This window comes from Hirundo rustica, chromosome 18 (assembly GCF_015227805.2).
Source record: "Hirundo rustica isolate bHirRus1 chromosome 18, bHirRus1.pri.v3, whole genome shotgun sequence".
Taxonomy (NCBI): Eukaryota; Metazoa; Chordata; class Aves; order Passeriformes; family Hirundinidae; genus Hirundo; species Hirundo rustica.
Window position 1 is genome coordinate 10614391 of NC_053467.1, and position 69719 is coordinate 10684109.

The 69719-nt window shown below is 55.2% G+C and overlaps 1 protein-coding gene across 1 annotated transcript; it reads left to right on the forward strand.

Annotated features, from left to right (window-relative positions):
- The first annotated feature begins 15031 nt into the window (after positions 1-15031).
- On the forward strand, positions 15032-20080 carry SOX9 (SRY-box transcription factor 9). Its single transcript, XM_040081997.2, has 3 exons — positions 15032-15853; positions 16616-16869; positions 17197-20080. The coding sequence occupies exons 1-3, from the start codon at positions 15423-15425 to the stop codon at positions 17943-17945; spliced, it is 1434 nt and encodes a 477-aa protein (XP_039937931.1). The 5' UTR covers positions 15032-15422; the 3' UTR covers positions 17946-20080.
- Positions 20081-69719: the final 49639 nt, after the last annotated feature.

Here is a 69719-nt window from a genome sequence, read left to right on the forward strand (position 1 = left end):
GGGAAGAGCAGAGCCCCCTCCCAGCCCCGTGCTCCCAGCAGCCAGAACCGGCCCCGTTCGGGGCAGTTTTTGTGTCCCCCCATTCCTGCCCGTGCTCCAGCAGGTCTGGGATCACCGGAGAGACAAGAAGGCTGAAATGGAGGGTGACTTTCAGCCTTTCACATCCCCTCTGCAGCTGGGAAGGATCTGAGCTGCACTTTCTCCGTTTACCTCCAACGTTTGCCCTGCGTTTTTTTACCGGAGCGCGGCAGAGAAGCTCCTCGGGGCCCCCTCCGGCCCCGCCAGCAGCGCCAACCCCGTCCCTGTGCCACCCCAGGGATTCTAGGAACTGCACCCCGCCAGGCAGGGACGGCTGTGCAACCTCCCCACCTCGCCCTGTGCTTCTTGGGCTCCGTCCAGCCCCCGGCCTGGCCCGGCAGACGAATTCCAGGGAATATTTGCGTGTCCCGACCCAAATGAATGGAGCTGCTGAGCTGAGCGCCGCAGCAAAAGCCCGCAGGACAATCCCCAGCATTGATGGGGCTGCTGGAGAGGCTCCCGCAGCGGAGCCCTCCCGTGGGACAAGCACAGCCTCTGCTCGGGATCTTCTCGGGGAAAAGGCGCTTTTCCCTGGAAAAATCACGGGCAGGCTCTGCTGCCAGCTCAGGGAGGGCTGGAGTGAACTGTGGGGCACCTACCACGGAGCTGGGAGCCCTGGAGGCTGTGTTCCTTTGGGAACAGGGGATGTGCACAATTCCCTGCCGGACACTCAGACTCAGACCCCGAGCTGTGTCCAGCCTGGGGGACCCAAAGCCACGCTGGCTCCCTGTGCCTCGGCTTCCCAAAGCTCTCCTTGGGCCAGGCCAGGCAAATCAGCTCCCAGTGCCACGCTGGATTTGGGAAGGAGCTGATGCCTGGAGTTTGATCTCTGCTGTGTTCCAGGCTCTGAGCTCACACCCGGGGTCACTCAGCTCTCTGCACACAGCAGCCACACAAAACAAATCCTGCTCCTGCTGCACACCAAGGACAACTCCCAGCCCCAAAAGCACCAACAAGGGTGGCTGGAGGGAGGAACAAGAAGGATGGGACCTCACAGCCTGGAGCTGCCATTGGACAATTCAACCCCAAAATGTGTAAATGGACCAGAACTGACCCAAGTGTGAGACCTCGTCACCCTTTGTCCATTTGGGGACCGTTTTGGGGCCCCCTTGGGTGCAGCCCTGGCCAGGCTCTTGTCCTGCCCAAGGTGGATCCTAAAGGCCTTTGAATAAATCTCTGCTTTATTCTCCAGCTCTGCCCAGTCTCTGTTCCAGCTCTGCCTGCCCAAGGCATCAGAGGAGCCTCCTCAAGGGAGCAGACATTTACAAGGGAGAAACACTAAAAAAATCCTAAAAAACACCGTAGAGATGTCAATTTTCCAGCTGCTCTCTGGCCCTTCGCTGCCCATAACCACACTTTAAACAGGATTTTATGATGCAAACAGGCAGAAAGCTCCTGCTGGGAGCTTGTGGGACCAACTGCCCACTTAGGGAAGGAGAACCAGCCCAGGTGGACACCAGGGCTCGCAGCTCCTCGGAGGCTGAGCCAGGCTTGGCTCTGGCTGCAAACCACAGCTCGGAGCCACTGCTGGTGCCCGTCTGCATGAGAAAAAGCAAACACAGCCACGGGAAGGGCTGTAGATGGCAGAAGACGATGCTGGAGAGCTTTTCCCGCTGGTTTGGCCCCTCCTGAGGCCTGGGAGCTGAGCTGGGCCACGGCCAAGGCTTGGCCAGAGCCACCAGCAGGCACTCGCCCACCTCCAGCTGCTCCCACCCACGTCTGGGGGAACAAGGGAGAGGCTGTGCTCCTGCAGCTTTGGAAAATCAGTCATAAAATGCCAATTGCTTGGTCAGAGCTTCTAGGGTTTAAAAAAAAATTTAAAAAGTAGGTTTGAGTGATACAAGCCCTCCTGTACAAACTCGTTCTCCACGGGACAGTTTTGTTTTCTGTTGAGGACCGCCCCTCCCCAAAAAAAAACCCAAGGTGAGCCAAGAGTTGTGCTGGGGGTGCCCAACCTGAAAGGTGCCGCACACAAAAAAACGCAGCTTCAGCCGTGTTTTTATTTCTTTTCTTAAAGTTGTGCCCTGCTCTCCTGGATCTGTTGTTGTGGGAGTTTCCAAAATTATTTGGAATATAATTTGGAATATATTTCAACACTTTGGCCAGCTTTAAGCCTGTTTGGGGAAAGGTGGAGCTCCTAAAGGATGGAGTTCTGTGACAGAGGGTGGACAGGGAGATGGAGGGAATGTGGTGGGATGCGGTGACTGGGACAGCACGTGGTTGGATTGGATGGAAAAGATTTACCCAGAGAAAGCTCGGGTGTTTCTGAAAACACCTCAGAAATGTGAAAAGCTCCTCTCCATCTGCCCTGATAATGGAGGGAGAGCTTCTCCTCCTTCAGCCACCTCTGGAAGAACATGGATGGGATGGGAGGAGGTTTTTTCCAGCACTCCTGAGCCAGCAGCTGCTCCACAGCCCTGGCACAGCCTCATGTCACACCCAGCTCCACCAAAACACTGGGCCAGGAGCTCTGACACTCCTGTGGCCACATCCCCGCAGCCTGTGCCCACCTCCAAAGGCTGGGAGCCTCCAGCATGGAAAAACATGGAAAAATTACCCTAAAGAGCAGCGAGGTCACACCGGTCACTCACAGGGATCCAAACCCCAGCGCTGTGCAATTATCGGCACATTCGTTAGTGCCCTTCACCTGGAGAGGGCAATTAAAGCAAAATCAAAGACAAATCCAGAGGTTTTCCCAGTGGGTAAAGCCTGGGGTAGGAGAAGGGATTTAGGAAATCTCCTAGGAAAACTCCGTGTTTCCCCAACAGGAGCCTGAAGTCAGATCTCCATCTGAAGCTGGTGGCTTGGGCTCAGTTCAGGAATCACAAATTACCTTGGCTAATTCTTATTCTTATTCTTATTCTTATTCTTATTCTTATTCTTATTCTTATTCAATAATAGTAGTAGTAGTAATAATAATAATAATAATAATAATAATTTATATTTTTTTAAGGGTTCTTCCACGCAGGAGCCCCGAGGTTCACTGTGATGGCACAGGAGGGGTGGGAGCAGGGCTGGAGGGAGCAGCTGGGGTTTCCATTGTCTCCAGCAGCTCCCGGGGCTGAGCTCTGAGCTCCAGGATGGGAAGCTGCCCCACGCACGTTGTGGGGTCGTGTCTGGGGAGCTGCAGACCACCAGGAACCCTCGGGTGGGTTTGGCCTCAGGGAATTGTCGGCGCTTTATTGGCACTCAAAGCCCCAAGGTCAACGGAGAAGGAGTAGGGAGTGCTCAAAAATGAGACACGGAAGAGCTGAAACCTCCATCCACCGGCCATTCCTTATCCCTCCTTCCTTATCCCTCATCCCACCCCTTCCTTATCGCCCTTCCTTATCCCATTTTCCCACTCAAGAGCCGCCCCAGGGCTCGGCCCCTCAGCCAAGCTCTGCCTGCACACCCAAAAGCTGCCCAGGGATTCTGACCCTGGGCTGAGATTCCCCCTGGTGTCCCGCAGAGCCCAGCCCACCGCCGGTGTGATCCCTCCTCGTGCCAAGGGGATTAAAAACCAGGATCCTGCAGGACAAACACGCACACCTCTCCTGCTCCTTCCCGGCCGGCGCCGCTCTCCCTCCTCTGTTTCGCTCAAAATGGCTCGCGGTTTGACAACCCACGAGGGTTTTCCATGCCTTTCCCCCTCCCCGGGTGGCAGCAGGGTGAGGAGGGGCCCGGAGCTGCCCTGTGCTCCCGTGGGAATCCTCTCCAGCCCCGCTGCATCCCACGGGGAGCTGTTTGCTTTGGATGCCACGCCGGCCTGGGGCTGACTCAACCTGACCTTTCCTGTTTTCCGAGTCAAGGCCTCGGATCAGGCGCAAGATGTTGGAGATTAATCCCCTTCAGGGGCCGGCGGGGAGAAAGAAAGGATGGGAGAAAGGAAGGAGCTGCTGGAACGGGGAAATGGATCCGGTGGGAACCCCGTTGTCCCAGCTGGGTGAGGACCCCTCGTGCTCTGCTCAAAACCCTTCCCAAGGCTCTTCCTGCTGCCAGGGAGGATCCTGGGGACACCCAGCAGTGCCAGCCCCACCCCGGGGGCAGCTGAAGGCGCTCAGCATCCCCAGGTTAACCCCGAGGTTAATCCCGAGGTTAATCCCGAGGTTAATCCCGAGGATTGCCAGGCTCAGCCTGCCTGAGGAAAGCACAGATTCCCCCAGGAGAGCCCCGACAGAGCCTCCTCAGCCCAACCCTCCAGCACCCCCTAAAACAGCCCCAAAAGAGCCAAAATCCGCCTGCAGAGCCTTCCCAGGCAGAGAGGTCTCTCCTCTCCCCACACAAGGACGCTCCGTGGTCACCCCGTTGTCCTCCTGGTTTTTCCTCTCCCAAAAGCTGCCAGGCCGGTAGGACCGGACTGGATTCCCTCCGGGAGATTTCTATTTCTGGTTTTGTTGTTTGTTTTTTTCGGTGCTGGTTTTTTTGTTTTTTCCTCCTGTCCCCAAATATCTCCCTCCTGCCCCAGTCAGACAGAAAAAATGTGGGTGTTGCTGCGCAGTTTCGGGTCACCGGAGAGAGCTCGGGTTTGTCACCTTTATGGGGGTTGTTGTTCAGGCTGGAACCTCCTGGAAACGACTTTGGACACCAAACCTGGACTACTGGATGCCAAAAGATAAAAGATCTGATTCTGGTCAGTCCTGGAGCCAACTGAGGACAGATGATAAGGGGACAGATAAGGAAAGAGTCGAATAAAAGCCCACGAGGAGCTGCATGTGCAGTAGGAAACAGGATCCCGCTTTCCCATGGAAAATCCTGGGGCCTGTGGATCCTCTGGGGTCTGGGATAGAGGGAGTGCACCTGGCTGTTCTTTTTCTCAGCAGGGTTTAACCAAATCTCCACGAACTACCAGAAAAATGGATCCCTCCATCTTCCTGTGTGTCGAATTTGGCTGTGACCGGAGCAGGAGGACGCTGGGCAGGGAGGAGGGGACGCAGCTCAGCTCCATCCCACCCAAACCCAAACCCCAAACCCTGCCTGGATTCAGCTCAGGAACACAAAAAGGACTCGAAGAAACCTCAGAGATTTTTAAATCCAACCCAAAGTGTTGTCTGAAGAGCAAACATCCCCCTCTGCCAGGCCCCGGGGCTGGGGGCAGGAGGATGCTCCCATCCCAGGGCTGCCAGAGCCGGGAGCTGATCCCAAAATCCTCCTTTGTTTCTCAGCTCCTGCCAGGGCTTTTTGGGTTTTTTTTTCCTTTTTCTCCTCTTTTTTCCCCCGTCAGGTAACAATGCCTCCTTTCAGGCCCTGCCAAAGCCCCGCTCCGATAAGAGCTGGCAGCAGAGGGAACTGCCATCAATATTTGGGTGAATTTTAACCACCTGAGCGCGGCCTGGGGGGGCTGAGAGCACCTGGCCCCTGGTTAAAAGCGCCACTTCCAAACCCATCTCCCTGAATTCCCGGTAAACCTCTCTCCAGCGGTGGCTAAAACCGCGCTTAGAGCCGGGACTAAGCCTCCAGCCGCGCCCCGAACCCAGGTACGTTCCCCCCACGCTTCTTTCCTTCGCTCCACTGAAACATTCCCCTTAAACTCGGCTTTACTTCGGAGGAGAGAGACCAGCAAAGCTCTCAACCCAAATTTCCCGAGCGCAGCTTTGGGAATTCGACGTGAAAAACTAAAACTGAGCGGCGCCAGACCCCAGGGATGCATTTTATTCCCCCTGGGATGCATTTTGTTCCCCTGGGGATGTGTTTTATTCCCCCGGGGATGCATTTTGTTCCCCCAGGGATGCGTTTTATTCCCCCAGGGATCCGTTTTATTCCCCCGGGGGTGTGTTTTATTCCCCCGGGGATGTGTTTTATTCCCCCAGGGATCCGTTTTATTCCCCCAGAGATGCGTTTTATTCCCCCGGGGATGCGTTTTATTCCCCCGGGGATGTGTTTTATTCCCCCGGGAATGTGTTTTATTCCCCCGGGAATGCATTTTATTCCCCCAGGGATGCATTTTATTCCCCCAGGGATGTGTTTTATTCCCCCTGGGATGCGTTTTATTCCCCCTGGGATGCGTTTTATTCCCCCGGTGATCCGTTTTATTCCCCCTGGGATGCGTTTTATTCCCCCAGGGATGTGTTTTATTCCCCCGGTGATCCGTTTTATTCCCCCTGGGATGCATTTTGTTCCCCCAGGGATGCGTTTTATTCCCCCAGGGATCCGTTTTATTCCCCCGGGGGTGTGTTTTATTCCCCCGGGGATGTGTTTTATTCCCCCAGGGATCCGTTTTATTCCCCCAGAGATGCGTTTTATTCCCCGGGGATGCGTTTTATTCCCCCGGGGATGTGTTTTATTCCCCCGGGAATGTGTTTTATTCCCCCGGGAATGCATTTTATTCCCCCAGGGATGCATTTTATTCCCCCAGGGATGTGTTTTATTCCCCCTGGGATGCGTTTTATTCCCCCTGGGATGCGTTTTATTCCCCCGGTGATCCGTTTTATTCCCCCTGGGATGCGTTTTGTTCCCCCGGGGATGAGTTTTATTCCCCCGGGGATGTGTTTTATTCCCCCTGGGATGTGTTTTATTCCCCCGGGGATGCATTTTGTTCCCCCAGGGATGAGTTTTATTCCCCCAGGGACGTTGCCGGGATTTCGGGAATTTTGCTGCTGTTCCTCCCAGTCCAAAATGGGTTTGGATTTTGTGTAGGAGCCCGGGATTACGATAAAGAGCATTAGGAGCCTGACAGCGATTGAAACTCCACGCCAAGGTAGATCCAAACCCTTCAGAGCAGTATTTCTGACAGGATTTTCCCTCCAGAAAATGCAATGATATTTCATCAAGCAGTCAGAGACTTTCTGTGTTTTTGTTAAGGCCTAGCAAACATTTCTTGAGGGGGGAAAAAAAAAAAAAATTTAAAAAAGAAAAAAACTGAGAGCTGGAGGGTGTTATGCTCAGAATAAACTTTTCCCACTTAGCAGCAGGATGAGGGTTCTTTTCACCAAAAAAAAAAAAGAAAAAAATCATCTGATTTTTGCCAAGCTAAATGGCCAGAGCATATTTCTAATCTGTCACGGGAGAGAGAGAGAGAGACAGAAAATCTTTGCCCTCCACGTTCCTGGGTTTTTAGCTTCCCCTCCCTTAATTTTAATTTTTAATGAGTGTTATTTTTCTGCTCACCATAAGCTGTCCCTGCTTTTTCGCCACTCCGGCGGAGGAAAATGGAATAAGTGATGCTCCTCTGCGAGGTCTCGTCGTAAAATGAAAAGTAAATAAGTAAATTCATTAAAGGGCAGTTCTGTTGATGAATTTTGCAGCAATTCAGAGAGGAATTAGACCAACAGCTCTTGGGCTTGTCCTGCCCGTTGGAGGCTCCGGGTTGGGATGGAGACCTGGAAAATCAGCTAAAATTTCATTTCAGCCCCTCCTGAGCGAGGTCCAGCCCTTTGGAAACTCCTTGAATTATCAGGACAGTGTGAAAAATGGGAAGCTCCATGAGGATCTCGGTGCCAGCGATGCCACCATCAAAACGGGCACCTCGAAATTCCCTGGAAAGGCTTTTCCCTGTGGAAAAGGGACTGGGGAGAATCTCGGTGCTGGGGCAGGGGAGCAGGAGCAAGGAAACTACATCCCACATCCCATGGCACAGCTGGGAAAGGCTAAAAAACACCCCCAAAAAATAAATTTAAAAAAAAAAAAAAAAATCACAAAAAAAAATTTAAAAATAATAGTCACCAAAAATCCCCCCAAATAAATAATTTAAAAAAAAAATTAAAAAAAATATTTAAAAAATTCCTCCCAAATCCCCAGGGTGGCATCGGTGACAGGAGGGGACTCAGCCCCTCCCCACCGCCGCAGCCCCGCGGAAGAAATCAAACACGAGCCACCGAAAGCGACCTGAACTCTTAGACGTGGCTTAAAATCGACGGTCTGTGTCAAACACAGGATTTATGGAGAGCGTGGGCACACAGTCCTGCGCCTGGCACGGGGCAGGGGCAGCCAGGCCCGGCTCTAGGCCTGCCTACGTGAGCCTGGCTTTAAATCTGTGTACATACACCTCCAACAAATCCCTGTTTATTGCTCAGCAGAGCAAACTGCGGGGTTTTTTTTTTACATAAATAATCCCCGTGTAAATAAACTCCCCACCCTGAGCAAACTCCGAGGGATCCCGGCGCAGATTTCTCTATTTTTCAAATAAATCATCCTCTCCCCCCGCCGCCACCACCAACCCCTCCGCGGAGCTGGCAGCTCCAATTTCCAAATCACTGCGGGGCCGGGCAGCTGGAAACAACCCAAACAAACAATTTTACAAGTTCCAGAAGTCGGGGGGGAAAAAAAATAAAATAAAATAAAACAAAACAAAAATCACCTTTCCCTTGCCCAAACCCAACACCCCCCCTTTTTTTTCTTTTTTTTTTTTTTACTTGTATTTTTTTTTTTTTTTTTTTTTTTAAATTCATTCGGAATTTCTCTGTCGAATTTGAGGAGCGGGCAGAGGAAACGGGTGACCCGGGGACATCTGCAAGCCATTAGGGCTCAGACTTCAGGTAGCTCCCAGCAACACGTGCTGGCCACATTACACCCTCCGAGGATATTTCCACAACTTTCCTTCTCCAAATAAACAGCCGGGCTCTGCCTGCGTTAGGCAGGAGCTGCACAAACAGGTAGAGAGAATGGCAGTTTTATTCCCCTTGCCCGAGATTCGGATGGATTTTTTTTTTTTTTCTTTTTTTTTTTTTTTTTCTCTTTTTTAAATTTTATTTAATTTTCTCCTTGTAAAGCCGGCGCTGGGCGCTGTAATTTGAACTATTGCTCGGAAAACAGAGCGGGGGCCGGTTTGGAATTCCAGCCGGTTTATTCCTCGGGATGGGACCCGGTGGGGGGAGAATCGGGGCAAAATTGCTCGGCTGGGCAAAATGGAGGGAGCAAAAAATAAAGAGAACAACACGAGAATCCACCAGGAGTTATAGATGGGGTGGGATCTTTTTCTTTTTTAACTTTTTTAAGCAGGTTTTGTAGCTCGTCGAGAAATTTTAATCCGCTCGAACCTCGCTGAGAGAGATTTCACGAGGCGGCGGCGTTGATGGGGTATCCCTGACATCGATGGGGATACCCCTGATTTCTAAGGGAAAAAAATGGCTAAAAACAGGTAGGAAATGATGGTGCCACCGGCATTCCCTGCAGGACTTTTCCCCTCCTCTCCGTATCCCTCGTTTATTTAAAACAAAAACCCATGACAAACAGGTAAGTTGCGACGGCGCTCCTGTGCCACCAGCGTTCCCTGCAGGGAGTTATTCCTTTTCTCCAGATCACTCATTTCTGAGGAAAAAAAAAAAATTCCCACCAGGATAATTTTTCCTTCTATCCCTCGTTTAAAAGGAAAAAAATAACGCTAAAAACAGGTAGATTCTGATGGTGATCCTGTGTCTCCCTTTTGTCTGTTTCCCTGCTTTATAATTAAAAATGGATTCAGATAGGCAGAAAATTCCGGTGATCCCTCGCCACCAGCATTCCCTGCAGGGAATGATTCCTTTTCTCCCTGTCACTCATTTCTAAGGACAAGATTATTAACGTCACTCATTTAGAGGGATTAAGATCGGTAAGAAATTGTGAGGATCCTGTGCCACCAACATTCCCTGCAGGGAATTCTTCCCCTTTTCTGGAGAGCTCCGATTGCTGGGGGTGAAAATTCCCTCTTTTGTTCTCATTCCCGGGGTTTCCTTGCGGCTGGGATCGGTTTTCCCGGGTGATTGGAAGCAGATTGATTTATCTCAGCCTCGCACGGAGAAGCGCTTCCAGCCCTGGCTCCGAGGGGATGCTGCACCTGGAAAACCGGGAAAATCCAAAAGCGTTCCCAGAATTTAAAGCTGCACTTTTTGGAGAGGGGGGGGAAAAAAAAGAATAAATTCTTAATAATTCTATTTTTTTTTTTTCCCCCTTCTAGGAGAAAACCCTTTGGGAAGGGAGGGGAGCACTTTGGGGAGGGGATTTCCATCCCGCTGGAAATGAGAGGGGTAAATTTTCCACGCGGGCAAAGTTTGCAGAGCTCGGAGCCAAAAAAACCCTGGAGCAAAGGAATAAATAATGAAATGGACCAATCGATAATGAAAGAATCACGAGATCATGAAATCTGTCGCCAAATAAATACCAACATTTATTCCTAAAGCAATTTATAAATAAATAAATATTTTTCTCCTTCCCTAAATCTCCAGATTAATCCCTTAAATCTCCAGGAAGAGGGGGGGAAAAAAGAAAGAAAATCCCAGGAGCATTTGTGACGTCCAAGGCTGTGCCCGGTGGTTTCCAGCTGTGGGAGAAGGAGCAGAAAACAGGGAATTGTTTCTGTTTTCCAAGGTGGAAGCAGTGCCAGGGCCGGGGGAATGCTCCCAGCTCCCGACTCCCAGGTGGGAATGGGAACAAACCCACCCCAGATTCCAGATTTTCCTCCCCAAACCGAGGAGCTGCCCATCAGCACCGGGATTTCTGTCAGCAAAGCTAAAAAAATCCCAAATTTTCCTCACTTTTTCCTCGGATTCTCCTCTTTTTAGCACTTCCCAACCTTTTTTTTTTTTTTTCCCCCAGGGACAAAGAGCTTTTCCCTGCTCCCAGTTCCTTTCCTGCTGCCTCCAGTCTCACCCTAATCCCGATTCCTCCCCAGCTGTGCTCTTCTGGGATGATTTTGGGAGTGGGAAATGAATCCCAATATTCCAGGGACTGCTGCACCCCAGCTCGGAAATAACCGGGATCATTTCACCCCAGGGCTGGGATTTTTCTCCCAAAACTCCAGAATTTCCTTCACTTTCTTCCCCAGAGCGAGCGAGTCCCTCCCGACAGTGTTTTTAGGCATAAATTTAAAATGAATTTATTTCAGGCATTGCCTTGGAGTCCTCAGGCTGCTGTTACTTTATATATTCAGGAGAAGGGGGGAAATTCCTCTTTTTTTTTTCAGGCGTTCCCAGGATTTGCCAAGCTCAAATCACACCCTGCTGTCTCCAGCTCAAGGTGCAGCAGGGCCGGTTGTGATCCTGAGAGGCCAGAGAAGCAGAGCTTTAAAAATTCACAGAATCCCAAGGAATTCTCAGCTGGATTTACCAAATTAATCCAGCCCCAAGGAATTCTGAGCTGAATTTACAAAATGAATAAAAATCCCAAGGAATTTTCAGCTGAATTTACCAAATTAATCCAGTCCCAAGGAATTCTCAGCTGAATTTACCAAATTAATCCAGTCTCAAGGAATTCTCAGCTGAATTTACCAAATGGATCCGATCTCAAGGAATTCTGAGCTGAAATTACAAATTTAAAGGCAATTTTTTTAAGGAATTAATTTCCAATTAAAGGCCCCAAGGCCGTCCCTCATCAGCTCCTGCTCCGGATCTCCTTTTTCATTCCTCTGGAATGGAAATGGGATCAAGGAGCTCCACACCTGGGATCGATCCATGGATGCTCCCACCAAAACCCGAAGCCCAAATTCCATCTCTGCACTGGGAATATTTGGGATAGGAGGGAAATCTTTTTACACCTGGAAGAGCACGATGTGGGATCCCTGGAGACCTGAGCAGGGCTGGGAAAAGGGGACGGAGGAAAATCAGGGGAAAAGGGAACTTTCTGCACCGAAAGGGAAAACCAAGGGCAGGCTGAGCTTCCCGGCCCGCAGCGGAGAGGGAAAAGCCGAAGTGTGGGAATATTTCTGTGGGACGCAGCCCCGCTCTCGGATTTAACAGAACGTCACTGCTGAGGAGGGGGATTTTTTACTTTAATTAAGCTGCAATTAACGGGGCTGCACCAGCCCCTGCCGAAAAACGCCGGAGCAAACATTCCTGGAGAAATCCAAAGGCGCTGGAATGGCAGCTGGAATTTCGCATTTTGGGCCGTGGATCAATGACCGATCCAGCGCCGGTATCGAAATTCAGAGTTGTGCTGCAGGAACGCAGAACAGTTTTTCGGGCATTGCTCCACACCCCAAACGTTCCCGGTTTTCCCTCCTTGTGCGGCAGGAGCAGGGAGAGCGTTTCCCGGGATCAGCAGCTTCTCCTTGGGTTTCTCCCTCTCTGGGCGGGTTGGTGGCAGGGTGAGCTCAGAGGGGACACGGTGACATCACAGCATCCCTGGGGACACCTTCCCAACGCCAATCCCAAATCCCGGGGGTCGGAGCAGAGCCTGAACCACCCCAGGATCAAACCTCCCCCTCCCAGCTCCCCAAAAATCCATAAAACTAATTCTTCAGCGCGGCTGTATTTTAAATTTTGACAGCAAAACCTCCCCAAATCCACCCCCCTGCGTCTGTTCCCTCCGCTCCCAAAATTCCCGTCTCCACCGCTCCCCGCCTGGAAAGATTATTCCCTGAAAAACAGGGATTGCATTTAGCACAAGGAGCAGGGAAAACCCATCAGAGAGAGGGCTTTAATCCTCACTAAAAACCTTCCCCGCTCCCTGAGCCGGCCACTTTGGATAAAACAATGTTAATTCCAGAAAAAAAGAAAAGGAAAACTTCCATCCTGACGGGAAAGCAGCAGCTTTAAAAGGCAGCTTCCAGCCGGCTGTGATTAATCAGCTTGTCCACCTTGTCCAAATAGTCCATCGAGCAATAATTAAAAATAATAAGCCAGAAATTATCGAATCACACACAATAACTGCAGAGCTCCTTCCCCCTTTCGCTTTTGTTTATTGTTCAAACTTGTCAAGCCCCTCGCCTCGCTCCGGGAAGGCAGAGCCCCCTTCCAGCTGACGGATCCGCGGGATGAAAAATGTCCTAATTCTGACCCTTCCCGTTCAATCCGTGACCCTGCCGGCTTGTCCCGGCGTTGCTCCTGCCAGCCGGGCCAGGGGGCACGATCCCTCTCCTCACCAGGTTTTGCTCCTCTCCAGGTACATTTTGTCCAGCTGAGACCAGGACAATCTCCTCGCCCGCATTCGCCCGGGCGTTCTGCGGCAAATATCAGTCACTAAATGAGATTTCGGGGGAGCTGAGCTCCAGCGTGCACCACGCTAAGAGCCGAGATCGCCCAGGGAAAAGAACCCAAGTTGTCTCCTGCAGTGTTTGCTGGAAGCTCACCCTTTCCGCCAAATAACAAGGCAAAATCCAGCGGCCCTCTCCGGGAATATTGGATATTTAGCAAAGGACAGGAGCGCAACTCTGGGAAAAGCGTCCTCAGTGTTTCAGGAATTAAAATCCAAATTCCCCTGGAGCAAAGCCCCGCTCTGCTCGCAGTGCCCCTGCTCCTGCAGACAAAGGCTCTGGGACACAGCACAGCCACTTACCTTTAGACTCACCCAAAGCAAAACTACTTCCCAAAAAAAAAAAATTAAAAAAAAAGTCTGCAAGCAAAAAAAAAAAAGGAAAAAAACCACAACAAAACAACCCAAAATAATCACCAGAACCTCAGGGAAAACTAAAAACAACCAAGGAGAGCGTTTATTCACAGCTCTTTCCCCGCTGCCTTGTCCTTTTCTCTTTCCTTTTTTTTTTTTCACGTGCCCTTCCCAATACCTCGCACCCCTCCTCGTCAGGGTAACCGCGACAATCGCGACAGGGCGCGGAGGCGGCCGCTGCCCCGAGGATTGTCCGGCCGCACAAAGGCTGCAAATTAAAGCAGCGATTTAAAGCGGCTTCGAGAAAGCCCCGACTTTAACGCTCGAGTTGCGGTGAAAAATTCTGGGCTCCGGGGTTTGGGAAGGGAGCAGCGCTCCGAGGATTCTGCCCCCGGAAGGCTCCGAGGAGCGCGGGGAGAAGGGAGGGAGGTGGGAAGGGGCGCAGCTTTTTGGGCAGCTCCCACCAAATCCCCTTCTCCTGGAGCCTAAAAAAAAAAACCCAAGAAAACAAAACCGGGCTCTGCTTTATTGCCCACCTGGATCGGGATCGGAGTGACAGCCCTGATTTCATCCTGACCCGCTTGCGGCTGAAAACGTGCGAGCCCTAAAAACCCCGAAGAGATCCCTGTGAAGCGAAATACCGGCAGCTACCCACAGATAACCCCGGGGAGCTCCCGTTCCCAGGACGAGACTCCATCGACTCGGCAAAACTTTTATTTTTGTGGAGAGGCGGAGGGAAGAGGCCGCTCCTTCCCCGGGAGCAGCTCCAGGCCGGGATGCGGGATCGGGATGCGGAACCGGGATGAGGAATCGGGATGGAGAACCGGGATGCGGGACCGGGATGGGGAACCGGGATGCGGGATGCGGAACCGGGATGCGGGACTGGGATGAGGAACCGGGATGGGGAATCCGGGTGCGGGACCGGGATGAAGAACAGGGATGAAGAACCGGGGTAAGGAACCGGAATGAGGAACAAGGGATGAGGAACAAGGGATGAGGGTCCCGCAGCCCGGCCCGGCCGCTCAGGGAAAGCCGCGCCGGGGCCACGGGGATGGAGAATAATGACATAAAGAGGAATAAACGGGGAACGCGCGGATGTCGCAGCGCGGGGTGGGCGGAGGGACGCGCCGGACCCCCACCCCCTTCCTTTCCTCCTAAAAAAAAAAAAAAAAAAAAAAAAAAAAAAAAAAAAAAAGAGAGAGAGAACCCCTCAGATTTTGGGGTCTCCGGGGTCGGCCGCCCCCATGCCCCGAGGTCCCCCGCCGTGTCCCCGCGGTGCCGGGGGTGCCTCGGGGGGCTCGCCCGGCCCGGCCCTGCCCCGCCCCCCCCGCGCTCCGTTCCTGAGCCTCTAGCGCCCCCTCGGGACGGAGCCGCGCAACGCCCGCGGCTCCCGGCGCGCCGCGCTCCGCGCGTCCCGCCCGCCTCCAGCGCGGCTGCAGCGGCCCCTCGGGGCCCATCCGCGGGGCCCCCACGGCCCATCGGCGGGGCAGCGGCGGGGGCAGAGCCGGGGCCGCGTGTGGCGCAGCGGGCGCTGGCGCTGTCGCCGCCGTCGCCGCCGCCCGTCCCGCCCCGGGCCGGGCCGTGCCCCCTCAGCGCGGCGCGGCTCCGCCCCCTCGGCGCGGCCGGGCCAATGGCAGCGGGGCGGCCCCCGCGGGCCGCGCCGTGATTGGCCGAGCCCGGGCGGGCGCTGGGTATTTGTGCGCGCGGCGCGCGGCGGCCGCAGAGCCGCGCTGGAGACCGGCGGGGCCGCCGCGCCCGACACTGCCCCGGCCGCTCGCCCCGCTCCTTCCTCCTCCTCCTCGCCTAAGTTTTTCCTTTTCCTCGTTTCGGATATCTTTTTTTTTTGTTGGTTTTTTTGTGATTTTTTTTTATTTTTTTTTTTTTTTTTTTGTGCTGAGGAGAAGTAACAAAAAGTTTTTCGCAGACTTCTCGCGGTTCTTTCCCTCTCCGCAGCCCGGCGGAGACTTCGTTTCTCCGAGTTTTTTTACTTTTTTTTTTTTTTTTTAACCCGTCCTTTGCCCCTTAGCGCGTAACTTTTTGAAGTTGCTTTTTTTTTTTTTTTTTTTTTTAATATTATTATTAAAAAATTTTTTTTCGCCCCCTTGCTCCCCCTCGGCCACTTTTCTCGCATGAATCTCCTCGACCCTTTCATGAAAATGACAGAAGAACAGGACAAATGTATCTCCGACGCCCCCAGCCCCACCATGTCGGATGACTCCGCCGGCTCCCCCTGCCCCTCTGGATCCGGCTCGGACACGGAGAACACCAGACCCCAAGAGAACACCTTCCCCAAAGGCGACCCCGACCTGAAGAAGGAGAACGACGAGGACAAGTTCCCGGTGTGCATCCGGGAGGCGGTGAGCCAGGTGCTGAAGGGCTACGACTGGACCCTGGTGCCGATGCCGGTGCGGGTGAACGGCTCCAGCAAGAACAAACCGCACGTCAAGAGACCCATGAACGCCTTCATGGTGTGGGCGCAGGCGGCCCGCAGGAAGCTGGCGGATCAATACCCGCACCTGCACAACGCCGAGCTCAGCAAGACCCTGGGCAAGCTCTGGAGGTGAGTTCGGGGCCGGGATGCCCGGGGGCACCGGGGGATGCGGAGCGCGCCGCTCCCGCCCAGAGGATGTTGCGAGCTCCCGGAGAAGGCTCTGGAAAAAGTTTTCAAAACTCGCTCGGCCGCGGAGAAGCCGGAGCAGGAGGGGGAAAGCAGGGGGAAGTCGTTCGCCTTGTGGTGTTGGAAGTGGTTTCTGCTCCCCGCGCGATGCCCGCGGCTGCCGCGGCCGCTGTTTGTTTGCGGAGGAAATGATGGATTTTGGGGATTGCATCAGCTCGGGCCGGGCCGGAGGGAGCGCGGGGCGATGCGGGGAGGGTGGGAGGGTGGCGCAGGGCCGGGTGGCCTCCGAGTGCCAGGACGAGGCGGGGAGGGGAGGAAAACGCCAGGCAAGTGAGTCACCTGGGCCACCCGCGTCCTGGGGGACCGCGCCAGGGGCGGGGAGCGATCCCAAAGCGGTGGGAAATGGCTTTTCCATCCCGCTCGGGTGCGGAAAGCTGGCCCTGGCAGGCGGGGATGTCCCCAAAGCGCCCGGGGACAGCGAGACGTGCACACAGGCTGGGGAGGGAGAGCGCCGGACCCCGCTGCCACCGCTGCAGCTCCGCTCCGGGCACCGGAGGGATCTGCGGGATAAGAGGGTGACAACCAGCGAGCGTCCCGGACCGGGCGGTCGGGTCGCGGGGGGCTTCGCGTCGCTTTTTGGAGGGGAACCAGAGCGCCTCCGCAGAGCCACGAGTGACCCCTGGCCCCCCGTGTCCCCCCCCCCAGGCTGCTGAACGAGAGCGAGAAGCGTCCCTTCGTGGAGGAGGCCGAGCGGCTGCGGGTGCAGCACAAGAAGGACCACCCCGACTACAAGTACCAGCCCCGGCGGAGGAAGTCGGTGAAGAACGGGCAGGCGGAGCAGGAGGAGGGCGCGGAGCAGACCCACATCTCCCCCAACGCCATCTTCAAGGCGCTGCAGGCAGACTCGCCGCAGTCCTCCTCCAGCATCAGCGAGGTGCACTCGCCCGGGGAGCACTCGGGTAGGTACCCACGGAGCCCCCGGGGCCGCGGCGCTGCTGCCCAAACCGGGCCGAGGGCGGGGGAAAGGAAACATCCAGGAGTGGGGTGAGAAGGGGGAGAGCTGCCCGCGAGCTGTGCCCGCAGCCCGGGCGCGCAAATCCCCACCCCGGCGTGCCCCTGCGGGCACCTCCCCTGTTTGCTCTGGGGGGGAAACGTGACCCCGTGCTTCTTAAAAACCAAAAAAAAATAAAACCCCACGCCAAAACTGCGTGAGGGCGGTGCTGGGGTCCCTCACGGGCGGCGTCGTCACCCCCGTCACGCCTTCACCCCTCTCCTTCCTCCCCCAGGCCAGTCGCAGGGGCCCCCCACGCCCCCCACCACCCCCAAGACGGACCCGCAGCCGGGCAAGCAGGACCTGAAGCGGGAGGGCCGCGCGCTGGGCGAGGGCGGCCGGCAGCCGCCGCACATCGACTTCCGCGACGTGGACATCGGCGAGCTCAGCAGCGACGTCATCTCCAACATCGAGACCTTCGACGTCAACGAGTTCGACCAGTACCTGCCGCCCAACGGGCACCCCGGCCAGGTCGCCTACACGGGCAGCTACGGCATCAGCGGTGCCGCGGGCGCTCCGGCGGGCGCCGGCCACGTGTGGATGTCCAAGCAGCCGGCGCTGAGCGTGGAGCAGGGCCCGCAGCAGCAGCAGCAGCAAAGGACGCACATCAAGACGGAGCAGCTGAGCCCCAGCCACTACAGCGAGCAGCAGCAGCACTCCCCGCAGCAGCAGCAGCCGCCGCAGCAGCAGCAGCAGCAGCAGCAGCTGAGCTACGGCTCCTTCAACCTGCAGCACTACAGCTCGTCCTACCCCAGCATCAGCCGCGCGCAGTACGAGTACGGCGAGCACCAGGGCTCCTCGGGCTCCTACTACAGCCACGCCGGCCAGGGCGGCGGGCTCTACTCCACCTTCAGCTACATGAGCCCCACGCAGCGCCCCATGTACACGCCCATCGCCGACACGGCCGGCGTGCCCTCCATCCCCCAGACCCACAGCCCGCAGCACTGGGAGCAGCCCGTGTACACGCAGCTCACCCGGCCCTGAGGAGGGAAACCAGCGAGCGAAACAAACAGAGCGACCCGCAAAAGAGAGAGAGAGAAAGAAAAAAAAATGAAAAAAAAATTAAAAAAAAAAAAACACCCCAAAAAAAAAAAAAATTATAAAAAACGAAACGGGAAAAGCGCCAGGAGCAGCGGGGGAAGGAGTTGCCTCGGGCCGGTTCGGTGTGCGTGAAGTTGAAGTGGTGATTAAAAAAGACGCTCACGTGGAAGCTGGCGGGGTGGAGAGAGCGCCTCGAGCCTTCTGCACTTACAGCATCCTCCGGGACCCGCCCCCCCAGCCCCAAAATTTGGGACAGGCTTGCCAAGGACTGGACTTGAACTCTGCTTCAGAGATTTTTCCGCCCAGCTGGCTCCTTCTCTGGACTTTTGTAATGATTTTTTTTTTTTTTTTTTTTTAGCAGTAATTACAAGAAAGATAAGAAAATCTAAAAAAAAAAAAAAAAGAGGAGAAGAAGTAAAAAAATGGGGGGGGGTAAAAGAGAAAACTCAAGAGTCCTCTGTGAGGAATATTCTCTATTTTAAATATTTTTAGTATGTACTGTGTATGATTCGTTACCAATTTGAGGGGATTTATACCTATTTTTTAGAGGTTGGGGTTTTTTTTTTTTTGAAATGCTCTTATTTTTCCAACAGCTTAAAAAAAAAAAATAATAAAAAATGACACTTAGTGGAGCAGCCCTAGGTTTTCTTGCAGAGGTATTTTTGTATAGAGAAGTGTCTCTTTTTTTTGCTCTAAAAATGAAACTAAACCAGCGTGCCCTGCCCTGGGAACCCAGCACTGGGGCAGGCACCAGCGTGGGAGAGGCTTTATTTTTCTAACTCGTAGCAAAACCAGCCAGGAGGAGAACTTCACTTTATTTTTTAATAACCTTGAGCCTTAAAAGAAAAACAAAAAGAGAGGAGGGGTGTTAAAAAAAAAAAAAAAAAATCAATAATAAAAAATAATCCGTGTTGCAGCCCCAAAGTGCTGCTGAGAAGCCTTAAAGCAGCCCGGTGATAATCATTGGGCTGGGGGCTGAGCCCGACCCCTCCGGGCACCCCCTGCCCGCCCCAGGGTGCCAAACCCAGCCAGGGGCTCCTCTCCGCCCGGGAGACGTCAGAGAGCCTTTAAATTATTTACCTGGGGAGAGGAGCGGCTTTTAATCACGATTTTCCTGGGGTTTCGTTGTCTCAGCCTCCCCCTCGAAGTCCTTTCGGAAGCGTTGCGGTAGTCGGGAGCATTATCTGGAAGGTGACCGTGCCTGTTAAATTATGGTCTGAAACTGTAACCAGCCCTTTATTTATCTCTTTAATTCCTTTTGGTCGTCGTCGTTGTTGTTATTATTATTATTATTCTCTTCGGAATCCACGTCCTGGGTTTGTACAAACTTCGTGCTGTTCCCCTTTTTTTGTTTGTTCGTTCGTTCGTTCGTTCGAGGTTTCGTCGTCGTTTTGGGTTTGTTTTTTTTTTTTTCTTTTGCCTTCGAGGAGAAACTGGAAGAAGAAAAGAAAAAAAAAGAAAGGAAAAAAAAAAAAGAAAAATGAGATTTGTACAAACTAAAGATTGCAAATGTAGCGGATCACTGAATCATTTGCCTTGTCTCCTGCCTCAGCTCTCTGGGACACGCGAGCTCGTGCAAGGACGAGCCCCAACACCCCAGCCCTGCTGCAGGGGTGGCACCGTTTTAGCCTTCAAACCCCCCCCAAAAAAGCAAAACAAAACAAAAAACTGCCTGGGAGAGCTGGGGGGACACTGATTTTGGTGAAGCTGTGGCTGAACAGTTAAGGATTGCTTTTTAAAAAAGACAGCAGACTTTTTTTTTTATTTAAAAAAAAAATGATATATTTGTTAACTTTTTTTTTTTTTTAGGGATTCAGTAGGAGGAAAAAAAAAATCTTAAAGCACTCTTATAATATGGCATCTTTCTATTTCTGTATAAAAGCAGATCTTTTTAAAGTATTTCTGTAACTTAAAAGGCCTGTCCTTTAAATCATATTTTGTCTTTAGGTAAGTTCAGTTCAGTTTTGGTTGCAAGATCCTTCTCTTTGTGAAACTTACCTTTATTTTGTTTGTTTTGTTTTTGTTTGGGTTTTTTTTTTTTGTTTGTTTGTTTTTGGTTTTGTATATTATTGTTTGCAATAAATATACATTGTATTAAAAGTTCCACCTGCCCCAGGTGTGGGATTTATCGTCAGGGTTTATTTATTGGGATTTCGTATCGGCCTCCGGGGAGCACGGAGTGCTGGATGGGTTTGGGTTCAGGGCTGAGGGTTGGGACGTCCCTCCCCCTTCATCCCAAGAGCAGCAATCCCAGAAAAAGCAGAAAAACGGGATTGGAGGTGGACAAATCCGGGCTGGCACCCCAAAGGGGACACCTCAGCTCCAGTTGTCCCCAAATCCCGCTGGCTCTGCTCGATTTTGGGGGTGCTGAGCACGAGGTGAGGAGAAAGGAGCGACCCCGAGGCTTTGGGCTTTCAGGCCATCCTTTAAAAACTGCCGAAATCCTCCCAAAAACCCCAGCTCCCAGGGCCTGTGTCGTCCTCGGGGATCGATGTCCCCTGTCCCTCCCCAGCATCGATTTTCCAGCCAAACCCATCCCAGATCGATCCCTGCCCTGCCGGGGCGCTGGAGCAGCTCAGGCCAGGTTTGTCACCTCGGGGCTGGCCGGGGACACGGATCCCTGCAGCATTCCCTGCAAGGCCACGCGTTCCACCTGGGAAAAGTTCTGTAGCAACCTCCCAACTCCTGCCAAATTCCCCCCGGGGCTGCTCAGGGAAGGCAGAGCCAGGGGATAAATGGGATTGGGGCTGGACAAATGCAGCCTGGGCAGGTCGGGCTGCGGCCCCAAAGGGACACCGGAGCTGTCCCCAAATCCTGCCGTGTCTGCTCCCCCCTGCCCGGCTCCAGGAGTCAGGTGAGGATTTTATCCCCTCCTGGAATCTTTTCCCTGGGCTGGAAAACCCCCTCTGACCCCCGTCCTGAGCAAGGGCCAGCCCCAGAGCGTCCAGAACCTTCCACACCTCTGCGAAGCATTTTCCACTCCAGCCAATCCCGGAGGGGTTCATTAACTCCGGGCGCTAATTGGGGTCAGTGTCACCGTGCTGTGCCAGGTGGGAACGCTTTGATCCCAGACATTTCTCCTCCCCTGCCCCGCTCGGACTTTGCCCGCTGCGAGCCTTGGCCCGGCCGCTTTTTGGGATGGAAGAACAAACACATCTCCCGGTTTTAGGGCGAGGAAGGAGCTGTGGGCAGAGCTCCGACAGTTCCATAAAGCTGAAAACGCCTTTCCAGCGCTGGCGTGGGTGGGATGGGCTGGGAAAATGCCCAAAATCAGGACAGACACCGCCAGAACCTGCCGGGCTCTGGATCTTTGTCACCCCAACCCAGCGGGAGCGGGGCGGATCCCGCCGGGATTCCCCCAGGATCGGGCAGAGCTGAGCCCAGCGCTGCTCCCAGGGACATTTCCCAACCCTTGTCGCCCTTCCCAGAGCCAGAATCATCTTTGGGAGGATTTCTTCCTCACAAAAAAACCCCAAAAGGGCAAAGCTGCTGGGCCCTGCCGTCCCGGCTCTCTCCGCTCTTGGGGCCGGCTCGGAATTTTGGGCTCCACTGGATAAAAGCCGAGCTCCAGGCTCCTGCCCAGCCCCGACCCGCTGGAAATCCGGGCAAAAAAACGGAGCAGGAGGGGTGGGGAGGGAAATCCCGAGCCAAGGGAACCCTGCTAATGCTGCGGGACAGGTTTGAGCGGCGGCTGCAGGGCACCGGCAGAACCCCCCCCAAAATCCTGCGGAAAATCGCAATAGGGGTGGGAAGAGCCCCCCAAATTCCTGCAGGAAATTGCCATAGGGGTGGGAAGAGTCCCCCAAATTCCTGCAGGAAATCGCGATGGGGTTGGGAAGAGCCCCCCAAATTCCTGCAGGAAATCGCGATGGGGTTGGGAAGAGCCCCCCAAATTCCTGCAGGAAATCGCGATGGGGTTGGGAAGAGCCCCCCAAATTCCTGCAGGAAATCGCGATGGGGGTGGGCAGAGCGAGGCTGAGCCCTGGCTCCTCGCCCTCGTGCAGTGCCGGGAGGAGTTGGGGTGGTTTTTTTGTTTGTTTTGGTTTTTTTCATCAGTTCGTGGGGTGGAGATGAAAATGGAAAACCACAAATAAAAGAAGGGAAAAAGTTTCCAAGCAGCCCCAGGGCGCAGCCTCGCTCCCGGGGACATCCCGGTTTTTCCGGGCGAGAAAAATTTGCATTTTTTGTTTTGTTTTGTTTTGTGTTTTTCCAGCCAGCTGTTGGTGCTGCCATCTCCTCCCGGAGAGGAGGAGACCGCAGGAATCCCGGGATGCGGAGCCCAGGCTCTCCCCCAGGGCCGGCTCCCGCAGGCAGGAGGGGATTTCTAAGGAAAAGCGAAAGCAGCGGAGTTTCCCCGCGGTTGGGGTTGGTTTCCCTCGGGATCACGCTCAGCCCTCGGCGGGGAAGGGGTTCGGGAACGGGGGGAACAAACCCAAATCCCATTTCTGCGCAAAACTGGGTTAAAATGCTCGGATTCCGTGCTGCCACGACGGGAAAAGCGGGGAGAGTGGAGAACTTGGGGCACAAACGGGAGAGGACAGCAAAAATAAAACCTGAGGCGCCCCTGGTGCCTCTGTCTGGCTGGGAATGAGGATCAGGCGGGGTTGGGATAGCTCAGAGCTCGGGAAAGGGCGGCCAGGGATGCTCCGTGCAGGGCTGCAGGACGCAGGGACACCGCTGTCCCCTCTGCTGTCACCCGGATCACCCGGGAAAAGGCTCCCCCAAACCCCTCCCGTGCAGAATGAACCCCTCCGGAGCAGGGACAGCTCATCCCCACGGCTGTCCCCACATCCAGCTCCAAGCCATGCCACGGATCCCAGAATTCCCAGGATCCACTATCCGACATCCCAATTGTAGGGGGAAAGCGCCTTGGGGATGTGCAGCCTGCAGTGTCCAGATCTGTCACCCAAAATCCCAATTTCAGGGGGAAATCCCATGGGAATCTGGAATCTGCACAGTCCAGATTCACCACCCGAAATCCCAGATCCAGGGGAAAAATCCCAAGAGGATTTGGACCTTGCGGAGTCCTGATTCTTCCATCCAAAATCCCAATTTCAGGGGAAAATCCCATGGGAATCTGGACACTCCAAGGTCCAGATCCACCACTCAAAATCCCAGTTTCAAATCCCATGGGAATCTGGACCCAGCACAGTCCAGATCTGTCACCCAAAATCCCAATTTCAGGGGAAAATCCCATGGGAATCTGCACTCTGCACAGTCAAGATCCACCACCCAAAATCCCAATATCAGGGGGGAAATCCCATGAGGATTTGGACCTTGCAGAGTCCAAATTTACCACCCAAAATCCCAGTTTCAAATCCCATGGGAATCTGCACTCTGCACAGTCAAGATCCACCACCCAAAATCCCAATATCAGGGGAAAATCCCATGAGGATTTGGACCTTGCAGAGTCCGAATTTAGCAGCCAAAATCCCAGTTTCAAATCCCATGGGAATCTGCGCTTTGCAGAGTCCAGATTCCCCCAATCCAAAATCCCAGTTTCAGGGGGAAAATCCCATGAGGATTTGGACCCTTCACAGTCCAGATTCACCACCCAAAATCCCAATTTCAGGGGAAAATCCCACGAGGATTTGGACCCTGCACAGTCCAGATCCACCCCCAAAATCCCAGTTCCAGGGGCTGCTGAGCCCCCACACCAGAGTTCCCCCCAGCTGGAAAGGATTTAACCCTCAGTTCCCCAGGTGGCAGCTCAGACGTGCTCCCCCAGCACACCACAGGTAGGACCGAGTTTCTGTCCCCTCCCAGACGTGTCAGAAAGGGAAAAAAAAAGCAGTTTTACATCTGATTTTCCTGCTGCCAGCGTGGGGATTAATTACACACCTCGTCCGGGCAAAGCCCGGCTATCACCACGCAGAGTCTCGCTCCATAAATTTTCAACTGCTAATAATAAGGCTGGACAGGAGTTTTAAAGCTTCAGTAGACAGTTTACAATTAACCTACTCCTGTCAGCTGGAAAATCACCTCAAAATGGGATTCCAGTTCACGTCTGACTCGCTCCGAGTGAGGGTTTCGCTTTTCTGAGAGTTGGGAAACTGCCCTGGAAAGGGAAACTGCGGGGAAGGCCCCGAGCAGAGCCCGGGGCAGGCACCGGGGGTGGTTTCAGCTCAGAGCTGACCTGAATTTCTCCCAGTATCGGGGGCAGAATTCACCAGCTATCCCACGGGACTGCCGGCCCGGCCCTTGGAAAATCAGCTCCGTGAGCTGGGGAGATTTTCAGGCTCATCCCCAGCACTTTTTTTTTTAATCAAGGAAACAAAGCACGCCTAGGATTTAGCGGCTGAGGGAGAGGAAAATGCGGATTTTTTGAAGCTCCAAACTACCGGGGATGCCCAAGGAATGACGGACAAGGAGCACGGGATGCACCCACCTCAGCAGCCCCGTGGTTTCCCAACTCTTCACAGGTTTTTTTTCCAAGCTGGGAGGTGAATCCCACCAGCTGGAATCCCACCTGGGTGACCAGGACGCCCCTGGAGCTCGGGATGTCCGGCACCCTCTGCTCCCTCACAACTTTTAAAGATTAAAAATCATCCTAAAAAGAAATTACGGACTTTTACTGCCGGGTTGGGAAGGCTCCGGGATAGAATTCCCAGAGAAGCTGGGGCTGCCCCATCCCTGGAAGTTCAACCCGGGACAGGGGAAGGTGTCCTCGCCCACGGCAGGGGTGGGAATTGATGCCATTTAAGGTCCCTTCCCACCCAAAAAATTCCATGATTCCGTTCAGGGAAGCTTTGGGATCCGAACCTCGCAGGTTCGCCCCTCATCCTTGCCACAGCCCCAAGGTGAAGCTTCCCAAAGCTCCCTCTCCAAACACCTCTTGGAGCCCCAAGAACGAATTCCATCAGCGAGGAGCGGCTCGGACAGGGAGGGGAAAGGGGAAGGGGGGGGGAAGCGAGGAGCCGCCCAGTCATTTTCTGCGATTAAAAGGCAAATTTTATTCCTGGAGAAACTTGGAAGCAAATGTGGCGTTGCCATGGTTTCACACCCACTGGCTGGAAATGACAATATTAGCAGGGTGACCTGGTAATTAGAAACTGTGCCCCCAGGTCAGGCCGCGGAGAAAATAAAGAGAGATTAGGGCGTGCTAAAGACACCGCATAATGCTGCGGGCTCCTGCGCTCCCCACCTTTTATAAGCGGCCCATTTAAATGCAGATTCTGACTTTCCACCTGGGGCTGCTAATCTGTCTCACAGCCAGATCAAACAATGAGGCAGCGCTCCGCACTGTGGGGCCGGGCAGCTCGGGGGGCTCGGGCTGCCCTCGGCTCCCCCGAGCTGCCTGTCCCCCTTTTCTCAAGGGAAAAGCCCGAGGTTTGCGTTCGCAGATGAGGATCCGTGCGCGCCGGGTGTTCGGGTCCTCCTCTCGCAGCCCTGGATTCCAAGGGTTTGGAGCAGGACAGGCTCAGATCTTCATCCTCATCTTCGCCAAAACGCCAATGATTTGGAGCCAACCAGGCTCACATTTTCATCCTCCTCTTCCCCAAAACTCCAATGATTTGGAGCAATCCAGGCTCAGATTTTCATCCTCATCTTCCCCAAACCCCAATGACTTGGAGGAAACCAAGCTGAGATTTTCATCCTCCTCTCCTTTCCCCAAACTCGAATGATTTGGAGCAATCCAGGCTCAGGTTTTCATCCTCCTCTCCCACTCCAAATTTCACCGATTTGAAGCAACCCAGGCTCAGAATTTCATCCTCCTCTTTCCCCAAACCCCAATGACTTGGAGCAAGCCAGGCTCAGATTTTCATCCTCATCCTCCCAACTCCAACGGGAATTTGGAGCCACCTCCCAGTGCAGTTCCAAGGTCTGACCACCCTTTCCCAAAACTCCTCCTGATCTCCAGCCTGGACCTCGAGACCGTTTCCTTTTGTCCTGGCATTCCCTGGGAGCTGATCCTGACCCTCCCTGGGCTGTCCCCTCCTGTCAGGGAGCTCTGGAAAGCCACAACCCACCCTGAGCCTCCTTTTCCCCAAGCTTCTCCTCCAAAAAAAAAAAACCACAAAAAACCCAAGGGATCCTTCCCTGCCATCCCAAGCTTGGCCTATCACAGCAGAAAGATTCCCCTGAATTTTTTTATTTTTTTTTCCATGGGAAAAATGCCGGGAAAAGCAGCCCGGGGGTGTTTCCAGCTGTTTTCCCTGGTGGCGGGGAGGAACAAGGCCGGATCGATGAGCGATGGGTTCAAAGCCATCCCGACCTCAGGGGTCATTTCCAGGGTCACCGAATCCAGGAAGGCTGGAGCTCCTCAGAGCTGCTCCTGGCCCTGGAGTGCTCTCCACTCTCACGGAGAGCATTTCAGAGCTGGCAGGTGTCAGGCGCAGCACGCACCGTGCCCGGCTCCTGCGACAGCGCCTGGAATTCTATCGCTGCCCTAAAGGTGCCAAGGGCTCGGGGCCCAGCCTGACAGAGCCCGGCAAAATCTGGGGTTCTGGTCCCACCCTCCCCTCCTGGGATGGATTTTGTGGCTTTTACGGCTTTGATGGAGCTCAGCTCCGTCCGAGCACTGCCGAACATTCCCAGTTCCAGAGCAGCCTCGACCCTGCAAAATTGGAGAGAAAAGGGGAAACCAATCCCCAGGAGGCTCGGGAGGATGCGGCCTTGCCCTCCTTTATCACCCGGGAAGGGAAAGCCACGGGGAATCCTGGAAAAGGATCCCTGGGAAGATGCAGGGGGCAAAATCCCCCCCATTTCCAGCTGCCTTTTCTTGGTGCCAAAGCAGGGATTGCTCCTCGGAGCAGCGCCGGGGTGATAGAGGAGGACAACGGGACGATGGAGGCGCTGGGAACACGGGGAAAGCGAGGCTGGATCCCTTCCCGTGCCCACCTCTGGCACCCGGGCAAAGCTGAGCTCCTCCGTGCCTCAGTTTCCCCCCTCATTTAGCTCCTGCCGCGCTGCACAATTCCCGCAACGCCTGCAAATCCCAGCCCCCGTTTCGCACCGTTTTTCCTCGCCCTGAAAAGCCGATTTTGGTCATTTTATCCCTTGGGGCAGCACAGACCACACACCCCCCGCCCCAAAAAAAAAAAAAACACCAAACCTGAACCTTCATCCTCTCCATCCTCGCCCTCCTGAGCCCCTCCGCCCCCGCTCCTCCTCCCTGCCCGAGCTGTCACGGTTTATTTTGTTTGGGTGGATTTTCTTTCTCCTTCTCCCCCCCCCGTCCCGCGGCCGAGAGGAGACTTTTCCCATGGAGCCGCGGCGCGCTCGGGGCTCATTAGCATCGCGGTGCATAATTAGAGGCGCGGGCATTGTCATGCAAAGCGGCCTCGGATGACAACACTCGAGCCCCGGACGACGCAGGAACGCCGCGGGCGAGTTTCTCACACTGGTTTTAGCCAAAGCAGAGCCAGGCCCCGCGCGGCTCGGAGATTTTAATTAATTAATTAATGAGCGCAGGGCAGCACCCCCCACCCCCTACACACACACACACCCCGCATCCCTCAGTCCGGCTGGTTTGGGGGTGGGTTTTTGGGGGGTTTTTTTTGGAGGGGGAGCGGTGGTTTGGGGTTTGGGGTTTTTTTTTTTTTTGTTTTGGGGGGTTTTTTTTGTTTGTTTGTTTTTTGGGTTTTGTTGGTTGGGGTTTTTTTGTGTGTGTGTGTGTTTTGGGGGGTTTTTGTTTTTTTCTTTTGTTTTTTTGTGGGGTTTTGGGGTTTTTGTGGGTTTTTTTTCCTGGGTTTTTTTTGGTTTTGGGTGTTGTTTTTTGGGTTTTTTTGTGGTGGTGGTGGTGGGTTTTTGGGTTTTTTTAGTTTTTTTTGTTTGGTTTGGTTTGTGTTTGGGTTTTTTTTTTTGTTGTTGTTGTTGTTGTTGTTTTTGTGGAGAGGAATCTTGGAATGGTTCGGAAAAGGACCTTAAAGCTCACCCCACCGGCCTTGGACGCTGCCAGGGATGGGATAACCTGCGCCAGGGTCACTCCAGGGAAGGATTTAACGCTGTTAAACTCGACAAAATCGGTCGGGATGGATTTTCCCACCGAGCACAGGAGGGCTGAGCCCAGGCGGGTTCTGCCCTCACTGCTCTCCCTGAGGCCTCGCAGCACCAAGGAAAGATCCAAAAGCTTTTCCTGCTCCCAAATCGACACTTTCGAGGGGTTTCTGCCGGGTCTGGGGGGACACTGGCGGTGTGGGTGGGGAAAGTGGAGCAGCTGGGCTGGAGCTGAGCTCCTCTCCTGGAATTTTCCCCTTCCCAGCTGCTTTTCCTCTGCTTCTCGGGCAGGAGACGGGAGCAGGTTCGTGTAAAAGGACTGGGAAGATTAATTTTCCCAAGGAAAGCGATAAAACAGGAGCTGATCTCCAAAAAAAGCTCCCAGATTGCCTGATCCCACTGAGGGCAGCGCGTCCAGCTCGGGGCAGAGCAGAAGAGCAGCTCAGAAAGGGAGAATAAAGGTGGAATCACGGCTCTAAGAAATTCCCAAGCCGCCTTTCCAGGAGGGATTTTACCTTCCCAAAGGGCAAAGTCCCATTCCCTGGCAGTGGCGTTTGCAGCCTCATTTCTGCAGAGAGCTCCAGAGCCTCCAGACCAAGGATTTTGCTCTGTGGAAGGAGGTTTAGAAACCTTTTATCAGCCCCCAAAATCTTTTATCAGTCCCAAACTCTTTTATCAGTCCTAAAATATTTTATCAATAACCAGAACCTTTTATCAGCTCAAAAATCTTTTACCAGCCCCAAGTTCTTTTACCAGCTTCAGATTTTTTATATTAGCCCCAGAATTTTTTATCAGCTCCAGATATTATATCAGCTCCAGAACCTTTTATCAGCCCCAGAACCTTTTATGAGTCCCAAAACCTTTTTTCAGTCCCAAAATCTTTTATCAGCTCCAGAATCTTTTATCACCTCCAGATTTTTTTTTTTTTTTTATTAGTTCCAGAACCTTTTATTGGCCCCAAAATCTTTTATTGGCCCCAAAATCTTTTATTGGCCCCAAAACCTTTTATGAGCCCCAGGATTTTTTATCAGTTCCAGAACCTTTTATCAGCTCCAGAATCTTTTATCAGCCCCAAAACCTTTTATCAGCCCCAAAATCTTTTATCAGCTCCAGAATCTTTTATCAATGCCAGAATCTTTTATCAGTTCTAGAATTTTTTTCAGTTCCAGAACCTTTTATCAGCCCCCAAACGTTCAGTTCAAAAACCACCCCACACCTGCTCCCTCCTGCTCCGTTCCTGCCTGGAAATGGATCCCAGAGAGATCCAAAGTCAGGGATTCCAGAAAGCCCCAGGGGCTCCCCAGACTCCTCAAACGGAACAAATCCACGCAAATCCTTCCTCCGGAGCCGAAATATCCGTCAGGAATCTGCCTGGGGACCTTCAGCAAGCCCAGAGCAGGGCTGGGGGACACCCCGGGTGGGATTTCCCTGGGATGAGGCACGGAAAGGCGGAGGAGCAGCAGAGGCAGAGCCCTCCTGGAAACCGGAATGTTCTGGAAACTGGGGGTGCTGCGGGCAGGGTCAGGGATGGACACATCTCACCCTCCAAGCGGCACCAGCAGGAGCTTCCCTCCCCAAATCCCAGCTCCCCCCGCAGCTGACGGCGTTGGGCGCCCACATTCCAAAACTCTTCCATCTCCCTGAGGTGCTCCACCAACGTTTTCTGCTCCGGGAGCAGGAACTCCTTTGGGACAGGAATTTCGGGGGGAAGCAGGGGCTGTGGGGAGGGCACGGCTTTGAGGCACCCCTGGGAACGGGGTTTTGCCATTTTTTATCCTCCCTCCCACTAATGGGGGATAAAAAAGGGGCAAAAATCATCCCAGTGATAGAAATATCCCACATTTCTATCCGGGGAGGATTGCTGAGGTTCCACCTGAGCATCCCGGAGCTTTCCCGGCAATTCCAGCCCCAGGACTGACAGGGATGGGATTTGGGGTCAGGATCCCCCTGCAGCAGTCACAGGGATGGGATTTGGGGTCAGGATCCCAGTACAGCAGTCACAGGCATGGGATTTGGGGTCAGGATCCCAGTGCAGCAATGGAATCAGGGATGGGATTTGGGGTCAGGATCCCCCTGCAGCAGTCACAGGGATGGGATTTGGGGTCAGGATCCCCCTGCAGCAGTCACAGGGATGGGATTTGGGGTCAGGATCCCATTGGAGCAGTCACAGGGATGGGATTTGGGGTCAGGATCCCCCTGCAGCAGTCACAGGGATGGGATTTGGGGTCAGGATCCCCCAGCAGCAGTCACAGGGATGGGATTTGGGGTCAGGATCCCAGTGCAGCAATGGAGTCAGGGATGGGATTTGGGGTCAGGATCCCATTGCAGCAATGGAGTCAGGGATGGGATTTGGGGTCAGGATCCCCCTGCAGCAGTCACAGGGATGGGATTTGGGGTCGGGATCCCCCTGCAGCAGTCACAGGGATGGGATTTGGGGTCAGGATCCCCCAGCAGCAGTCACAGGGATGGGATTTGGGGTCAGGATCCCAGTGCAGCCCCTGGCACACAGCAAACCCCCCATGGGGTGGCCCACGGAGGTCAGGGCTGCCCCAGGCTCAGCTCCCGATGCGGTTTGTGTTTCCAGCCCAGCCCAGGGCCGGGCAGAGCCGGGCACTGACCCCAACCCTGCCCCACCCCATGCCCCCCTGGGCTGGCCCCGGCCTGGAGGAGCTGTCGGGAGCGTCCTGCTCCGGGCTGGGACAGCTCTGGGGGGACAGGAACCTCCTGCAGGGGCCGGGGGCAAATCCTGGGGGGTTTTACACCAACGGAGCGGCTCGGCCCCCCCAAAGGCAGGGAAGGGGGTTCAGGTGGCTGCTCCAGCTGGGAAGGAGGGCGGGAGCAGGACAAGGCCACCGGGGGAGCCTGGTGCCACCTCTGTCCCCTCAGGGACAGCCGCTGCTGGGGGGAGCAGCCGGAACCACCCCGGCTTTCTGCCCCAGACCCTGCCGCCTCCAGGGAAACCCTGGGGAAGTCCCCACTCCTCCAAGGTCCTTCTCCAGGATCCCTCTAGCAGCTCCTGGGATTTTTGGAGGTGTTTTTTTTTTTTTTTCTGGGCAAATCTTTCTTCTCCTTTCTGAGGTTTTCCCGCTCGGTTTTGGGGTGGGTCCCTCGAAGGAACGGCGAAAAAGAAAATTCCCCGATCTCGGCTGCTCCCCGCTCCGCTCCTTCTGCAGAGTGAAAAAAAACCAACCTGGAGAAATGAAATATTCCCCAAAGCTGGAGCTGCAGCGCCCGGTAACTTCCAGCAGCTCGGAAAAACGACACAACTCTTTGTTTAGACTTTCTCCTAATTCATATTAATTCATATTTCATCCGGGCCTCCCCTAATCCAGACTCAATCCATCTTCCCTCCTGTTTGTTTTCTCTCCTCCCTCCTCCCTGGGTTTTTTTTCTTTTTTTTTTTTTTTCTTTCTTTTTTTTTTTTTCTTTTAACCTGTTTAATCCTTTTAAGTTCAAGGATTTGAAAAGCAAATACTATAAAAGATGAAAGGTGCGTTGGAGGAAATCAACTTTGATAAGAGGCTTTTATGGCTTGTAAACCCTATTCCGGCCCTTGGGCTTGAAAGGCAGCACTAATTTTTAAGAGCTTTGTGCGAGCCTCACGTCCAGCTTCAGGGGAAAAAAAAAAAATCCTGTTCCAGCCTAAAAATTCTGGGGTTCGGGGGCTTTCTCCTCAGGATGGCACGAATTCGGGTGACCACAGCACAAATCTGGATTTTTAGGAACTCAAGAAGCAGCCAAAACGAGTTTGAAAGAAAAAAACCTATTAAATATTAGGATTCGTAGCAGAACCCTGAATAAATTGCTTGATGTTCTCCTTAAAGCTTTGCACCTGCAGCAGCTCCGGCCACGATCCCGCAGCTGGACTTTTACCAGCTTTGAAAGGAAGGGGGAAAACCCAGAGAACTTTGGGATGAAGAGCACAGCCCCGAAGGAAGCGCTGGTGCGACGCTCTCCTGACAGCCCTGCGCCTGCTGCGGCTCCAGCTGCGATCCCGCAGCTCCCCTGCGCAGCGAAGAGCAGCTCCGAAAGGGTTAAAGAGCCCCAGCTCCTGGCCGGGCTCCAGCTTCTCCCGTGGGGATTTCATCCCGTGGGGATTTCGCCTTCATTTATTCATCCTGGTTGTTTTTTTGGGGAGGTGTTACTGGAGCAGCAAAATTAAAAGTGTTTTTGTCGCCCAGCTTTGTCCCTTCTGGGAGCAAATCCCGTTCATCCCCCGTGGGCTCCCGAGGAGGGCACAGCCCCGGGCTGGAGAAGGGCCAGCGAAGAGCAACAACCCCGGGAATAATCGGGGGGAAGGAGCTGGGGTGTCTCGGGAAAGGTTTTTCCAAGGGTTTCCAGCCGGGCCCAGATGTCAGGTGTTCCCCAGGACCCCGTCCGGAGCCAGGCTCGCTCCTCTGCGCAGAAATGATGATGGATCTGGGATTGGGTTTATCCGGGAAGCGCTCTGGGGGAGCTGGGAGCTGTGGCCGGGCAGGTGACGGAGAGCGAGAGGGGGCACGCGGGGATTCGGGACGCAGACCTGGCACAAACCCCAAACCCCAAACCCCAGGAGTCACCAAGCCACGGGGAGACGAGCTGGGAACAAAAATCTGCCTCCACTTAGGGGATAAAACCCAAAAATATTATAAAATATTATTAATTATTATTAATTATTATTAAATATTATTAAATATTATTAAATATTATTAAATATTATTAAATATCACTACATATTATTACATAATATTAACTATTATTTAATTTATTTAATTTATTTATTTTATTAAATATTAATAACTATTGTTATATATTAATAAATATTAACAGGCATTGATAAATAAGAATACATAATAATACATGATAAAAATAAATAATAAAATAATACAAAACTATAAAAATAATAAATAGTGAATGCCTAATAGTAAATAGTAAATGCATAATACATATAATATAATATAGTATAATATAATATAATATATACTATAATATAGTATAGTATAGTATAGTATTACATATACATATACATATACATATACATATACATATACATACACATACACATACACATACACATATACATATACATATACATATACATATACATATACAATAAATACAATATACAATAAGTACAATAAGTGTAATAAATACAATAATACATACTACACGATACATAACAATAAATAACGACGAATAAGAGCAAATAATTATCAATTAATACTAAAGAACATCGTGGCAAATCCAACTTCTTTATCCCCAGACGTCACCCTTTGGGCTTGCAGCCCCGAGCGGCGTGTCCCTGCTCCGCTCCCCGTGTCCCCAGGAGGAGGAGGAGGAGGAGGAGGAGGAGGAAGCGCAGCTGCTGCGCTCAGCGCCGCGCTGACCCTCGTTCCAAGGGAGCCTGTGCAACATTTGGCCACCAGAGCTGCTCCCTGTTTGTTTTGGGAGGACCGGGGATTGCTCAACAGCTGCCGGGGAGGCCTGGTTAGCCAAAAAAAAAAGAAAAAAAAAAAAAAAAGAAAATAATAATAATGCCCTACCCTGAGCACATCTCCAGGGAAACCGAGCGGTTTTTCCACTTCTTGCTGTGTCACCAGCAGCACCGGGGCACGCGGAGCAGCCCCACAAGTGGGGAGAGGAGAGGAGCCGCCACATCCAGCAGGAACGGGGCCAGGAGGAGGAGGAGAACAGAGGAAAGGTGACGAGTTGGAACCCTGGGCACGGGGAATTCCAGATTTCTGTGCTGACCCCCAAACAAACGCTGAATTTGTGGAGAAGGCTTCCAAACCGGAGTGACAGCGCCGGGGTTGTGGGTGTGGAGTTAAACAGGAGTGTGTGACAGCACAGGGGGCAAAACTCAGAGCTGCAGGGTTCAGAACGCAGCGACACAGAGATAAAGCACCATGGAGGGGTCAGGGCGGGGGCCAGTCCTTCTTTTTCACCTTCTCCCTCCTGGGCCCGGGTGGGATTTTGGAACTGGGGAGAAAAATCCGCACTGCGGGCCGGGGGTGGTTGGATATTGGGGTAACAGTAAAAATAATTCAGGTGTCATCTCTTAGTTGGACAATTTACCCTTAAAAGGCCTTGTAGAGAGACACTTTGTTAGCCTGAAGTGCTGCAGAACTCACAGTTTTTAAGACGGTAACGTAGATAAAAATTAATAAACATCTGAGTCCGAACAAGAAACACGGTCTGGCGCATTTAATCCCGAGCCTGGCAGGAAAAAGAAGATAAAAAAGCAACAGTGACACAATGGGTGGCCAGGGCTCAGGCAGAGCTGAATTTCCAAGGTCCGAGCGGCCAAAGGAGGAGGAGGAGGAGGAGGAGGGAACGCTTCCCAAAAAGTCTGTTTGCAATAAAAAGGAGCATCCCGGAGGAGGGGCTGCCCGTGCCTCCCCGGCCACCTCCAGCCATGTGGGAAGGGCCAGCCCGAGGGATGAGCGAGGAGCCAGGAGCCTGGGAAGGGCAGGACGGGCCCTGGGAGCACAGCGCCGAGCCCAGCCGCGGGTCCCTGCGGAGCTGGGCGGGACCCAGCCGCCAGGAATTCCGCACAAGCGGCAGGGAGGGACGGGAAGAGCTGGTCACAAACCTTCTCTGCTCCGAATATCTGGGGGCAGGATCTTAATTATAACAGCTTTTTTTTTAATGTACTTGAAGCAGCTGATAGACCTGTCCTACCTAAAATTAGGCTGGAGTGCACAATTCCCTTCATCCCCATCCTCCGAGGGTCTTCCCGCCCCAGCACCACCGGCCCAGGAGCCCCTGACCCCACAGCGACACCTTTTTGGCCGGGGAAAGAATCAGGAACGGGGCTCTGGATTTGTGTTTCCCATCGCGGCAGGAGAGGACAGAACCTCCTCCCGTGCCAGGGCGTTGTGGCACTGCCATGTCACCGCTGTCACCTCCGCCAGACCAGGGGCTGGGGATCTGCGGGGCCACCCAACCTTTCTGTCCCGGCTGTGGGGGAGCCCCGGCCCTCTGAGGATCAGCCACCCCACAAACGCTCCCAACCCATCGGGGGCCACCCGAGCCCTTCCCTCCTCCGGGGACAAACCCTGGAGCTGCCTCAGCTGGGACAGGGGAGTGCCCCCAGCCCCTGCTCGACCTTCGGGATGGGATTGGGATCGGGATCAGGATGGGATCGGGATCAGGATGTGATCGGTGTCAGGATGGGATCAGGACTAGGATCAGGTTGGGATCAGGATCAGGATGGGATCAGGACTAGGATGGGATCAGGACTAGGATCAGGATGGGATCGGGATCAGGATGGGATCGGGATCAGGATGTGATCGGTGTCAGGATGGGATCAGGACTAGGATCAGGACGGGATCAGGATCAGGATGGGATCAGGATCAGGATGGGATCAGGACTAGGATGACGATCAGGATGGAATCAGGATGGGATCAGGGTCAGGTTGGGATGGGGATGGAATCAGGATCAGGGTCAAGATGGGATCAGGATGGGATCAGGATCAGGATGGGATCAGGACTAGGATCAGGATGGGATCAGGACTAGGATGGGATCACCCATCCAGCCCCGTTCCGCCCCAGCTGCACAGACCCCACAGAAGGAACCAGCCCCACACCCAGGGCCCAGCCTTGTGCCAACCCAAACTCCCCAAAACCAGGCCCCAAACTCTTCCAAGGTTTTAGGAAGGAAATAACGACCCTTTTCTCCTAAATTAAATTCCCTTTTCTTCCCCTCTCCAACGCAGCAGGGCCTCTACTATCCCGGAGTTTGACAAATAGAAGGAGCTCTCCTGGATTTCCACAGGTACATCTTTTAAAATGTCCTTTTGACTTCCCAAAGGCCGCATATTCCACCCAAACCCCTTCCGGGGAGGAGCGGCGCTGCCAGATTAGCACAGATTTCTGCTGTGCATCCCGAAGAAGCGCAGCCAGGATGGAGCTCCGGGGCTGAGGAGCACCGGGCAGGAGAGCAGCCAGCCCACATTGGAGCGATCCCGGGGTCATTAATCGCATCCTGCTGGCCCCAAACCCTTCCCTCCTCCCAGGCCCCCTTAAACGGGCTTTAACCTCTTCCCTCCTGAGCCCAGGGTGGGCAGGAAAGGGGATGCAGGAGAATTCCAGGGGAGCAGCGCCGCGAGGTCACCAACCCCGAGCGCTGAGCTTCCTACTTTTCCCAAAAAAAAACGGGGGGAGAGGACTTTGCTGGGGTGAAGAGCGGTGGGAATCCGCTCCTCCCGCTCAGCCCTGGGAGGATGTGGGCCCAGCTGGGGGGCGGCCGGGATCAAAGCGCCTCTGACATTTTCAGACCGAAGGGTCTCGTTTTTATTTTATTTCTGAGGGCCACATGCAGTCGGAGGCTTTTAATGGCGCTGGAAACAGATGGGCCAACGGCTCCTCCGCTCATCCAGGGCGCCAGGCGGAAAAACACGGCGGGAAAAATAACGGCAGTGAAAGTTTTCCCTTCTCCCTTCCCCATCCCTGCTCCTTTCTGGCTCCTGGAAAGCGGCTCTGGAGCAAGGCTGGAGCGCTCACCGCTCGATCCCAAGGCGTCTCCAAAGGGTTGGGGTTGTTCTGGATGGGAATCGAACCCTGCCAGCCCTTCAAACAAAGGAATTGTTCTTGTTTTCCACGAGGAACCGAAGGAAAATTTGGTTTTCCTGGTTCTTGATTTCTGCTTGGGGTTATTTTTCCCCTTTTTTGGGTCGCTCGGACAGGAGAAGGAAAATAAAAAAGGAATGAAGGAGTAAAAAGGAAAATGCAAGGAAGGGGGGAAGGATGGAGGAGAAACCCTTTTAGAGGTGGAAAAATCCTAAAATTCAAAGCCAAATTTATTTTCCAGGAAGGGGATTTCATTAAGATTTTGGGAGAGAAAGGGTCAAGATTTGATTGGAATATTCCCAAGGAGGTCAATTTGAAGTCACCACCCTGGAGTCCCCCATGGAATTGCTGGTCCTTGGGAATTCAGCTCAGCCTGCCGTGAGTTCCCACACTCAAGGATTGTCCTTCCCTTGGCTCTGCCGTGGGCAAAACCCATCCCAAGGACCAACAGGACCCAGGAAAATGCACTTGGGGAATAAAAGTCACCCCGGAGCTCCGGCCAAGACATTTCTCCAGGGAGCTCCGCGTGCAGCTCTCCCAAAGGGACGTCCCAGCCTCCATCCCAGAGGTCACAGAGATGGGAATTGCATCACAGAGACGGGAATTGCATCACAGAGACGGGAATTGCATCACAGGGCTGAGAATTCCATCCCCAGGGCTCAGAATTCCATCACAGAGATGGGCATTCCATCCCAGGGATGGGAATTCCATCCCAGAGACGGGAATTCCATCCCAGAGCTGAGAATTCTGTCCCAGAGCTGGGAATTCCATCCCAGAGATGGGAATTCCATCACAGAGATGGGAATTCCATCCCAGAGATGGGAATTCCATCACAGAGATGGGAATTGCATCACAGAGACAGGAATTCCATCCCAGAGCTGAGAATTCTGTCCCAGAGCTGGGAATTCCATTGCAGAGATAGGAATTCCATCCCAGACACAGTAAATCCCTCCCAGAGATGGGAATTCCATCCCAGAGATGGGAATTCCATCCCAGAGACGGGAATTGCATCACAGAGACGGGAATTGCATCACAGGGCTGAGAATTCCATCCCCAGGGCTCAGAATTCCATCACAGAGATGGGCATTCCATCCCAGGGATGGGAATTCCATCCCAGAGACAGGAATTCCATCCCAGAGCTGAGAATTCTGTCCCAGAGCTGGGAATTCCATCCCAGACATGGGAATTCCATTGCAGAGATAGGAATTCCATCCCAGACACAGTAATTCCCTCCCAGAGATGGGAATTCCACCTCAGAGCTGGGAATTCCATCCCAGAGCTGGGAATTCCATCCCAGAGCTGGGAATTGCATCACAGAGACAGGAATTACATCACAGAGACAGGAATTCCATCCCAGAGCTGAGAATTCTGTCCCAGAGCTGGGAATTCCATTGCAGAGATAGGAATTCCATCCCAGACAGAGTAATTCCCTCCCAGAGATGGGAATTCCACCCCAGAGCTGGGAATTCCATCACAGAGACAGGAATTGCATCACAGAGACAGGAATTGCATCACAGAAACAGGAATTGCATCACAGGGCTGAGAATTCCATCCCCAGGGCTGAGGATTCCATCCCAGAGCTGAGAATTCCATCCCAGAGATGGGAATTCCATCCCAGAGACGGGAATTGCATCACAGAGACAGGAATTCCATCCCAGAGCTGAGAATTCCATCCCAGAGCTGAGAATTCTGTCCCAGAGTTGGGAATTCCACCCCAGAGCTGGAAATTCCATCCCAGAGCTGGGAGTTCCCTCCCAGAGCTTCACCTCCCCCCGGATCAGTCCCTGCTGAGAGCCCCCGACGGATGCACAGCAAAATTCCCTGGCAGGATAAAAATCCGAGGGAAAACCAGTGCTGGGAATGGGAAACCCGGGATGCAGAGAGCACTGATGGAATTCCCCTGGACTGGACCTCGGCATGGACGGGGTGCTCACAGAGGTGGACATGCAGGAGCCAGGAATGCTCCTGGCATCCCCCAGGGACAAAATCCCGGTGCGGGCCCCAGGAAAACACGACCGACAAAATATTGGGGAAAACCCAATGAAAAATGGTCAAAAATTCCCCACCAAAATCCTTTTTTTTTTTTTTTTAATCCACAGCTCCGGGACTTCTCCAGGGAGGCCCCCTGAGGCTGCAGGAAGGGCATTCCCAGCCCCGGGATATCCGGGATGCAGGAATTCCCCTCTATCTGCGGGGATTAGGATGGATGCCTTCCCATCACCTCGCCAGGAGCGGGTTTGGATGGGAGCCAGGCCGAGTTTTCCAGGCTGGGATGGAGGAGTGAGGCTGGACAGGAGCATCCAAGGAGCCGGGAAAGCCGGGAGACACCAAAGCTCATCTTCCAGGCAGCGGATTCCCACCCAAAGCCAGCCCAGCCCTGCTCCGGCAGCACCTGGAGCAAACGGCCCGGACAAGCCCTCTCCTTCCCAGGAACAGAAATAGATCTGGCTCCCGCAGCTATTTTTATTCCCTCCAAAAATATTTTGACAAAACCCATTTGCATCATCCCGGGCGGCACGGAGGGATCCGCCCAGGGAGGGATTGGAGAGGCTGCGGCGAAAACAGGGAGCCCAGAGGGATGGAGGCAATGGGACAGGGATCGTCCAGGGATGATCCTGAGATCCTGGGATCCTGAGAATCAGTGAGGAGCCCGAAGGGATGGAGGCAGCGGGACAGGGATCATCCAGGGATTTTTGGGATCCTGAAATGCAGAGAGCAGCCTGAAGGGATGGAGGCAATGGGACAGGGATCATCCAGGGATTTTCAGGATCCTGAAAAGTGGTGAGGAGCCCAAAGGGATGGAGGCAATGGGACAGGGATCATCCAGGGATTTCTGGGATCCTGAAAAGCAGTGAGGAGCCTGAAGGGATGGAGGCAGCGGGACAGGGATCATCCAGGGATTTTTGGGATCCTGAAATGCAGAGAGCAGCCTGAAGGGATGGAGGCAGCGGGACAGGGATGATCCAGGGATTTTTGGGATCCTGAGAATCAGTGAGGACCCAGAGGGATGGAGGCAGGGGGACAGGGATGATCCAGGGATTTTCAGGATCCTGAAAAGCAGAGAGCAACCAGAAAGGATGGAGGCACCAGGACAGGGATGATCCAGGGATTTTTGGGATCCTGAAAAGCAGTGAGGAGCCCAGAGGGATGGAGGCAGCGGGACAGGGATCATCCAGGGATTTTTGGGATCCTGAAAAGCAGCAGGCAGCCCGGGCAGCCACTCTGGGGTTGGCAGCAGGAGCAGCTTGGCTCAGGGAAAGCACCTGGTGGAAAACAGGGATGAGGAGGGAGAGCTGCCCTGATGAAGCTGAGGCTGGCCCTGCTCGGCACCAGCGCCCTGCCCACACAAACCCCGCTTCCTCCCTTCGGAACTGAATCACGGTTCAAATTCCATTTCCTCTCTTCTTCCACACTGAGACCCCACAGCCAGCCCCAAGCACCCCAAAACCATCCCTGGGCACAGAGCGAGCCCCTGGGGACAAAATACCCTCAGTGGATGTGCCTCCACGCCAAAACTTGCCAAAAAAAGAGATCCCAAGTTCCCTTTGCAGCACCCAGCAGTGGGAAGGAGCTGCTCCATCCACGCTGGGGAGGCAGAGGATGCCCCGAAGGAGGGACTGACACAAACCCAGGCTCAGCTGGGGGATCTGGTTTCCTTCCAGGCACCCCGGAGCTCTCCATGGCAGGTGACACCTTCCAGCTGGATCTTCTGCTCCCGGAGCCGTTCCCACTCGGCGATGGCTGCGATAGGAGCGGCGCTGGAGCCTGGCTTTGTGCTGGCCCACACCTCGCTGAAAAGGGAGATAAAAACTCGCCCCGGGCCGGGGTTGTTCCCCCCAGGGCAGGGTTACGTGCTCCTGCTGCCATCACATCCAGGGGGGTGAAGGGAGCAGCTCCCTGTGAGGAGCTGAGGTGCCGCTCCCGCCATGGTTGAGGAGAGATTTCACCCCAGTTTTTCCTTTAGGGGGGAAAAAAAAACCCAAAACTGAGGAAATTCATCTTTGTTTGGGGTCGTCCTTCCAGCCCTCTCCTTATTCACTCTGCTGTGTTAAGCAGTTACGATGTGAAAGGGAAAGTTCTCCTTTCCTGGAGAAGCTCCTGGAACTCTGTCACTTTCCTGGGATCCCAGCAGGGATCTCTGGGAATAAGGGAATAAGCCCATGGGGCTCCCCCAAAACCCTGCCCGGTGCTGCTGGCTGCTGGGGCTGGAGGCATCACTGAAAATCTCCCAGAGCTCTCCCAACCCTTCCCCTCACCCTCCCGCTCTCCCCTGCTTTATCTTCTCCCTCAACACCAATTTTCCAGGCCAGAACCTGCTCTCCTGGCCCCGTTTCAGCTGGATCCAGCCCCCGTTCAGTTTCCTGCCAGGCTCAGAGACGGGAAAATCCGGGTGGGCAGCATGCGCAGGACCCGAAACCCCCTCAAAGCACCCCAAAACCCAGGGTGGGATGGCGGCACAGCCACCCCGAGGCTCCCCCATCCCGCGGAGCCAAAGGAGCGGGATGATGACGCGGATTGCCGGCCGGCAGGGAATAGGGGCAGGAACCTGCCAAACCCCACGTGCCGGGAAAGCTCCCCGCATCCCTGCCGGGGTCTCCCTCGTTCCCCTTCCCTCCGCGGGGTTTCAGCTCCGGGGGCATTCCCGCCGCCTTCCCCGCGTGCCCGTGGATGTCCTGGCCAGCCCGCGCCGGAGCCGGGGCTTACTGGAGTGCGGGGGCTCGGGGTCGGGCTTGGCCAGGCCGCGCTTTGGTCCTGGGGCCGCTTGGAGCTGGGAGAGTAAAGGGGAAAAAAAAGGAGCTGGTGGAGCCAAGCAGGGAGAGGTGAATCATGGCCCTGGGGATGGTGGGGGAGAAGGGAAAAAATAAAAATAGAAATAGAAATAGAAATAAAAATAGAAATAAAAATGGAAATAAAAATAGAAATAAAAATAAAAATAAAAATAAAAATAAAAATAAAAATAAAAATAAAAATAAAAATAAAAATAAAAATAATATATATATTAAAATGTATTAAATATCGTAAAAATACATATACATATACATAATGTAAATATAGATCTAGATCTAGATATAAATATAAATGTAAATTTATCACGAGAATTTAGTAGGAGGTGCCAAAAGCCGACAGACCTCCAGCCAAAAGCTGGGAGATGCTGAGGGAGCTGTACCAAAATCCACAACCCATGGAATCCCTTTCAGCAGCGCTCCGGGGGGATCAGGGCTGCTCAGGAGCTGGGCAGGAGGGAGGTGTTAATCCAGCCCCAGCCTTCCCTGGGGAAGGGCAGGATCCTCCTGGATGTGCCTGTCCCGAAGGAAACTCGCCCTCCCGGGCCGGAGGGGAGCAGACTCTGTGCACAGCCAGGGACCGAGGTGGCAGGGGGCGAATGGCACCGTGGAAGAGGATGTTGGACACTCCGAGGAATGGGCGGGAGTGCTGGCGTTCCCTTTGCTCCCCCTTTTCCTGGGATACAGCCACCCTGCACAGCCAAACTGTCCCCACTTCCTCCTCATCCAGGATCCATCCAGGATCCATCCCACGGTGGCAGCACCTGGGGCGCTCTGGCAAGGACAGCTCCAGACTTTCCCATTCCCATTCCCTTTCCCTTTCCATCTTCCCTTTTCTCTTTTTTCCCTTTCCCTTTCTATTTTCCCTTTTCCCCTTTCCCTTTCCCATTCCATTTCCCTTTCCCATTCCATTTCCCTTTCTCCCTTTTCCTTGTTCCCTTTTTCCCTTCCCCATTCCCTTTTCCCTTTTGCCTTTTCTTTTTCCTTTTCCCTCTCCCTTTTCCCTTTTTCCCTTTCCCTTCTCCCTTCCCCATTCCCTTTTGCCTTTTCCTTTCCCTTTTCCCTTGTTCCTTTTTTCCCTTTCCCTTCTCCCTTTTCCCTTCTCCCTTTCCCTTTTCCCTTTCCCCTCTCCCATTCCCTTTCCACTTTCCCTTTCCCCTTTCTTTTCTCTTTCCCCTCTCCCTTTCCCATTCCCATTCCCTTTCCCTGTTCCCTTTTCCCTTGTTCCTTTTTTCCCTTTCCCTTCTCCCTTTTCCTTTTCCTTTCCCCTCTCCCTTTTCCCTTGTTCCTTTTTTACCTTTCCCTTCTCACTTTTCCCTTCTCCCTTTTCCTTTTCTCTTTCCCTTTTCCTTTTCCTTTCCCCTCTCCCCTTTTCCCTTTTCCCTTTTCCCTTGCTCCTTTTTTACCTTTCCCTTCTCACTTTTCCCTTTTCCTTTTCTCTTTCCCTTTTCCTTTTCCTTTCCCCTCTCCCTTTTCCCTTTTCCCTTGCTCCTTTTTTACCTTTCCCTTCCCACTTTTCCCTTTCCACTTTCCCTTTCCCATTCCCTTTCCCCTTTCTTTTCCCTTTCCCCTCTCCCTTTTCCATTCCCTTTCCCCGTTCCCTTCTCCCTTTTCCCCTTTCCCCTCGGCAGGCACATCCCCTGTTTAGTTCCCTTCCCCTCAGCGGGATCCCGCAGCCCATCACCCGGGGCCCGGCTGCCCCTCGTCGCCTCCCCCGTGACACACCCGAGCGCGCGCACACGGCCGGACAAAGCGGCGACAATTGGTGACAAATGGACTGCGCAGCATCCCGCGGCCCCGTCACCGCGGAGACCCCGGCCCGGCACGGGCGGCAGCCCTCCGGGACAGACGGGGGACAGACAGACATGGGACAGACAGACAGGGGACAGACAGACAGACAGGGGGACGGAGCCGCCCCAGCCCCGGGCTGGCAGCGAGGACTGCAGCCCGTCAGGCCGGGCCGGCTCTGCCTCGCCCCCCTTCCGCAGGGGTAATTTTCCACAAGTATTTTCCCAGGTCACAGCGGTGCTTTGACAACAAACAGGAGAGAGGGGAGAGGAAAGGGTTTAACCGTTGCCAGCCCCATCCCGAGCCCGGGGACGCGGAGCGCACAAGCCCGGCTTTGCCAGGCGAGGAACGGAGGCCAGCGGGGGGGAGGATGAGGCTGGCGGCCGAGCTCGGCGCTGGCGGGGCCGGGAGATTCTTCCGGGAACATCTTGGAATGACTCAAAGCCTTTTACTTTCAGCGCGGGTGATGTCAGTGCCCCGCAGTTCAGCCGGGGCTGCGAGCGTCCTGCAGCACCCGGAGCACGGCAAAACCCTGCCCCGAGACTCGGCCTCCCTCCTCCACGGCGGCCAAAATTACCGAAAATTTGGGATAATCTGAGCTGCTTCCCAAGGGATACCTGCGGCGCCTCATTGGGCACGGAGGGGTTCGGACAAAATTCGGACTTGATGGAGATTATTTTTTCCCGGTTTTAATGAGTCTAAAAACAGCCACAGAGAGGCTCCGCTTCAACCCGGGCAGCTTTGCTGCCAGCAGACAGAGCCCGATGCTCTCCGTGCCCTCAGCGGCGGGGCCAGGGGCGAAGCCGAGCATCCCTGTCCCGGTGCGGGTGGGCAAGAAGGGGTTAAAGGCGCAGCTGCCAGCCCGGCGGTGCGGAGTTCTGCTCAAACTGTTCCCACTGCTGCATGAAGTCAGCTGTCATTAGGGAACAAAGGCGCCCCGGAGCAGCTCAAGTTGTGTCACACTCGGGAGGCGCAGTGGCTGCTCCCCTGATTAGGATTTCTAAATCCGTCCCATCGAGGCCAGCGGATAAAGCCGCGGAACAATGAGCGGGGGCACATTCACACAAGCGGCAGCCCCTCCGCCCCCCCGCCGCCCTCCCCACCCCCTCGCACGCTTCTGCTCCCGCCCGAGCCTGCGGCACTTCAGCTCCGCAGCCCGCTGGAGAGCACAGCCGCTGGCACGGCCCCTCGGAGCCCGGCCCCTCGTCCTCATCCTCATCCTCATCCTCGTCCTCACCCTCGTCCTCGTCTTCATCCTCATCCTCATCTTCATCCCTTCCACAGCCTGCTGGAGAGCACAGCCGCTGGCACGGCCCCTTGGAGCCCGGCCCCTCGTCCTCATCCTCACCCTCACACTCATCCTCATCCTCATCCTCATCCTCATCCTCATCCTCATCCTCATCCTCATCCTCACCCTCATCCTCATCCTCATCCTCATCCTCATCCTCACCCTCATCCTCATCCTCGTCCTCGTCCTCACCCTCATCCTCATCCTTGTGCTCATCCTCATCCTCGTCCTCGTCCTCATCCTCAACCTATCTCGTCCACATCCCGCTGGAGAGCACAGCCGCTGGCACGGCCCCTTGGAGCCCGGCCCCTTGTCCTCATCCTCATCCTCATCCTCATCCCCATCCTCATCCTCATCCTCGTCCTCATCCTCGTCCTCGTCCTCATCCTCGTCCTCAACCTATCTCGTCCACATCCCACTGGAGACCACAGCCACTGGCACAGCCCCTCGGAGCCCAGCCCCTCATCCTCATCCTCATCCTCGTCCTCATCTTCATCCTCATCCCCTCCACAGATCCCACAGGACACAGTCCCTGCTGCTCCAGAGCCCAGCTCCTCATCCTCATCCCCATCTCTTCCTCATCCCACAGGGCACAGCCCCTGCTGCTCCAGAGCCCAGCTCCTCATCCTCACCCTCATCCTCATCCTCATCCTCATCCTCACCCTCATCCTCATCCTCATCCTCATCCCTCCACAGATCCCACAGGGCACAGCTCCTGCTGCTCTGGAGCCTGGTTCCTCATCCTATTCTCATCCTCATCCTCATCCCCTCCCATCCCCACCCCGCAGGGCACAGCCCCTGCTGCTCAGGCCTTCCTCCCCACCCTTGCCCACCCCTCCTTTGGGATGTTTTTTTCTCATCCCCATGGGGCGTCTCCTCAGTGGGTCCCTCCTGCCCCGGAGGCCCCAGCCCCGTTCCCGGTGCCCACCCTGGGCGTGGAGCAGGTGATGCCCGGCGCTGCATCTCCCTGGAGGAGGCTGGGGCACGTTCCCCTGGGGCTGACAGCCAGAGCAGCCTCCCGCTGACCCCTCCTGGGCCACTGACCGCGGCAGCGGTGGCCACCGCAGCCCTCTGTCCCCACAGCCCTGCCTGAGCCGGGCTGAGCATCCCCCGGGCTGCTGGGGCTGCAGAGATGGGTTCTCCTTTGGAAGGAGGGGCTGAGGGGCTTCCCACAACCCTCACCTGCAGCGGGGCTGGCTCAGCTCCCTCGGGCCTGGGCAGGGGAGCAGCTGTCGCTTCTTTTTGGGGGTGCTGGACCGCCCCAAACTGAGCCCCAGCATCCCTCACCCCTGTCCTGGCCACACTGAGGGGATTTTTCCTGCTGAGCCAGGCTTTGTGCACCCAGAACCAGATGCCAGGGGCTAAACTCGACCTGAAGCCTCAGGTTCTCAGGCTCTGAGCAGGAGGGAGGTGTTGGTTCGGCTGCTGGGGGCTGTAAAACACTTTCATTAGAAAAAGCAGAAATCCCAGCACAAAGCGAGGCACGAGGCAGGAAACCTCCGGGGAAATCCAGCGGGTGGTGAATTTGGGACATCAAAACCCCCAGAGGTAGGAGTTAAGTGGTGATGGCTGCTGCTCCCAAAGGGCCTTTGCTCCCGACGGAGCTCCCATCCTCCATCCTCGGCTCTTCCCGGGTGGAGACGAGGAGCAGGAGGAGGAGGAGGAGGAGGAGGAGGAGGTGGTGACCCTCTCTAAGGGGTGACCCGCCACCAGCACAAATCCTCAGCGTCACCGTTCACACCGGGCGTGACAAACGTGGTGGGACTGGGACAGAGCTGTGACCCACTGGGGCACCTGGGGAGCTCCACTGAGGCTGGGCTGGGCTTGGGGAGCATCCCAAACCTCACACCTGATCCCCCATCCCAAACCCCACAGCTGATCCCCCATCCCAAACCCCACAGCTGATCCCCCATCCCAAACCCCACACCTGATCCTTCATCCCAAACCTCACAGCTGTGCCCTCATCCCAAACCTCACAGCTGTGCCCTCATCCCAAACCCCACACCAGATCCCCCATCCCAAGCCCCACACCAGATCCCTCATCCCAAACCCCACACCTGATCCATCATCCCAAACCCCACACCTGATCCATCATCCCAAACCTCACACCAGATCCCTCATCCCAAACTCCAGCCAACAACTTCCTTAGGATGCTCCAATCTCCCTGCCGAGATCCCTCCAGATCCCAAAGGACAGCGCCCTTCTCCCACCTCGCTTCGGATTTGGGAAAACACAGGGGGAAGGGGAAAACAAAACAAAACAAAACAAAACAAAACAAAAATCCTGGGGAATTTTCTGCTCCGCCCTCGCCCCAAGGCTGCACCCCGAAGCCGGCAGCGTGAGGCCGGCAGCCAGCAGGTGCAATGAATAAATAAATGAATAAATATCCCGGGAGAAATCCCGGCGGAGAGCGGGGGAAGGGCAGGAATATAGATATCGGGCTGGCCCCCGCCCGCAGCCCCCGCGGACACGCAGCAGACACACACACACACACTAATCCCGGGGATTTGGCCGTCATATGACATGCCCGGCCCGGCCGAGGGAGGGGATTTAAGGCACGCCTCTCCTTTCACGCCAGGAAAGGATTTTCATCTCTCAAGAGCACAATGAGAGTGGGAAGGAAGGAGGGGAAAAAAAAAAAAAAAAAAAAAAAAAAAAAAAAAAAAATTAGAGAGAGAGAGGAGGAGGGGAAAAAAATAAATAAAATAAAATAAAAGAAAAAAAAAAAAAAAAAAAAGAGAGAAAAAAAAAAGCCAATCAAGCCGGGATCAGCTGTGGGCTGGGCTGCTGCAGGTCTGCCTGTCGCAGAGGGGGGTGCGGGGACACATATTGGGCCGTGTGGGAAACCCACAGGCTCAGCTTCTCACACATTGTTCTCCCGCCCGGCTCCCCCCCAGCCCCCAGCCAAAGCCGTTAATGCCACAAAAGATACTTTGCCCATTGTGCCGCGGACAGCTGAGAGGATAGAGTTAGCCTTCCCCAGCTTCCCTGCCTCCCTCTCCCGCTGGAGAGGGGAAGAGGCGACGGGGGCCATCGAAATGGAGAGCCCGATGCTGGCCGCACAAAAGAATTAAATCCACTTAGGCCCCTTTCTGGCTAATCTCGGGCTGTGGGGGGTTAAATACGGTTACATTTTCATTAGGTGCTAATAGCGAGAGGGCGGCTAATGGCAGCACGGCCCGCCGCATTGTCATGCAGATGCTCCCCGAAGCGCTCCCCGGCCCGGCCGCGGCGTGCCCGCGGGGGGAAATTGTGTCACTCGCCATTGTCGCCGCTGAATTCCCTCAATGGGCAAAGTCATGTTCCCCCGGCGGCGGAGGAAGCGAGTTAAAGCGCCCGCCGAGGGCTGGAGGTGGCGGGGAGGCGCCTGGGGACGCGCGGGGAGCTGGGGTGGGCACCCAGGGGTGCGCTCCCCCCTGCCCCGGGAGGGTGCCAGGAGCGTCCTTCCTTTGGGGTGTCCCTGCTCCCTGCTCCGGCGCTGGCCGGAGGCGACGCCACCCAAAAAAAAAAAGGCGTTTTTCATCTTTTTCTGGTTTATTTCTCGCTGCCAGCCGTGCCCACACACCGCCGGGATGGGAGCCGCAGGTTCCAGGGGGGATGGAGCGGAGAGCAGCGAGCGGCAGCACGATCCCTCGGGGGCTGTGTCCCCGCCCCGGCCACCCCGCTGTCACCCCCGCGGGATGGCGGCCGTGCCCTCTCGGCCTCCCCACGGCGTCCCGGCAGATCCAGCCGCTGCTTTCCCACCATCCCAGCACCCCTGGCATCCGAGGGCCGGGCTCAGGGAGCTCGGAGCTGGAGCTCACGCTCTGGAATGTCTCTGGATTCCCCCTGGGGATCCTCGCACCAGCATCCCCGCGGGTCACATCCTCCCTGCTGGAAAACCGACCCGTGCCATCCCGCACAGCTTCAGGCCGCTGGCTCAGCGGAAGGAATTTCATCCCTCGGGGCACCAGCAGCCCCAAAGGGATCCCGGAGCACTCAGGATTTGGATGCCTTGGAAGCAAAAAGGAAAATCTCCGATTTGGGCGCCTTTCCGCCAGGGAAGATCAGGCAGAAAATCTCTGCCAGGGTGTGTTCTGTAAGGTGAGAGCGCTCTGGGATATTCCTTCTCGGGGTGTTGGGAGACCCACAACCCAAACAAGTCAGGGGAGTTATGTCCTTTCCCCCAAAGCAACTGGCACCAAGGTAAAAAAAAAACAAAAAATCCCCGGCTGGGAACAGGCAGCAGCGCCAGGCACAGCCAAGTTAAACAAGAGCAAGGTCAGCGCGCAGACGGAGCAGCCAATAACCGCGGGGAGGAGGAAATCGGTGCCACAGCCAGAGTTCAGGCACCTACGACCCCTGGGAGAGCTGGATCCTCCTCCCGGCCGTGCCCCGGAGCAGCAGCGTGACAGACGCGTCCCTGGGTGTCCCTTCGGCTCTGCCCGTCCCTGTCCCCCCCTCCCTGCGCTCCTCGGGGCTGGCACCGCCGCCTCTCCGGTGGTTTGCTGGGGAAGGGGCTGGAGGAGGCTCAGCCCCAACGCCAGGAGCTCCAAAGCTCCCTGAGGAAGGGGCATTTCCATCAGATTGCTCACTGCCCCAGCAGAAACGCCCGGCCCGCTGCCACCCAGTGCCCGCCCTGCCCCGAGCCCCTCTGCCCCGAGGGCACCCAAACCTGCCCAGGGCCCAAAAAGGTGCAGATCTCCCCACAGACCACCCCAGCCCCTCAAGCCTCGCTGAGTTCTGCAAGCGTGGGCTCCTCGCTTCCCTCTGCGGCCTCCAGGCTCGGGGTGAAAGCCGGGATTCCCCCCCAGCTCTGGATCCAGAGCTTTCAGGGAGAAAGGGAGAGCAGGGGAGCCCGGGATTGGCTCAGAGTCCCGGATTCTCCGCTGTCCAAGAGGTCTGAGCTGAAATGGCTTCGGCACCAGCTCCAACAGGAGCTGCTCTTCCCCCTCCGTGCCTCCGCACACACCTGGCTGGAGGTTTGACACCTCCGACAGCCCGCGTCCCTTCCCTGACGCTGCCCAGGGACCCGAAGGTCTCCTGGTGGTGACACAGCTGGAGGGGTGGGCGGAGAGCACGTCCCGAACCCAAACCCGGCTCCCGCAGGAAAAGCCCCGGTGGAACAACGCGTTGTGCAACAGCCACGATAACATCTCGCGTCTCGACAGCTCGCACCGAGCTCTCCCCGGCTTTTGGGGGCGAGCTGCGGTGTTGCAATCCGGGCTCGGGGTTAAGAGCCGGAGTTTTGGAAAGCTCGTCCCTGCGAGGAGAGCCCTGGCGAGGCGGCGGCGCGTCCTGCAGGCACCCAGGAGGGCCGGGAGCGGGCTGGAGCCGCTCCAGGGGCTGACGCAGCCGCCGCTGTTGTCCTGGGCCCGAATGGTGATTGTTTCCCAGCAAAGTCGGGCTAAAAAACACAACAGAATCAAACACAGCCCTCAGAGGTTAACACGTGTTATTTTTCACCCCCGCGCCTCAGGACTTTCCGGCACTAACGTGAGCCAGGGTGGCTCCTTTGCCTCCTTCAACCTGAGACGCCAAAAAAAAAAAAAAACCAAAAAAAACCCAAAAAACTCAAAAAAGGGAGAGGGCAGAAATCAGAAGTCTCAAATCTCCCCGGCGATGGGAAGCGCCTTCAAGGGGAAGCTGTTTTCGGCAAGCCAGCCACGTCCCAAAATTACAACCGGTCTCGGCAATTACGAGAAGTAAAACATTAAAAAGCAGGAGGCAAAGTGCATTTGCATCTAAAAGCTGCCCTCGGTGGGGCTGGGAGGCTCAAGCCGACAGCTAAGGGGGAGAATTCCCCCTCCAAGAAGAGTTTCACGCTGCTGGCACAGCTCCCTCTCCCAGCTGGCACCCCGAAAGCTGTGGGGCGCAGGGCCGCAGGTCCCTGGGCACGGCTGGACCCAAAAGCTGCAAGGGTTAATCCGTGCTCAGCCGTGCCCATCCCAGCACAGCCCCCGGGGCTCGGCGGGAGGGGGGCACCGGCAGGTTTCCATCAAGGATTTGCTGGAAAGTGGCTCCTGCAAACCCAGCCCAGTTCCGCACAGCTTCTTTTTTCTTTTTTATTTTCTTTTTTTTTTTTTCTTCTTTTTTTTTTTGTTTTTTTTTTTTTTTTCTTTTTCTTTTTTGCCGCCGCAAAAACAGGTTTGGGTTTAACTCCGGGGCCGCAGGTGGGTGAGTTACCTGAAGGCCAGGAGGCGGAAACTCCCACATCCGCTCCCAAAGCGCCAGCCCTGGGCTGGCCGAGGAGGGAGGGGAGCAGGGCCGGCTCCCGGGGTAAGGTTTCACCTGCAAACACAGCTTTGTGCTCAAAAAAACAGGAGCTGCCGGAGGCTCCGGGCCAAAAGCGGGGAGAGGCACAGCGAAAATCCCAGGCAGGGATTTCTGAAGCTCTCCCGAGGAGCAGGGAGGGAGCAGGGCTCTCCCTGGAGGCTCCCAGCTCCTCCTCATCCTCTCCCCACCAGCAGCAGGGTCACCCCCAGGTTGGACTGGGAAGCGCCCCAGCCCCAGCAGCACTGCAGGGATGGCTGGAAAACCCGCAGGGATGGAGCCCAGGACGGGAGTTTGGGGGTAAAAAGCCCCTCAGAGACCTCCCTGGGCACCCTGAGCTCGGGGAGCGTCTGAGGGCAAGTGGGGACGTGGAAACCGGTGGGGGTGTAAAACCGAGAGGGGATGTAAAAATACGTGGGGTTATAAAAAAACAGGGACACATCCACTCAGATCCTCCCCAGGTCCTGTGGAAAGTCTTTCAAAGGGTGGGGCAGGAGGGGAGCTCTGGGTGATGGAGAAGGTGACCAGGTGTGGGACAGTGCCCCTGGCTCCGGGCTGCTGCAGACTGCCGTGGAATCCCCCGACAGCCCAAAGGTACCCAAGGGATCCAAATTCAGCTTTCCTGGCAAAAGCAGCGCAGGATTCGCCTTTAGGGCACCGAAATTCCCTGCAGGGCACTGCTCCCCTCCCCAGGAACGGGAACAGGAGCACACACACCGCAACCATCCCCAAAGCAGGACAGCTCTTCAAACGGCCCCTTCAGAAACTCTGGGCACAGAGATTCCCTCTCATTTCTAAGTTTGCAGCCTCGATTTCAGCTCTAAAGTCATTTTCTGTTGGAGAAGGGGTGGAAGGGAGCAGCTTGGGGGTGAGGAGGGCAGACAGCTCCCAAAAAATCGAGTTGGAAAACCAACAACATCCCCAGGACTGGTGTCGGAACGAGCAGGAACGCCAGAGCAGCGCACAACGTGACACAAACGGATTTCTATCAGGCAAGGATAAAAACTTTTCTGGATTCAGTGCCAGAGGAGGGATTTCCTAAAGCAAAGCTCGTTAGGAATCCTCACCAGCCCAGCACCTTTCCCCTCGATAACAATAACAAAACCCCTCCAAAAAAAGCCCGGCACATCCTTTTGAAGGTGGTTTCCTTTCCTGCCCCTCCGCTCCCCCCCGGCTCTGCCCTCCGGCACTGCCGGGCCGGGAGCCAGGAACGCTCTGCCAGGGCCCCTGGATGCATCCCGGCCTGTCCCAGCCCTGCTCCCGCACCTCGGGGACATCTGCAGCCCCTGCCAGGCTCACAGGGCCTGGGAAATCGAGGCCACCCCAATTAGAGCTCAAAGCTCCCAGCGTGGCACCAGCGGGGCCGGGCTGGCTTCCCCCGGGCAGGGATGGGGGTTCTGGCCTGGGAACACAAAGGAGCGGGGATGGGGGGGTTTTGGTGGCTCTTTTGTGCTCTTGGAGGGTTTTCTGGTTGGTTTTGCCTTTTGTCCCCTCCCCAGGTTCCCTGCAGGCCCCATCCCAGCCCGAACTGTCTCCGGGCCTCAGGGATGTGAAGGGAAGGGGGCTGGGTGCTGAGCGTGGCCATTGCAGGGGTTCGGCCCTGCAGGGGCTCCGGGAGCTTTCCCTGCTGCTGGGCTCGGGTTTGGCACAGCCAGGCTTTTCTGGGAGCAGATCCCACCACGGAGACACATCCCAGGGCTGGGCACGCTCGGGGCTGCTGGATGGAGGTGGAACCACCAGAGAGGCGATGGGGCCGCAGAGCCTCGGTTCACATCCAGCTGTGCCCAGCTCCAATGACCCATCCAGCTGTGACCAGCTCCAGTGACCCCATCCAGCTGTGCCCAGCCCCAGCTCACATCCAGCTGTGCCCAACTCCAGTGACCCCATCCAGCTGTGCCCAGCTCCAGTGACTGCATCCAGCTGTGCCCAGCTCCAGTGACTGCATCCAGCTGTGCCCAGCTCCAGAGACCCATCCAGCTGTGCCCAGCTCCAGTGACCCATCCAGCTGTGCCCAGCTCCAGAGACCCATCCAGCTGTGCTCAGCTCCAGTGACCCCATCCAGCTGTGCCCAGCTCCAGTTCACATCCAGCTGTGCCCAGCTCCAGAGACACATCCAGCTGTGCCCAGCTCCAATGACCCATCCAGCTGTGCCCAGCCCCAGCTCACATCCAGCTGTGCCCAGCCCCAGCTCACATCCAGCTGTGCCCAGCCCCAGTGACCCCATCCAGCTGTGCCCAGCTCCAGCTCACATCCAGCTGTGCCCAGCCCCAGCTCACATCCAGCGCTTCCCCAGCAATCAGAGGCCATCAGTGACGAGTTAATTAACACCTCTTCCTCGGAAAGCGCTCATCACCTCCAAGCCCCGGGGAGGAAATCCTTTACTTGGATCCCAGCGGCACCAGCCCGGCTGGGGATGTCCAAGCAGGCCCTGGGACACGCACAGGGATCAATCCTGCTCCGCTCCTGTCTCCTGCTCCAAACTCTCTGCGTTCCTCCTGCGTTTCACCGCCCTGAGCGCGGGGGAAAGGCGGAAAGCAGCCCGGGACAAGAGAGAACGACAATCCCTGCCCCCAGAGCTGTCCCGGAGGCAGCAGACAAGATGTAACACGAGGAGGAAACGGGCTGCAGGCCAGAGGGGATGCCATAAAAACGGGATGTTTTGGAACCTCTCTGCCGTGGGCATAAATCACCGCCCACCTCTGCACCTCGCCCAAAGCAGAGCCACCTCCCTGCCGCCACAGCCAGGGCCAGGTAGCACCAAAAAATCACCCAAATGCGACCAGAAATTGGCCAAAGTGGGTCTGTGAGTGTGCAGGGGCTGCAGGATTTGGCTGTGCCAGGCCGGAGGGATCCGTGCCAGAGCCAGGAACGGGCTCCTGCGCTCCCAAAGCTTTGGTGGAAAGACTTTTCCTCTCCTCGCCCTCCCGCCAAGGAGGCTCAGATCCCTCTTTTGAACAAACCCAGCTGCTCCCCACAACGCTGGGGTCACCTCTCCTCCCTCTGCCTCCATCCCACCTTCCTCACTCCACTCAGAAACCAGCAACGGCAAGGAACGGATTTGGGATTTTTTTTTTTTTTTATTTTTTTCCCCTCTTTAAGGGCAGAGAAGCAGAATCGCGGAGGCGAGCGGCATTTTATAGCCAGATTTCGCGGCGGACACGTCTCCGGGGTGCGAGGAGCGCACGGGTGCGGTGTGCAGCCCCGGGCTGACCCGGCCGTGCCCCGGGGGCAGGGGCAGCATCTCGGCATTAGTATGCGCGGCACATCCCCGTGCTGTCTGCGGCTTGTTCCCAGCCCGCCCGGCTCTATAAATCCCCACAAAAGGCCAGGGCTGGGGCGGGGGCAGCGCGGGCAGGGGGATGGGAACCAATCCGGGAATCCCGGAATCCCGGCCCGGCCGGGGCTCCGCGGGAATTTCGCTTCCTCGATGCGGGGGAAGGATGGGAATGCTGGAGCAGGGAATGGGATGTGGGGTGGGATGGGATGGAAGAGGGATTGGGGTGGCCGCAGGGCAGGAACATCCCTGGCTGCTCCAGGCTCGGCCAGGACGGACACAAACACCTTGGAAAAGGAATTCAATCATTTTTTTTTCCGTTTTATTTTTTAAGGCATTGCTGTAAATCGCTGCTCACCCCTCAGACCCTCTCACACGGAACCCCATCCCCAAAACCCCTCTGGCGCCGCTCCGCCTTCGGTTGTGGTTTCACCGAGGCTCTGGCTGACACACCGACTGCTCTGGGGAACAAAATTCCTGCCGGGAAAGAGCATCTCCCTTTCCTTCAGCATCCCAACCCGAAGGGAGAGCCATCTCCCGCCCACACTGCACAACGGGGTCAGGGAATGCTTCGGCCTGGAAGGGACATTAAATCTCATCCCCTTCCAACCCCGTCCCTGCCCAGTTCTCCCGCAGGTGAGTCACTGCAGGCTTGGAAAGAGGCGAAGCCAAACCCATTCCCTGGGACTTTTCTGCATCCCTGGAAACCCTGACCTCCAGAAATCACCATTCTCCTGGCGCGCATCAAGAAAGAGCCACGCGCTCTTTTAGGTCCCAAATACTTCGATTTTTTTTTTTTTCCCCTTTCCCTTATTTCTTCAATAATTGAGTTTGTATTGAGTTCACACCCCTTGGAATTCTCTCAGCATTGGAGCCCCCCATCCCCGAGATGCGGTGCCTCAGCCTCCAAAATAAGAAATAAAACTCCTCTTGAGGAGGAGATGGAAGGGCAGAGACCAAACTGAGGAATAAGATTCGAACCGCGGCTCAGAGCTGCTCGATTTGCAAATTCCAGCCCCCGGTGTTGTAACCCTGCTCCCTGGGCGCCTCCAAATTCCCTTTTAACAGCTGAATCAGCAAATCCCACGGCTGGCAGAGCCTCCCCTGCGGGCTGGCAGCGAGGAGCCGGCGTTGGTTCCGAGCGGGATGAATCCTGGGAGCGTTTTCTGGTGGCAGCAGCAGTCAGGAGCTGCTGGAAGGTTCCACGGAGACCAAACCCAGCAGAGATTTCGCCTCTCGCCGCCCTGCGGGGTTTCGCTTCATCCCCAGAGGGTGTCAAAGCCGAAACTATTTTGGGCAAAATTCCGTTTAAAGCGGGCAGGAGCGGCTGGATCCCCGGTGCTGGAGGGGCAGGTGACCTCGGTCCCCTCGGGTGGGAACCGGGCACATCCGGCCGCTGATGCATCCCTCAGATATTCCGGTGGCTGGGCGATAAGTGACAGGCAATAAAGCCGGGCTTAACTCTCTTAATTACCGGCGTTGCACCCGTGAGTAATCCCGGAGCGTCCAAGGTGGGGCACATTTTCCATTACAGAGCCCGGGCTGCAGGAATTCCGTGAGAAGCGTTTGCTGCTGGATGCGGCTGGGACAGGGGAGAGCTCCAGACAGAGCCTCCAAACCTCAGAGCAACCTCCACACCCCAAGGAGCCTCCGAACCCCCAAAACACTCTCCAAACTCCAGCCTCCAAATCCTAAACAGCCTCCAAACCCCAAAGGACCTCCAAAAACCAAAGCACCCTACAAACCCCAAAGAGCCTCCAAACCCCACAGCACCCTACAAACCCCAAAGCACCCTACAAACCCCAAAACACCCTACAGACCCCAAAGCACCCTACAAACCCCAAAACAACCTACAAACCCCAAAGCACCCTACAAACCCCAAAGCACCCTACAAAGCCCAAATCCCTCCAAAGCCCAAAGAGTATCCAAAGCCCAAAGAGTATCCAAACCCCAAAGCACCCTCCACATCCCAAACAACTCCAAACCCCAAAGAGTATCCCAACCCCAAACAGCTCCAAACCCCAAACAGCTCCAAAGCCCAAAGAGCCTCCACCCTTCAGCTCAGGGGCTGCTGCTCCTGGGGACACCCCGAGTAAAAGCATGACACGGAATTGACCTTGGATTAATTCCACGTTCCTCCAAGCCTTCCCTCTCCGTGACCCGGTGCCACCCTCATCCGCAGGACTGACAAGCCCAGATGGATTGAGGGGTGCTGTGCCTAAAAAAAACAAGGAAGGGACTCGTGGGATCCAGGCAGAAGATTGAGGGACGGAGCTGGGAATTGCTCAGCAGGTTTGGTTCAATTCCAGTTTGGAGGTTTTGGGACAGGGGAAAACAGAGCCTGGACAGCAGGGAAGTGTCCAGGAGTGAGGACAACACAGATTGTGGGAACGGCTCTCTCCCTCTGACCCAGGTGTTGGAATTCCAACAGAGCAGAACCCCCGGAATCAAAGGTGCTTCCCATTGAGGAGGCTGCTTTCCCAATTTATCCTTTGCTTTCCCAAAATATCCCGTTGCAGGTGGGTTTGGTGTCAAGGCTCGGGACAGGGAAGTTTTTCCTCAACACCAGCCTAGAGAAAAAAGTCTCCTAGGGAGCCCCAAAATGTCCATGAAGGATTTTGCACATGGATACCAGCACAGCACAAGGAACAGCGGGAAAATCCCGCAGCCACAGCCCTGGATATGGACACGGACACTTGGGACAGCTCAGGGAATGCTGAGGTGGAAGGGACTCACAGGGATCTTCTCCTTGGGATGATCTCTAAGGTCCAATCGAACCCAAACCACCCCATTGTCCAGCTCCCGGCCCTACACAATCCCAAGGAGTTCCCAGATCCAGCACAAGATCCAGGGGGAGGAAGGAGCAGTCCTGGATTTATGGAGAGGCAGCAGCAGCCTGGGAAGCCCAGGGGTGACCCAGGCAGGGTCAGAGCTGTCCCACAGGAGCCTCTCCCAACACAGCCCAAAAACGCCAAAAAACTCCTTTCCAGCCCGACGTGGAAATATCTGGGAATTGTTGGGAGCTCCCTGGGTTTAATCCCGCAATATCCAGCAGCTTTTGTGGAATTGAAGTGTTTCACTGCTCACGTTGGGGCGGTTCACCTCCAGGACAGCAGATTTAGGCTGGGCTGCCTAAAACTCTTCCCAACTCTCCCACCAAGCAGGATCCAGCCCCAAACTCCTCCTGGCCCCCGCTGCCTTCCAGCTGGCAGCGTTCAGCCGCGAAAAAGACAGGAGATGGAGTGGGGGAAGAGAGAGAAAAAAAAAAACCCAACAAATAAATCCCCGCAGATTCTCATCTTCCTCCTGTCGTCTCCTCGAGTCATTGTTTGGCAGGACGAGAATTTCAGCTCCGGCTGTGCCGCGGAGCAGGATTAGACAGGTCACCGAGGGATCAGGTTTCGCGTTTTACCTTTTTAACTCCCCGGCTCAGCACGTAGGCTGGGAAGTGCCAGCGCCGGGAGCAGGCAGGGGACAGCCAGGGCTGGAGGTGACAGCGGGGATTCACCCCGAGCCCCCAAACCTCTCACGGCTCCGGGCCCCAGAGGAGGCACCGGCTGCCGTCAGAGGAAAAGGGGGAAAAGGCGAGGAGTCTGCCCCACAAAGGGGAAAAAAATAACAAAAAAAAAAGCACCCCGCTGGAATTTTGTCCTCAAATGCTTCGTTTTCGCTGAAATTCAGAATTCCGGCAGAGCCAGAAGGCCTCGGTGCCCTGAGCATTCCGGCTTTGGGAGGATGCAAAATCCCGGGATTTGGAAAGCTCTGGCACCTTCCAGGGCAATCTTGTGGCCTCAGGCTCCGGGTCGTTACGGAGCCCTGTGGTTTCAGCAATAAAAATCTCCTTTCCACGCGGTTTTCCCTCAGGCAGGGAGGGAAATTTATCCCCACTTATTTATTCGGGTTTTTTTTGTGTGTGTGTGTGTTTTTATCTGTCTTTAGCACCTCATTTAATCTCTTCAAGGTCAGCATCCCTCAGCGAGCCCAACAACCGGGTCTGAACACAAAGAAGGTCCCAGGCCGGATCGGGAGACATCAAAAAAATGGAAAAGACCAAGATCCCACCCCTCAGGGTAACAATCCTGATAAAAACCTGTGTTCAACTGGTGAGCGTTTATAAATTCGAGCCGTTAACGCTCATTAGGATCGTTTGGGGTAGCCCGGGAGGGTTTGTGTTCCCAGCCCGGCCCTCTCCACCCGCACAGCAGCATCACAAACCGCTTAATTCGAGCTGGAAGTGTCTTAAACGCCCATTTAAATGCGAGGGTTTGTGTCCCTTCGGTGCAGGATATTCTCTAATTCCGTGGTGTCCCATCATTTCGTCCCTGTCCCACGCTGGCTCCCAATATGATCGATATTCGACTCGCAGCGTACGGAGGTGTTTTCTTCCCCGAGAGACGCTCCAGTTACTGAATTCATTATAATGACATCATTAGAATTTATTATAATTAGCCTCAGAGCACCGCGAAGAGATGAAATGACTTTCCCAGGTTTCTCCAAGCCAGGGAACAGCCCAAGCTCCTTTTCCAGAGCAGTGCCCCAATCAATGACCCATTCTTCCTCCCTTAACGCCTCAAACGACAGGGCAAAAATAATTAATTACCAGATAAATTATTTAACCGGTCTGGGGTTTTTTCCTTTTTTTTTTTTTTTTTTTTTCCCCTCGTTCACCAATTACCTTCGCATTTATTAACCTGGGCACCACCTCGCTGTTCCAAGGTTCAGGATGCCCGGGTGTCCACAGGACACCTGAAGTCACCTGTGGGTGACACCTGGGACATCGGTTGGACCCGGAGGGGAATTCTCACCCCATTTACAGCCGACTCCTGCATCCAGCCCGAATTCCCACCTCGTTTACAGCTCAATCCTCCAGCCCAACTCGAATTCTCACCTCAATCCTCCAGCCCAACTCGAATTCTCACCTCAATCCTCCAGCCCAACTCGAATTCTCGCCCCAATCCTGCGTCCAGCCTGCCCCGGGAGCCTTTCAGAGCAGCGCAAGTCCCCAAAAAGTCCTGGACTCACTCAGACACAAAACCCAACACCCCAGCGTCCAGGATTTCCGAGTTCAAGCCACCAGGACGATTCTAAATGATCCCCGAGATCCACCTCAAGCAAATCCCCGAGAGGAAAACTCAGGGGTTCTGTTCTCCAAGGTGTTCCCCAAATCCAAGGGGAAACGCTGCTCCTGGGATGCAGAGAGCAAAATTAGGGCAGGAAATCCTCAGAAAACATCGACCTCTGCCACCAGCCCAGGCTCTCAGCCCCTAGGACACCTGGTAGGGTTTTATTTGTCTCAAAACATCTCAGAAAGGCTCTGAGCTATCTCCCTCTGACCAATTCTGTTCGTGTTTCCCAGTCAGGGGAATCACAAGGACAAACCGGCGAGAGCTGAACACCAAAAATCCCAGAAGCTCTGAATTTACTGCCCCACGAGCCAGACCCCTCGTTTCTACAAGGTTCCTACAGCACACACCCCAGATTTGGGATGGTTCCATCACATTTCCGACAGGAGAAGCCTCACTAACCAAATTCCAGGGCCGTTTCCCATCTTGGAACCCAACTAAAAAGAGGCTTTTAAAAACGGACTAAACAACAAACCTAAAACTTAAACCTAAAAGAGGTTTAGGAGCCCCTTCGCTACACGGCACAGCCACCACGGGTCGAGCACAGATTTCCTCCTTCCCACCCCTGCAAAATGCCTCCCAAAATCACCAAAAAAACTGGGAGATCCAAGAGTTTTGAGGAAGGATGAGAAGCGTGGATTTGTCCCTGGGCCCTCTGCTCCTGGGGACACCCAGGGGCCCTGCGGGGCTCCGGGACTGCTTCAGACATTTCAACACATCCCAAAATGGTCCAGAACCTCCTGGTTAATAAAGTTCCCGAGATGAAGATAAGCGCAATCCTTCTCCCAGGGTAATTACAAGCCTATCACTCCCCAGTTAATTACACACAGCTAAAGATGTTATTAGGCGGAGATGGAAAAATCCGAGGCACTGGGAACGAATCTGCCCGCCCTGAGCTGGCTGAGGGCTGAATATTCCCAGGGAGAAGCTGGGAATTCTCCATCTAACCGCGGGATGCGCTGTGAAAGGCTTCCAAAATCATCCGTTTGAGCTCTCCCCACCTTGTCCCCAGCCCAGAGCCGAGTGACAAACCCAGCCCTTCCTCGGACACCTCCGGGGACTGCGAACCTCCCTGGGCCGCCCCCGCCAACGCCGGGAAACCCTTTCCACCGGGAAATCCCTCCTCATGTCCAACCCGACCCTGCCCTGGGGTACTCGGAGGCTCGTTTTCAGCTGCTGAAGAACAAAAGAACAAACAAACAGCCAGCATCACCCAAATCCCACCCGCAGGCAGAGAGCCCCGCCGGGGTTTTTGGGGGGTCGCGCACCCGAGGAGCACCAAGGACATCACTCCCCCCCGCCCGTTCCTCCGTCGTTTTAAGCGGGAGATGTTGGAAAAGGAGGCGAGGGAGGAGCGGGAGGAAGCTCCGAAAGCCGCAGCCCTGCCTGGATGCCAAACAGATGCAGGCAGCGTCCTCTGGGTGATGCGCGGGACAGGCCGGGGCAAACCCCAGCGAACGCATTTCCGAGCTGGCTGCCTCGGGGCTGGGACAGGTAACAACAGCCAGGGAGGCGAGGGAGGGGAAAAAAAATAAAATAAAAATAATTTTAAAAAAATAAAAATCCTAATTATAACAAGCAACTGTCGGAGAAAAACGCTTGGAAAGGAGCGGGGGGGGGGGAGAAGAGGAGAAAAGTGACAGCGGTTGGAGCACGGGGGTGGGGAAAGGAGCTGTGAGCTGGGATCAGCCCGTTCCTGGAGAGCCAGCCCCAGGGGACAGCCCAGCACGGGAGGATTTGCTCCCAGGATGGACCCCAGCCTCCCCGGGAGCTGCTTTTTCCGGGAATTCCCGTGGCCAGGAGGGTTGGGAAGGTGCCTTGTGTGGATCAGCTCGGTGGGCAGCGGCAGCAGGGATTTCAGGAAGCTGCCGGCTCCCGCTGAAGGCTCCGAGGGACGGAGGATTTGCTCTGTCCCTCTCCACAGCATTTTAAACCCAAATTAAACCCCCAAGCTCCCCTTTCCCGGTGGGAATTTGGCTGCTCTGGGAAAGGGGCATCGCCTCACCCTGCTCAGCTGCTGCCCTCCAAACCTCTGCCGGCCCTGTGGCAGCTCTGGGATTTGGGGTTGAAGCCCCAGCTGAAGGCTCAGTCTCCAGCCAGGAGGAGAGGGGCAGCTCCCAGCCCACGGCTGCTGCAGCAGAGAAATTCACCCTGCTCAGCAATTCCTGCTGGGAATCAGAGCCACCCCCGTGAGCAGCCAGAGGGGAACCCCAGCCGTGTTTGCAGGCAGCCCCGAAGGGTGGGAGCCCGCATGGGCTCTGTCCACCACCAGCCAGAGGTGTGGAGGGGACGGGAATTCCCATCCCACCTCCTCTCCAGGCAGGGCAGAGCCCCCGGAGCAGCTCAGGGGAATTTTCACCCTTGGGAACCCCCCCTGGCACCCTCCAGCTGGAGGAATGTGGCAGGGGCAGTCCTGGCTGCCCATGGAAACCTCTGGCAGAACTGAAACCCTTCCCCGGCCACCCTCCACGCCCACTCTCTGCGCCATGGGAGGCCAATGATTATTTACCCGGTGTTCCATTAAATGAAGAGAGTGGAAAAAAAAAAGCAGGGTTTTAGGACAAGAAGAGCTGCTTATCATTTCCTCCCATCTCTCCAATCTAGGGCTGGGTTTTTGGAGAGTCATTCGCCTACAGGTGACTGACAGCCGGGTTCGTGACGAAACCCCGGAGCGCAAAAAAAAAACCATCCCAAGCCTCGAAAAAAGCTCCGGCAGAGCCAACAAATCCCATCAGCTGAGCTGGCACCGCCGCAGCAGCCCACTGCAGCCGGACAAACCCGCGCCGGGGAGCTGATTTAACGGCCAGCCTCCAAAATCCCGCCTCTTTGCGACGGGAAAAATTGGGATTTGAGCTCCAGCTGTCCCCGGAGAGGCGGGAATGTCGCCAGGAAGGGCAAGGCAGGGCAAGCCCTGGTCCATCGCGGCATGCCCGGGCCGGCAGCCCCGGGGTGCCCGGTGGCCCTGGGCACGCTGCTCCCTGCCAGGGCTGCAGCAGGGAGCAAACAGCCACAGGGACAAGACCGGACACGCCGTTCCCGCTTTGTGGCGGCTCCGGAGGCCGCCAAGCAGCTCCTTGGAAAAATCCCCGTTCCAAGTGCCCCGGACAACAGCAAAGCAAAGGCTCAGGGGGGGGATTTAGTCACTCGTTTTCCCAGATTTATTCCTTTCCCAGAGTCCCTCCTTTCCCGCATTCACGCCTTTCCCAGATTCCTTCCTTTCCAAGGTTCCTTCCTTTCCCAGATTTATTCCTTTCCCAGATTTATTCCTTTCCCACATTCCCTCCTTTCCCACATTCCCTCCTTTCCCACATTCCCTCCTTTCCCAGATTTACTCCTTACTCCAAACCCTAACTCCCTTCCCAAATTCACTCCTTTCCCAGATTTCCTCCTCTCCCAAATCCCCTCCTTTCCCAGATTCTCTCCTTTTCTAGATTCCCTCCTTTCCCAGATTCTCTCCTTTTCTAGATTCCCTCCTTTTCCATATTCACTCCTTTCTCAAATTCTCTCCCTTCCCAGATTCCCTCCTTTCCCACATTCCCTCCTTTCCCAGATTCTCTCCCAGATTCCCTCCTCTCCCAACCGGAGAAGTGACATCGAGCACCCTTTGCAAGGTGCTGGCAGAAAGGAGGAGAAATTCCAGTTCTGCATGGGGAAAACAGGGATAGAGAGAGGGACAGGGACGAGCCCAGGGGTTCTGGAGACCTCCGGCAGCAAAAGTCGGGAGTGTCCGCATTCCAGGGCACAGCACCCTGTGTGTAGAGACAGAAGCCCCAGAACGTTCCAGAAGCGAGATTCCCCTTGGAAAGCAGCACAGAAGGACAGCCCTGGAGTTCATCATTCCACCACCGCACTCGGATTCGAGCTGAAGGAAATTACTGGAGAATTCCCAGAGAAGAGCAGGACACTGGAACACCTCTCCCAGGCCGACTGAGTGAGCCGTGAGCTCAGCCTGGCTAGGTCTGAAATCACAAAATCCCCTTTGGGTTTGGAAGGACCTTAAATCCCATCCCATCCCATCCCATCCCATCCCATCCCACCCTGCCCTGAGCACCTTCCACCGTCCCAGTTGCTCCAAGTCTCATCCGACCTGGGCTTGAAAAGCCCCTTTAAAAATGGGTCTTTAAAGGGGACTTTTAAAACCTGTTCCTCGTGGGGTTCTGCTCTTTCAAAAGCCTCCTGGAGGTGCAGAAAGCCTCATCAAAAGTGAGGATACGAGCAGGAAAATAAACACACGGGTGTGTGCCAAGGAGAGGAAAATGTCCCCAGGCAGGGGCGTCACCTTCCCGGGGATCCCAAGGAGTGCCACAGCCTGAATCCATCCTAAAATCAACGCCCGGGCTGGCGGCTCCACTTATCCACTCAGCTCAGCTCAGCTCAGCTCAGCTCAGCTCCCTCACTCCTCCCTGCCTCAATCCCTTGTGACAGGTTTGGCCGGGGCCGCCCGGCGCAGCAGCTCGGGATTAACCCCGCGGATGCTCCCGCTAAATCCCGGGGCCACCCAGAGCCCCCGGGCGCTCTGAGCCAGGCCCGGCCCGGCCCGGCCCGCTCACGGCCCCCGGAGAGCCGCACGGCACAGGGAACCGAAATAAAAGGATTGAAAACGGCAACGGTTTGGGAGGAAACCCGCCAGAGGAGGAGATTTTGGGGTGGTTTGGGGTTCCCTGCGCTGGGGCTAACGAGGGACACCGGGAGGAGAGGGAACAGCCCATAATATGCCGCCGGTGCCTCTGAAAGGGTTTTTCCCTGGATTTTGGAGGGGTGGAGCGTGCACAGGGCTGTCCTGGCTCCGAACTGCACACCCAGAGCCGCAGGGACGGCCGGCCGCAATCCCGGGAACGGGAACGGGGATGGGAATGGGAATGGGGATGGGAGAGTGGGGATGGGAATGGGAATGGGAATGGGAATGGGAATGGGAATGGGAATGGGATGGGAATGGGGATGGGGATGGGAATGGGGATGGGAATGGGAATGGGGATGGGAATGGGGATGGGGAGAGTGGCGATGGGAATGGGAATGGGAATGGGAATGGGAATGGGGATGGGAATGGGGATGGGAATGGGGATGGGAGAGTGGCGATGGGAATGGGAATGGGAATGGGAATGGGAATGGGGATGGGAATGGGGATGGGAATGGGGATGGGGATGGGAATGGGGATGGGAATGGGGATGGGAGAGTGGGGATGGGGATGGGGATGGGAATGGGAATGGGAATGGGGATGGGGATGGGGATGGGGATGGGGATGGGAGTGGGGATGGGGATGGGAGAGTGGGGATGGGAACGGGGATGGGAATGGGGATGGGGATGGGGATGGGGATGGGGATGGGATGGGGATGGGAATGGGGATGGGAATGGGAATGGGAATGGGAATGGGAATGGGAATGGGGATGGGAATGGGAATGGGAATGGGAATGGGAATGGGAATGGGGATGGGGATGGGGATGGGGATGGGGATGGGAATGGGGATGGGGATGGGAATGGGAATGGGAATGGGAATGGGGATGGGAATGGGGAATGAGGATGGGGATGGGGATGGGGATGGGGATGGGAATGAGGATGGGGATGGGGAATGGGGATGGGAATGGGAGTGGGAGTGGGATGGGGTGGGGATGGGAATGGGAGCAGGGAATGAGAATGAGAATGGGAGTGGGAATGGGAGTGGGAGTGGGAGTGGAAGTGGGAATGGGAATAGGAATAGGAATAGGAATAGGAATAGGAATAGGAATAGGAATAGGAATAGGAATTGGATTGGGAATGGAAATGGGAATGGGAATGGGAATGGGAATGGGAATGGGAAAGAGAATGGGAGTGGGAATGGGAAGCACAGCCAGGGTTTGTGGTGTCAAGGCCTGAGAGGTCCCAGGGGCACCCCATGAGTCCTGCTCCCCCTCATCCCACCAGGAATGCTGGAAACACAGGGAGAAGGAGCTGGTGGGGCAGTCAGGGCAGCAGAGCCCAAACCCCCCAGTGTGGGAGGAGCTGGGAACTGGGAGCACACGGGAATGGGCAGGGAAGGGATCCGGGGGATTAAAGGTTTCCCTAAAGGGTGATTGACAACACCCAAGGAGACACTCAGAGGTGGGGAGATGAGTTTGAGGGGAATCACCCCCAGAGCCCCCCAGGGATGAGTTCGGAACAACATTCCAAGGAATCCTGAGGACCAAGTCCGGCAGCTGCTCAAACAGAAGCCAGCGGAGCTCCCTGATCCTGCGGCAGCCTTCCCTGAGGAAGGACAAATCTCTGGGAAAGCCACCGGGACAGAGCCAGCGCTGCGCCATTCCCGATGCCAAAACTCCTTTAACACCCCCGTGCGGAAAACTGCGCTTCCAGGACGCGGCTCCTGTGGAAAACCTCCCTGTCAGGACCCTGCAGCCCTGCAGGGAAATCTCCCAACCGCCAGCAAGAAAAGATTCCTCCTTTTCCCGCAATTCCCAGGAGCTGGGGACGTTTGGGTCCTGCTGCTGCTTTGGGAGGATGCTCCACATGGCAGAGCGGGACAGGGCCTGGAACGGGTCCCTTTGGAGAAGGATTTTCCTGCTCTGCTGGTTCTCCATCAGCCTGGGATCCCATGGGTCTGAAGCAGTTTTGTTGAAACCGGCAATTTAATTAGCGAGGGGGGGAAAACAAAAAAAAAAAAAAAAAAAAAATTAAAAATCTCCGGTATAACTCAGGAAGGAACATCATTTCCAAGTTAATGAAAGAAGTATTTTAATTGCGACGCTTAACAAGTTATGACTTTGCCAAGATGTTGTCTTGGGGAGGTTGCACTTTTTTTTTTTTTTCTTTTTTTTCCATGGATTTCAAGCGAGGGAGAGTGGGAGAGGAGAGGGGAGGAAAGCAGAGGAGGAAAACCATGGGAAGGGAGACGAGCAGTGGGAAAGGGTTTGGTGAAAGCAACAGGAGGATTTTCAAAACGAGGGGAGACCGGGGAACATCACCTCAGGGGGGCTCTGGTGACACAGGACAAGGACTTAGGTGGATATCGGGAAGGAATTCTCCCCCGATCATGGAACAGAATTCCCAGAGAAGCTGTGACTGCCCCTGGAAGTGTCCAAGGCCAGGTCGGACTGGGCTTGGAGCAGCCTGGGACAGTGGGAGGTGGAACTGGATGAGCTTGGAGGTCCCTCCCACCCCAAACCTTGCCCTGGCTCCCTGAGGCTCTCCCCAGCCCCGTGGGTGCCACGTTAACGCCGAGCCCTTGGCAGCTCCCAGGGCAGGAAGTTTTTTTCCCTTTGAAGGCGGCTCCTGGGGGTGAGATTTGTTTTCTCTGCACGGCTCGACAGAAATATCAATTTCCTCCTGCGAGCTGCAGCCCTGGCTCCTGGCAGCTCAGGTTTCCTTCCCGGTGAAGTCCCTCCAGGTCTCTGCTCCTCTTGGGGACGCTTGGGGCTCCTTCGGTGTCCCCGGAGCCCAGCATCGAACAGCGATGGCTTCAGCTCGGGGTGAGCTCAGCTCGATAAATCCACGGGCTCTGGCAGATGATTCATTGATCCCCGTGACCTCCTGACAGGTTCTCAGGTCTTTATTAGTCCTGAATCACATCTGCCCATAAATACCAGAGGGGTTTTTCACACCTTGGGTTATTATTAAAGGAGGACTCGCGGGTTTTGTTGTTGTTTTTTTTTTTTTTTTTGGCTGCCTTAGAAAAATATTTCCTGCTCTTTTCGGCTTCGGCGGGATTGCAGGAAGGGCCGGGCAGCAGAGGCTCCCCCGAGCACATCCTCACGTCTGCAGGGACTCCCGGCTCCAGCCGCACTTGGAGCAATTGGAAAGTTAAATGAGAGGGGAAAGAGAAAGGGCTCAAAGCAAAGCAGAGTCATTGTTTACCTCCCGTGTTGGTTTTGAGATGATATCAAGCTCCAGAGCAGGAACTCAAACAGCAGGGACTGACTTTGATAAAACACATCCTTCCTTCCCTCCTGCATCTGGGGAGGAGCTCCTGCAGCCCGGGATCCCCCGAGAGAGGGACCCGGGCACCGCCAGAGGTGCCAAACTTCTCCCAGGGGCTGCCAGGACAATTCCCTGCTCTCCTCGGGAGCCCCAAACCACCGCAGCTGGGGTAAAAGAGGAGCTGGGATCAGGACGAAAGGGGGTGGGCACTGGGCTGCTTCCAGAGGGGCATCCAGAGCCTGGAGACTTCCAGAAAAACGTGGAAGTCCAAGTTCCAGCACATAAGGTGCTCCCCCAGCCCTCACCTCAAGGTGCAGGACTGGGAACAGCCTTGGAAAAGTTCTCCCCCGTTCCTTTGTGGGAAGCAATGGGGTGATTTCCCCTCTGCCTGGGGGAACGACTGAGCCAGGGGACAAAACAGAAATCCCTGGAGGAAACAGAATTCCCCGGAGGAGCCAGCGTGGGAAGTTCACCCACCAGCAGGGCTGGCTGCAAGTCCAGGAGCCCAGAAAGTCCCAAATCCCTGAAGCCACCCTGAGCAATCCCACAGCACAAGGTGCCCAGGTGACTGCCAGGGCTGGCCTTGGCTGCGGCGTGTCACCTGTGCCGCCTGTGCCACCTGTCCTGTTAAACCACAGCTCCCAGCTTCCTGAAACTCGAGAGGATTGTTGGCTTTGGCCCCGCTCTGGAACGCGCTCCAGGCTCCAGGGCTCCTTGGGAATGTGGGATTTAGCAGGAGACCCAGAAAAGCTGATCCCAGCCCCACTGCCGGCGGGGAGGAGGCTCCAGCAGCATTCCCTGAGCTGCGTCTCCTTTGGAATCCTGCTCCTGCCCCAAAGCAGCAGCCAAAGCTCCAGGCAGGAGCGGGGAGCTGGGGCAAAGCCACCGGTGCTGCTGGTGCAGCCCCACGTTTTGTGTGTGCAGCCCCAAAATTCGTGTGTGTGCATTTCCACATTTTCTGTGTGCAACCCCACATTGTGTGTGCATTTCCACATTCTGTGTGTGCATTTCCACATTCTGTGTGTGCATTTCCACATTCTGTGTGTGCATTTCCACATTTTCTGTGTGCAACCCCACATTTTGTGTGTGTGCATTTCCACGTTTTGTGTGTGCAGCCCAAATTGTGTGTGTGCAGCCCCAAAATTTGTGTGTGCGTGCATTTCCACATTCTGTGTGTGCAACCCCACATTCTGTATGTGTGCATTTCCACATTTTGTTTGTGCATTTCCACATTCTGTGTGTGTGCAACCCCACATTTTATGTGTGCAACCCCACATTTTGTGTGTGTGCATTTCCGCATTTTGTGTGTGCAGCCCCACATTTTGTGTGTGTGCATTTCCACATTTCGAGTGCGCTGCCCAAATTTTATGTGTGTGCAGCCCCACGTTTTGTGTGCATTCCCACATTCTGTGTGTGCAGCCCCAAAATTTGCGTGTGTGCATTTCCACATTTTCTGTGTGCATTTCCACATTCTGTGTGTGCGTTTCCACATTTTCTGTGTGCAACCCCACATTTTGTGTGTGTGCATTTCCACATTTTGTGTGTGCAGCCCAAATTGTGTGCGTGCAGCCCCAAAATTTGTGTGTGTGCATTTCCACATTTTGTGTGTGCAGCCCAAATTTTGTGTGTACGGTTCCACATTTTTTGAGTGTGTGCATTTCCACATTTTGAGTGTGTGCAACCCCACATTTTGTGTATGCATTTCCACATTTTGAGTGTGTGCATTTCCACATTTTGTGTGCGCACAGCCCCACATTTTTCATCTGCAGCCCTGCCTGGCTTTTCCCAGCTCTCCCCCAGCCCAGAAAACCCCTGAGTTCCAGAAACCCGAAGGGAAAACCTTGGGAACACATCCAGGCTCCAGCATTTGGGTAAAACTCCCGGTAAAAACTCCCAGACAGAACCCAGGGCCCTCCAGGCCGAGCTCTGACCTGCTCAAATTTGGGGTGCTTTTTCTTTTTTCCCCCTCCAGCTGTGTATGGAGAAACTTTTCCTTATTTTGGAAGCCCCAGATCCCTGGCCCTTGTGTGGGCAGCTCCGAGCTGGATGCACACAAGGATTGAAGGAAGGGATTGAAGGAGGAGATTCCCAAAACTGCTCCAAGCTGCAGCCCTGGTGATTTATTCCTGAATTTGGCATTTCCCAGGGCATGTTTCGCGGGCTGGACGGGCCCAGCTCCCCGGGAATCTGGATATAAATGGGCTGGGATGAAAGAAAGGGAAAGGAAATCTGCCCAGAGCTTTCCCCACGGGACGCTGTTCCACTGCTCCCCGCAGCAAAAGTGACCCCGACCTCCTTCTCTTAGCGCAGCCGCAGCCTGGGGGATGCTCCTGCTTTTATCCCAGGGAAATGGGGAGCTGGGGCTCGCCCTGGACAGGCTGTGCCACCAGCAAGGCGCAGCACACCTGTCCCTGGCACTGGGGACACTGCTGCTGTCCCTGGCACTGGGGACACTGCTGCTGTCCCTGGCACTGGGGACACTGCTGCTGTCCCTGGCATGGTCACAGCCCCGGGAAGAGCACGGGGTGTGCCCCCCAGAGCAGGGGCTGGCTGTGGGAGCTCCCTGAAAACAAAAAAAAAAAATGGGAGTTGGAAGGGGTTTGAACCCCCAGGAAGGAGTTCAAACCTCCAGGAAGGGGTTTAAACCCCCAGGAAAGGGTTCAAACTCCCAGGAAGGGGTTTAAACGCCTAGGAAGGAGTTTAATACCCAGGAAAGAGTTCGAACCCCTGGAAAGGAGTTCAAACCCTCAGGAAAGAGTTCAAACCCCCTGGAAAGGGTTTAAACCCCCAGAAAGGAGTTCAGCCCCCCAGGAAGGAGCTAAAACACCCTGAA

What these genes read in the sequence shown, in the direction of transcription:
- SOX9 (XM_040081997.2), top strand. Translation starts at nt 15,423, where the DNA reads ATGAATCTCCTCGACCCTTTCATGAAAATGACAGAAGAACAGGACAAA. An exon ending in ACCCTGGGCAAGCTCTGGAG is followed by an intron (nt 15,854 to 16,615) that starts GTGAGTTCGGGG and finishes CCCCCCCCCCAG; the next exon opens with GCTGCTGAACGAGAGCGAGA. An exon ending in CTCGCCCGGGGAGCACTCGG is followed by an intron (nt 16,870 to 17,196) that starts GTAGGTACCCAC and finishes TTCCTCCCCCAG; the next exon opens with GCCAGTCGCAGGGGCCCCCC.